The 72,089-nt window shown below is 38.3% G+C and overlaps 3 protein-coding genes and 1 pseudogene across 4 annotated transcripts; all 4 read right to left on the reverse strand.

The window, feature by feature from the left end:
- Positions 1-606: 606 nt before the first annotated feature.
- On the reverse strand, positions 607-40,207 carry LOC122646240 (nicastrin). The gene is made up of 16 exons (XM_043839743.1): positions 40,043-40,207; positions 33,564-33,677; positions 33,286-33,400; positions 26,743-26,813; positions 26,536-26,612; positions 25,931-26,008; positions 18,558-18,629; positions 18,396-18,469; positions 14,447-14,579; positions 14,293-14,364; positions 5,088-5,207; positions 4,541-4,612; positions 3,865-4,005; positions 2,813-2,897; positions 2,023-2,464; positions 607-1,065 (listed from the first exon to the last, which is right to left on the reverse strand). The coding sequence occupies exons 1-16, from the start codon at positions 40,104-40,106 to the stop codon at positions 801-803; spliced, it is 1,995 nt and encodes a 664-aa protein (XP_043695678.1). The 5' UTR covers positions 40,107-40,207; the 3' UTR covers positions 607-800.
- Positions 40,208-48,905: 8,698 nt separating this feature from the next.
- LOC122645457 (mitogen-activated protein kinase kinase 9-like) lies at positions 48,906-49,943 on the reverse strand. The gene has a single exon (XM_043838762.1). The coding sequence runs from the start codon at positions 49,909-49,911 to the stop codon at positions 48,919-48,921; it is 993 nt and encodes a 330-aa protein (XP_043694697.1). The 5' UTR covers positions 49,912-49,943; the 3' UTR covers positions 48,906-48,918.
- Positions 49,944-61,449: 11,506 nt separating this feature from the next.
- LOC122646795 (polygalacturonase non-catalytic subunit AroGP2-like) lies at positions 61,450-62,628 on the reverse strand. Of its 2 annotated transcripts, none has more exons than XM_043840400.1 (2): positions 62,534-62,628; positions 61,450-62,427 (listed from the first exon to the last, which is right to left on the reverse strand). In XM_043840400.1, exons 1-2 carry the CDS (start codon positions 62,582-62,584, stop codon positions 61,453-61,455), a joined length of 1,026 nt encoding a protein of 341 aa, XP_043696335.1. In that variant the 5' UTR covers positions 62,585-62,628; the 3' UTR covers positions 61,450-61,452. The 2 variants fall into 2 exon arrangements, with proteins under 2 accessions (XP_043696335.1, XP_043696334.1); XM_043840399.1 differs by having other exon boundaries at positions 61,450-62,436; positions 62,534-62,620.
- Positions 62,629-65,523: 2,895 nt separating this feature from the next.
- LOC122646798 overlaps positions 65,524-72,089 on the reverse strand; it is a 7,351-nt pseudogene continuing 785 nt past the window's right edge.

Genomic DNA, 72,089 nt, shown 5'->3' on the forward strand with positions numbered 1-72,089 from the left:
TAATACAAATGCCCTTAGAATTATCATTTTGTATCCATAATGTACATATGACTAATATATTTGCTAAATTGTTCATATACAGTTCAGGCCTGGGCAGAGCTGAGGTAAGTCTAAGCCCAGCTCACACATTTTCAGGTTCCATCCAAAACAGACACAAGGGTAGTTAAAGTGCCAAGGCCTCACATTTCACACACAACACACAGTCCAAAAGGCTCTATGCAGAAGAACCTCTAGATAAATTTACAAGGGAATGATCACATTACCTGTGTTAGCTAGTTTGCTTACCTGTTTGATTCATGTGAAAAGGTATCCAAGGGCACTTGTGTAAGTACAGAGGGTGGATGAGTCCAACAATGCTCGTGAAAGCAATCAGGTGAATCACCCAAGAGGTCAGGCTAAGATCCAACATATGCAACCCCAACCACCACCACCACCCCCCAACAAAAGAAATAAAAAAGAAGCCAGATCTCATATCCTGTTGCTTCTATGCATAGGCAAGAAAAATGGTCAACAGGTTTTCTTTTAAGATATATGTGCTGACCTTGGAAAGAAATGTTTCATGGGTAGAACTTCACTGTTTCGTGAAGAAAAAGAACAAAAATGATAAAAGAAACAACCAAACAAGTTGTAATTGTAAGATTATAAGAATACATTTTTTGTTAGTGGTAAATGGGGCCACAATGTTACAAAATTTTTCAAACTTCAGTCTGACATATGAGCCTGGACCTCTGGTACTGTACGAAGAATTTCTCCTGTGAAACTCTTTTAAGTTCCAATATTTCTCTCATAAAACTTTACCTTCACTCCTGCTTAAGTGCTTTAGTTATATAAGCTCTGGTGGCAACTATTGCAATGTAAGCAAAAACCGTTACAGCAATCCCAGCAAGAAGCACAATGCCATCATAAGTTGCACTCTGGACTGCATAAACACGGAGTCCAATCACATTCCAAAAGCTCTCTGTCCATACGGGATCCACCATCTCCATGTCATCAGAAGAGTTCAGGGGCAGAAGCTTCCACATTCCAGAGTCAAACTTCAACCGAGTTGAGTATGCTGGGACATATCTGAAATGATAAACAAATATGTTAAAACTCCATGGATAAAACAGTACATTCACAGAAACAGATTCAATTGCCTTCCCAAGGTGCAAAATCAGATAAATATTTAGTCCAATCTCCAAACAAAACCAAGACAGTGGCACAAAACAAGGCACTAGATAAATATTTTACTCATTGAAGACTGCAAGCATAGTCCACCTACGTCAAACTAACACGAATAAGATATAATAGAGGAATCACCATTCGATAGGTCCCACAAAAAAATGCACCAACTTATGTGATCATGATGCTCAGTTTTTCAATTACTCTGCTATTATTAGTGCATCAATTCTCATGTCCGATAGGAATTGAGATCTCGACCTCACATGGTTGTCAAGGCTATGACACCTTGGCGACAAGGCAACTAGTTACCGATGTGCCAAAGGCAACCCTTGATGTCCAAGGTAACTGATTGCCCAATGTGCCAAATCAGATGATCTTGCCCCTCACATAAATAAATTTTGAAAATTTCTTACTTTTACCCTCAAACATATAATATATCTCACCCCTGTTATGTCCTTTATAATACCTGGAAGATAGAGCCTGAGATTAAACATATTGCACTTGGATGCCTTGGCCTAGCCAAGGTATCAACGTGGTTGGCTACTGTCATGGCTCACCTCGGCATCATGACAACTATGCATGCAACTTAGTTGCTTTAATGAGCATCTAAAATGCCAGCTAGAGTACTAATCATGAACACATTAAATTGGAGAACATATCAATTCCCAGTTGTTTCGACTTGGACAATCCAAACCCTTATCGAGTTTTAACGATTATCTATTTTCTTGATTTCCTTTCTTCACCTTTTAGAGAGAGACACTTAACTGGACCCAATATGTACGTAGAGACACATGGCACAAACTCTTTACTCTGACACTATGTTGACCCAGGTAAGTTGGAGTTTATTGGTAAGTGTAATACCTGGTAGTAGAGATAACACAAACACCCATTCCAGCTGTTTCTGCTTTTATACACACTTCACCCACATTGTTGCAATCTGACGAGCAAGTGGAACTTGTATTCTCAAGTGGAGTAGAGGTTCTTTCAGCTAGAAAATTCCACAGGAAGCGAGATATGTCACCAGCATATTCACGATAGGGCATGGAGGAAGGCTCGCCCAGGAGCACACCAACATAGTAGTTCGGGCAGGTACTGGTAGGGGTAATATAATCATTAACCAGTCCACATGACAACCCTGGTTCACAGGTCAACAGGCACCCCAGCAATTCCTCAATCAAGGAGGAGTTCACATTTATAGAACTAAGAACTGAAGTGGCTAAATCTTTGTCATCACTTGCAAGAATGTAAAGAGTACGAGCAACAACAGAAGCAGCTGCTACTATTGCAGAGGAGTTGATATTTGCTGCAACAAAAAGACAAAAAATGAAAATAAATTTTAGACCACTTGTTTTCCCTTCCTTTTTTTTTTTTTTTTTTTTTTTTTGGGGGGGAGGGGAGTTCTCAAAATAGGGCGATGCTAGCAGTAGCCTAGCACAAACTAACAGGAGGATGAAAACTTCATCTGTGTCTTTAATCAAAGAGATGGCAGACAAGATACAAAAATGCTGACTAATTCCAGCTTTTTCTTATTCTCTCTCTTACCCTAGCTCTCAAGTAGACTTGTCATTATTCTATACATGGGAGTCGTAGCATATTTTTGTTGGGCACCAAAAAAAAATAGTATAGTTTTGTCCAAAAGAACCTTACTTACAAAGATCATCAAGGTGGCTGTGGTAGAATTTGTTGATGAAAGCAGTGTCAAAGTCTTCCAGGACAACCCCAGCTGCTGACAAGTTCTAATGGGAGAGGGGAGAGAGATCATGTAAATAAATTGGTTAGTCAAAAATCTAAAGAACCTACGTAATAAATATTGTCCTTTTTTTGCACTCTTAACTATGCCAATTGGAAAATGATCCTCTCAGTAGGTGAGAGACCACATGTTCCAATACAGATTTTGAGATTGAATATTCCCTCCATTATCAAAACCCCATTTGGAGCATTCCATTACACAAGCGTACTCTGCAGTTTACACCACTTGCAATCATGATGTCTGCTTCATTGGAAAATGACTTTGGGAGAAGTGAGGAAAGACATGCATGGCTTAGGATTAAGAACAAATATGGCCCTCAATAAATTTGAATGAAAAACAGAATTTAGGAAATTCAGGCAGACAGCCCCATTTAGTTTGGATATGGACTAATTGAGTTGAGTTAGCATCTATTCCATTAGGTTAATGAGGTTTTATCCAGCTACTAGTTTCCATGGTTGAAAGTAACACGAGCAATTGTTGATGATCAATGAAAAAACTGCCATAAAAACCTGTTTACATAATCAGGGAAAGAAATTCAAATATTCAAAATTCAAACCAAACTTAGTACTACCATCACAAAGGAATATGTAATTCGGAATCATGTCTATGTCGTCTACGTGACTAGATAAGATGAGTGAACACCTCACTCATGTGAACAGAGTCAAACTTGTATTTATACTGTGCTTAAACCAAGGAGACATTCACCAACAATAAGTTGAACACTGAACTCAAGTAAAGAATCAAGACAAGCAAAGCTATTCCTTGTGCGGAACTTAATAGGTATGGAAGACAATTTTGATCATTTTGTTAACCATTTAAACAATGACAGTATAGAACCAAAACAACAGGACGAAATCAACGTGATGTTAGATCATTTTCCCAGCCTTTCGTTGCATTAAAAATGAAGCCTTAGATTGAAAAAAATAAGAGTTGGAAATTTACTGTCTGCCAACCTTTCTCAAAAATGCCATCAATGATGATGGAGGTATCCCAGGATTTGAACTATTTGCTGTCGAGATAGTAATGCTCTTGGAAGCAAGTGAACCGCGAGCCAGTTGGAAGGCATTCAATGTTTCGTTTAACATGGATGAATCCTACAATAAGAACCAAATGGAATATTAAGCAAAACAATCATTAACAAGTGCTGATCTTGGATGAAACATATCATGCATGATTCAAATTTCAATTCTGTTGGTCATGCTGGTTCCTAAAGGATAAGAAACACGTAAGAAACATTGATCATAACATGTGGATATCAAGTAACAGTCTTTGAAATATCCACTGATTATTCAGGAAATGTAAAAAGAACACAAACACATAATGTGCATGTTTTAGCTGTCTTTCTGCCTTTATGTAGGTTTTATTGTAATTCGTGTTCATTTCTTCTATTATATTAATAGAATTAGGATATTCAATTGAAAGAAAAAAAAACTAGCCACCACATTCCAAAAACTTCTCCCTTGTAATCTTTTAAAATTTTCAAAGAGATAGTTGCCCTCATGAATTACTATCATCATCAAATAATAAAATCAAAGACCAAACTTTATAAGACTCAAGTGTCTTAGCATGAACGAAAAACTTGACCGAAGACCATGATATTGCATAGGAAGAATGAACTGATTTTCTCACCCCAGCTGTATGAGTGAAAAAGGAATTAACTTCTTCACTGAAGCCTTTGCCCACAGATCCAATTTCCAAGACCTACGCAAGATAATCCACATTCCAATCAGAAGCAAATTACTAAGTGTTCAGGATGTAACTGTCATAACATATTCAAATGAAGTTTACAAGTACATACTTTCAATTGGAAAATCATATTAGTAATTTAATTCACTGGAAATAAATTAGCTGTGCCCATTTAACATGTTAAAGTCAAAATGGACATCAAGTTGGAGATCTAAGTTTCCTCTAAAGAAAATTTATTTTTCTTACAATATCCTTAAGATATTTAATCACAATGCAGAAAATGAAGCAATTGTTGCCAATCGCAAAAATATTTATATAACAAACTAGCATTATGGTACATTGACTTCCCTTTTAAAATAAATTGTAGAAACCTGAGTGAGAATTATTATGACCATTTTCACTTGAAAATATAATCGAGTAAATAAAAGAACTATTCCAAAGTACAGACATTTTTTCAGGAGGTGCAACTTTACCAAGAGGAGAAGAATACCAGCTCGATCAATGTGTCGTTAAGGCCATTAACGGCATCTGTGTGCATTTCAAGTTCAGCTAAAAATCTCCTGCTACCAAGATAACCCCAGGCTTCTCCAGTGAAAACCATAAAAACAAGCTACATAAAAATAACCACTAGGACCATTAGCAGGACAACAAAAAGTATAATGAGGATGAACAGGAACACAGGAATCAATGAACTAGAGTACTATGCCATGTTCGTAAAATTTGTGAGCCGTTAAAAATAAAATAGAAGAGTAAATTTTCATCAGCCAATGGCCAAACAGGTGGTGGTCACAACTAGACTGTGCTGTGGGACATCTTTTTCTTTATGATAATGTATAGTACTCTAATTTCCCTTTATCTTTCTTTTCTTTTGGGTGCATGTTGGCCTGTGGCCCTAAGCAACTTGTACTACTTTCTGAATTGATTATTATTTTCCAACAAAATGTGAGTCATAAAAAAGTTTAATTAGCTAATTGAAGAGATGAAAACAGAGACCTTGATCATGTCAATGCGTAAAGAGAGAGGATTAGTGAGGAAGAGTGAAAATGAGGCATCATAAGAATGATGGAAGACTATTTTACAGGACTTAAAAAAGGAAGATCATATCGGAGAATTAGGTATAAGAGGAATTAGCACCCAAATGAGATCAAAGAAAACTACAGGAATTTTCACACAAAGGTACGTGTTGGTTGAACCGTGGGTTAGAGAGAGGGAAGAAAATAATAGAATTCATTGATTTAATGAGAGAAAGACCCCCTCTATTTATAATAGAGGGGAAGTTACAACTTATATAAGCTAGGCGATGTGGGACTAAACCCACACAGCCAACTAAACACTTAATAACATAAAATACCCCAAAAGGACCAGAATACCCCCACGGTATTCTGGAGTACATTCTAACACTCCCCCTCAAGCTGGATTGTACAAAGAAGAAAGAAGAAAGATCCAACTTGGACTAAAAGAAAAAAACTCTAAAAGAAAAAAAACTCTCTCCATAACAATGCTAACACTCCCCCTCAAGTTGGCGCATACAAGGTACTAATGCCCAACTTGAATGAAAAATGGAAAAAATAAGTTGTAGCAGAATCCAGCTCCCAAATAGACCTTTAAGAACTTGAAAAAAATAGACCTTCAAACTTGGGCAGACTTGATCAATTGTCACCAATCTTCAACAATTGTCCAGGGATGAATCTCTGACTGATAATCTTGAAGGTAAGTAACTAGGGCAGCAAGCAGATGAGTCAGTCAGCAATAAAGATCGAGCAGCGGAAACAAGCAAACTGTAGGATCTCATATGGGCAGGCAATGACCAAACATCTTCAAAACTTTTAACACCAGCCTCTCCCTTACGACAAACGTAACCCAATAACAAGGTAGATACTTATTGGCAATGGTGAAACCTCTGACCTTCTATGTTTTGCACCAAATGTCCCTGCATGTTCTGCTCTCTGCAATGGCTGCAGGTATACTGTATATAATCCCCCCCCTCACGTGTAGTGCACGTGGACATAAGAGAGATTAGGTTAGAAATAGGGCAAAACATAACATTCCAAAATAGTTCAATGGCTGCCAAGTGTAATGAAAAAAGAAGAAATGGTAAAGAAGAGAATACCATTAACGTCCAAGTGTGTTATGGGTAATGCCAACGGTATGTTTTGGGAGGTGGTAAAAGAAAAAAAGCAGTGGGATAATGGAGTAGGATTAACTTGGGTAACATAGAAAGCTCCAACCATCTTCCATCAATCAAACAAACACTTTGAATGGAAACCCCTGCAGGGGAGAAACTCCGAACTCCAATATTTAGATCTGAAAAATAGATAGATCTGATTCGAAGTAAAGAAATGCTCCAATTGTCAAGGCTTGATCAATCTTCAAATAGGGAGGAGCAATTGTGCAAAAGATTCCATGGTAGAAACTCCCACATGCTAGACAGTACTAAGAACATATTCGGACAACAATGAATGGAAGTAGCCTCAACAAAACTGGATCAGATCTGAATCGGTAACAATGCTAGGATTCAATCTCCAAAGTATGCCGGATAGAAACCAGAAAGGCTCCACATTACTGAATAGGTTCGTAGGTGCAACCAAAAATTCGTGGAACACTCTGTGGTAATCCCAAATTGACTGATCTCCAGGGTAGCAGATTCGAGTCTTCAATAACGAAACAAATTCGACCTCCAATAAGAGGAAACACAGTCACAATTATAGGGCAGCAGTATTCCACATGAAGGCAGCAGTAACACATCAACCAATCATGCTTACAGAAGCCAATCAATAACACCAGCCAGGTAAGTAGTGAAGCTCATAATAACCAACCACATAAAATAAATAACCAGACAGATCCATAGGCAGTTGAAGCAACCAGCCATATAGGAACAAGAAAAACAACTTGATAATTGAAGAAACCAAGCCAACAGAATGAACTGGAATTTTTTACAAAAAAACCTGATGTAAGATGCTGAATACTCCTCTGATGTTGATAAAACTCTCCTCAAAAAATTAGCAACTGTGGACTGCCCTACCCCTTAGATCGATTATAGCTAAGGTTTTGTAAAAAACCCTGAAAGGGAATATCGATTGTAAGGAAGGGGCTTCAACAAAAGTGTGGATGACTTGTCAAAGGTGCTAGCGTATAGGTAATAGATGCTGACCACCACTGCTAGAATGGATCTCTAGATCGAATAACCAATCTCCTTGGTAATTGAGACTTGATCTTCACGTACGAGAAACACCAAAAAACTGCAGAAATATAGGCCAGCAGCTATCATGTGCAATAGACCACCTTCAAGTCAAGAATAGTTGAAGTAGAATGTCCTTGATGGTAGAAACACCTCCAAAACTCCAATAGTAGCAATTATCCCTAACCCTAAAATCGATATGGGTTAGGGTTTTGAAAAAAACCCTGAAAAGAAAGATTGATTGGGGTTAGTGGTCTTCAAACAGTTGGAAAGAGGCTAATGCTGAGGTCGAGTGATCCTTGTAGGTGGAGTAATCATCCCTCCAAAAGGCAGCAAAAACTGAAACTTGAAACCCTAATGTCGATTTGAGTTAGGGTTTTAATAAGGAACTATAAAAGGCAGGATGAGAAGATTTTGCTGTAGGGACAGATCCAGCCATCAAATTGTGTTCAAACTAAGGTCGATTAGGGTTTGGATGAGTTGGGATTTATCCATGAAATTAGCTGCATCTGACAAAGGGAAACCCCAAAAACCGATTAGAGTCAGGTGACAAGGTGAAATCGATTTGGGGATTTAGGCTGGAAAAAATAATAATTGATGGAGAGAAAGAAAAGAGGGAAGTTGGGTGTAGGAATAGGGTAACAAAGGGCTGGAAAAAGGCTGCATAGAGTGTTCTTCTATTAGAGGATCAGGTTTATCGAGATCTGATCTCAAAGAAGGGGGAACCCCAAAATCGCAGAAGAGGCTTCCAACTGCTTTTTTAATAAAAAACGATAGGAGAGAAAGGGGGCAGCACTAAATCATCGATATGATGTTTACCTCATTAGTGCTGCCCCAGTTTTTGGGCTGAAAAGGAGAAAAACAGGAGCAGGAAAAACCGAGAAAAGGGAGAAGAAGAGGAGAGATCGATTGGAAGGAAAGGAGGGAGAAATTAGGGTTTTTCTCTCTAACCTAGATCAGACCAGCTCTGATACCATGTTGGTTGAACCGTGGGTTAGAGAGAGGGAAGAAAATAATAGAATTCATTGATTTAATGAGAGAAAGACCCCCTCTATTTATAATAGAGGGGAAGTTACAACTTATATAAGCTAAGCGATGTGGGACTAAACCCACACAGCCAACTAAACACTTAATAACATAAAATACCCCAAAAGGACCAGAATACCCCCACGGTATTCTAGAGTACATTCTAACAGTACAGCCATGGCACAAGTGGACATGCATTGTGACTCGATGATGGCTTTTGTTCTTGGCACAGGGCATGCCGTAGCACCACCGCATCATGCGGGAATTATGGAACAAGAGCAGGGGCGATTCAGGAAACCAAAGACTACTGATGATTTGAAGTATGACAGTATGATTTTTTGAGGGGGGTGATATGTCCTTCTAGAAAAGTGCAAAAGGCTTAAGAGCTACCTTGAGGAAGGGTGGTGTGCCTCACCCTTCTTGGTGCCAATACATCCTAGCATGGCATCGTAGCTTGCCATAGCAAGGCAATGTGTGTGGGGTTGGCCTTAGCGCAAGTATTCCATGGGTGGATCTCATGGGTGGGCACTCATAGGAAAAGTTGATGATAGATGTTTCCCCTGTAGGTTTTGGTTACTGACAAAGACGATGTTCAGCGGAAGGCTCAAGCATGAGGCACTGTCGAAGAGGCAAAGGTTTTGAACTATGGATGCTACTAGCACCAACTACGCAGCAATGGCATACAGGCTTGAGCAAGTGGGTGATCCAGTGTCATGTATGCAGGAGTGTCTGTCCTAGGCATCGCTTGGGTTCAGCGTACCTTGGACGAGTCCGTGTTAGTGTCAGTTACTAGCACACACTGTGCGACAATGACGGGCACACAGGCAAGTGCATTGTAGGTCTGGCAAGCCTTTGGTATGTATGGTGCCATTCGAGTTGGGCTATTACTACACCTTGGGCACAGGCATGATGGTCGGCTTGGTGGTAGCCTTGAGTTGAAGTGGCACCAGTGATGGACTGCAACGGCGAGGGACTATTGTGTGAACAATGAAATCATGTTGTGGGCTAGGTCGAGCAAGCCTCAGCATAGGTTTATTGGCTTGTGCGCAAGCCATGTCTGGTTGATTACTATGAAATCAGTTTGGGTGAATATTAAGATGCTTGAATAACCTAGTATTGTCTTGATCAAGCATTGACTAAGGCACCGCACAGGCAGATTGGCTCTGCAAAAGAAATTTCCATGGCAGTCAGTATCAGCAAAGGCTATATCGTGGGTTAAACAGATGAATGCTCTGATAGTTGATATCAAGAGCAGGACCATGCCTGGTGTGTGGAACATCGGTGTGGTTGAATTCAGAATTGTGCTCTGTGCAACGTCTACTTGTAGGGGGTCGGTTGTTGTGTCAAGAGTCTTTATGCGATGGTATCGATTTGGTTGTGCTTAATAACTGTGAACGAGTAGGTGTGAGACTATTAAGGTCACAGAGGGCATGGAGTGGCAGTCCTTGTCAACACTGATCCTGTCTGCAACATATATGCTTGAGCATCAGTTTTGTTGTGCTTAACTGTAACTGAGTAGGGTGTGAGACTGTGAAGGTTATAGAGGGCATGGAGCTGCAGTCCTTGTCAACAATGGTGTTGGTGTCCCGTGAACACAGGTGCTTGAAACTATAGTGCGACAAATACTACCGGAACAAAATCTTGTTTGATAAAATATTCAAAGCAATAAGAATTGCATTGTTATGTTTAGGCAGTTCAGTTGGGCAACTCAGAGGCATGTCAGCAGAAGAAATTGTGCGGCACAAAAGTGTTGAGTAGTTTAAGAAGCTTAGGCTACCATGTGTTGGGTTAGTGGCTTAATGCTAGGAAATCCTTGTAAGATGCTATGTGCGAAGGTAGTCCTCTCCGAATGCAAGTGAAAGTTTGAGCTGAAGGTGAGAGCATCGGGTGTAACACAGTGCTCAGGTACTTGTACTAGTTGGATCAATTGTATCCATACCAACAACTAGACGAGAAGAGTTGTCATTCATTTGCTAGTTCTATGCGATCTGATCCGAATGAGGTCAAAGGCACCAAGCTTGTAGGATAGGAAAGATGTGGTCGGTGGCCCCCTTTTATAGTGTGACGCAATAAAAGTCCTCAACTGCGGGAGTGAGGCATTAGAAGACCCCAACTACAGGAGTGGGGCAACAGAAGTCCTCAGATGTGAGGCATGTTGAGCTAGAGTAGCGTCCTCAATTGCGTGACTGACTTGACTCATATGCTATTGCTGAGTAGTGCCGTAACTCATGCTCATGAATAAAACTTTGAGTAGGAAAGTTCGATCAGCTGGATCCATGTTGCGACCCAAAGTGGTCGTTCATTCGAGGTGTGCTATGCAAGCCAAATCCAAGTATGGTCAAAATGGATTGAGAAAGCCCTCAAGAGGGAGGCACCGCAAAACCCCAAGGATGGGGAACTAAAGACCTCAAGTGTGAAGCGTTGTGATGTACGGTTCAAGGTCACATGGAGTAGGGCTCAGAAGGCAGCTAGAATTGGGATGTGAGTGCAAGTGATAGTACCAGACATCATGGAAAGCTCATGTTTTTAATTTAGTGTAGTCGACTGAGTGTGGGAACGCTAACAATGCATAATTCACATCTTGGTACCATACGAGGTGCATTGCAAGGCATAACTCAGAGACTTTGGTGTTTGGAGTGCAACAGAAGTGTGGTGGTATGAGAAGTCACATTACACTTGTGTTTCAAATACAATGTTGTTGGTCTAGGAGTGAGCACACTTGGAAAGGTGTGGTTCACTTCGGCAACCTAAGGTGGTGCAGAACTTGGGAACTCTCAATGACAAAGCAGTAGCTTGGGATGCTGAGTCAAAATCTGGGGGAGATTCTGGCTCGGAGCGTTTTAGGAGTATCTTTCCAAGAGAGCAACTTCAATGTAATGAGGCATAGATGACTGATGGAAGAGGTTGGTGCACCTTGAAGCTATAGGCTATAGTGTTCTTAGAGAGAAGTTGACAATATTCTTGGATGAACCAAGTCAAGGACGACTAAAGGAAGAGGCATTGTAGTGTTGAAGTCTAAATAGAGACACTGGTAAGGCTGTTATTCAAGTGAGGTGGTGGTGCATCTTGTTTGCAACCACAATAGACCTTGAACAATTGGAAATTTGGGGGACCAGGTCAATTCATCAAGGGAGTAGTTGCATGATGGGGGCACCAATTGAAGGCGTTGAAGCTGAGCATAGAAGTGTTGACGAGGGCATCAATGATATTGATGCGGGGGAGAAGTCAAGGACAAAGTGTTGGCACGGCTGTGGCACTTGAGGAGGCATGCGTGTGTGCATTCTGGCTCGATGATGGCTTTTGTTCTTGGCATGTCATAGCATTGTGGCATCATGAAAGCATTATGGAAGAAGAGAAGAGGAGATTTGGGAAACCAAAGACTCGTGATGATTCGAAGTATGTCAACATTATTTTTTAGGGGGTTGATGTCTCCTCCTGGAAAAGTGCAAAAGGCTTAAGAGTTACCTTGAGGAAGGGTAGTGTGCCTCACCCTCCTTGGAGGCAATGCACCCTAACATGGCATCATGGCTTGCCACAGCAAGGCATTGTGTCCAGGGTTGGCCTGGCTGCATATACCATAGTTGTCACGGCGTCTCGGTGGAGGCGACACCAATTAGGCAACCAAGGCGTCCAAGGCGCCCGCCTAGGCGACCAAGGCGCCCAAGTCGGCCAAGGCGCCTGGATGCCTTGACAACCATTGCCATATACATCGGTAGCGCACAGGTATTCCATGGGCAATCAGGCATTCAGAGCCAAAGTGGGTGATGGATGGTTCCCCTATAGGTTTTGTTACTGACAGGGACCATGTTCAGCGGAAGGCGCTAGCATGGTGCACTGCCAGGGAGGCAGAGGTTCAGGACTGTGGATGCTACTAGCACTAAGTGTTAGGGGCACACAGGCTTGAGAGAGTGGGCAATCCCGTTTCATTTATGTGGGCGTGCCTGTCCTAGGCATCGCTTGGGTACGGCATGCCTTGGACAAAGTCCGTTTTTGGTGTCAGTTACTAGCACATATTGTGCGACAGTCATGAGCGACATGGGCGAGTGCGGCATCAGTCTAGGAAGCCTTCAGTATGTATTGTGCCATTCGAGTTGGGCTGTTAATACACCTTGGGTGCAGGTATGATGGTCGGATTGGTGGTAACCTTGAGTTGGAGTGGCACTAATGATGAGACGAGCAACTGTTGGACAAACAGTGAAATGATGTTGTGGGTAGGTTTATCAAGCCTCGGCATAGCTTTATTGGCTTGTATGCAAGCCATGTCCTATCAATTACTGAGAAATTAGTTTTGGTGAATGTTAAGATGGCTTGAATGACATTAGGCTTGCCTTAGTCAAGCAGTGGCCAAGGCCTCGCATGGGCAGATTCGTTCTGCGAAAAATTTGTCCTTGACAACACAGTACCAATCTGTTCTACCTAATATCACCCATGTCAACTTTTGGATCTATCCCAAGGCTAGTCAAATGCATCCATCTAGATGATGGACAGACTGAGTAAATAATCATAGTTGCCGAGGCTTCGCCTAGGTGACGAGGCAACCTAGAATGACCTAGGCAACTGATTGCCTAAGTGTAAAGGTACCCAGACCAGATCAAGGGGGGGAAGGGGAGAAAAAACAGAAGGAAGAAAAATTAAAAGGAAAGGAAAGAAGAGAGAATATTGGGGAAGAAGAAATCATACCCAGAATTGGCAGATATACTTGGAATTGGCCAAAATATGGGCAGTCAAGGCCTCATGTTGGGCACCTTAGCTTTGCCTAGGCCTGACTGAAACTTCAATAATGTTGGCCACTGCATTGACATGCCCTGGCATCATGACAACTACGTATACAATAAGCTATTATTTTCTCATGGTTCTAGACCTTACCCAGCATCTTGGTTTGTCATTGTAATCTTTATGTATTTCATTAGAATTATCGTTATCAAAAAAATAAAAAAAAAGAGCTGTCAATACTAGGGCAACCCAACCAAGGTTGATTAAGTGGGTCAGACAAAGGCCACAAAACCAGTGTCCCACAATCTGTAGGTTTGTTTTTATTATACGAAAGGAAATACGTGAAAAGTTCAGCCAATTAACTGATGAAAAGAATTAACTTTGCAATGTGGGGTAAAGTTTATTAAGGCCTTCCATGTTTAACAAGCTAATCCTGTTTTAAATTTCATTAGGAAAAATAAGAGCCACTAAATAGCTTTGGATAAATCCCATGCACTAACAATTTAGTATTAAGACAAAACAGCAAAGAGGAAGCAGTTAGAAGTAGATCTTCTACCTGCATCATACAATAATTTAAAATCAACCACCAGTCAGTGATAAAAGAACTTTCTTGCCCCAAAACACACAAATCATGCCCATTGATAAGCTGCTAAAAACCTGATATATTAAATGGAAGCCATTCCTTTAACAACATAAAATATAGAAATTATAAACTAGTTTCAGAATATAATGAACATATTAAAACTAGCTTCCACACAAGAAGAACTTAGTGTCATACCTGCTTGCTAAGCGCATTTATTCCATCAATACGGGAAAGCGCATCAACTGCAGCAAGCAATGCAATCATTCCCTGGAGATTCCATTTTATTAATATTATCCATAACATCAATCATGGCAAGATCAAGAGCAGTTTGTAACAGGCACAAACTTACTGATAGAGGTGAATCTGCACCAAAACTTTTGTCACGGAAAAATGATGCAGAATCCATAGATGCTACTGTCAATAAGATGGGCTTTGGTTGCTTTGAGGTTGAAATATTAATTGGTGGAAGTGAAGACCACACACTGCCCTTCAGATTACAGAAACATTAATTTAAAGGTCAAGGTGGAGAAACTAACATCCTATAGAAAGAATTTAGTCCTCTTATGACTACATTATGGCAATAAAGGTCCATACATCCAATCAACAAAATCTACTACCAAAATAATTTACTCCTGTCAACAAAATCAATGACTCAATGACCTACATTTCGTTTTATACACCTTATAATTTTCTGGTTCTTGCTTATAGGAATTGAACACATACACCCTAAGTCTTCAACTTCGAATATTATAGCCAAGCGAGTTCTGGATGTCAACCAGGACCAAGGTGCATTGCTTAGGAAAAATAAACACCTTGACCTAGCTATGGAAAAGAGAGAGATAATGGCCATAAAAGTGGTCATCAGGGGGTTCTCGCATGGATAAGCACATCAGGCCATACTTCTGCAGTCAATACTGCACTGCTAGCATGACATTTTCTGTTCGATGAGTCCAGCATAGCCACCAAGGAAGCAGAAAACAGAAAAGAAGCATTCTCCGACTTCTGATTGACTTGATTAGTTCTAGTGTAGCTATATCAGACTCTTCAACCTTTTTTTTATGGTCACCTACTACTACCTCTTTGAAAGAACAACAACAAATAGCATTCTCCCAACTAAATGGGGTCGGCCACATGAATCCTTGCTCTCCAATCACCTCTATTCGAAGTCATACATGAAACGAGGTTTAAGCTAAGCATTTCTTTCCTCACCACTGCTCCTATGGTTAATTTAGGCCCGCCCCTGACTCTTTTGGTTCCCTCAATCTGAATCAAGTCACTCCTCCATATAGGGGCATTCGAAGGCCTACGTTGAATGCGGGGCTGTAGTCATCGCTTCCTTCAGCTTCTGAAATACCACCTCAGCAGCTGGGTCCCATCTGAAGGAATCTTTCTTCAACAGTTTGGTAAGTGGGACCACAATTCTACTGTAACCTTGTATGAGCCTTCTGTAATAACCTGTAAGCCCCCCAAAAAAAAACCTTTAAGACCTTGGGCATGACAAGCTTGGGCCATTCAAGCATAACCATGATCATGTCTTGATCAACGGCTATGTGTTGTCCAGAAATCACATGACGTAAATACTGGATCTCTTGTTGGCAAAACTGGCACTGTTCCCTATTAACAAAATACTTATTTGTTCTAAGGGTAGCCAGTGTAATTTCTAAGTGCTGAGCATGCCCCTCGAAATTTATACCATAAATTTAAATATCATCAAAAAATACAAGAATGAATTTTCGTAAATACTGCTGAAATACCATATTCATTACTGATTGAAAACTGGAGGGATCGTTTGATAGCCCCAAAAGGCATCACAACGAATTCATAGTGGCCCTGATGTGTTCTGAAGGTGGTCTTTGCATTATCCTCTGGCATCACGCAGATCTAATGACATCCAGATCTCAAATCGAGCTTTTGAAAAAATTGGGCTCTGTGTAACTCGTCCAGCAGCTAATCGATGACGGGTATGGGAAAGAGATCCTTGATTGTCACCTTGTTAAGCACTCAATAGTCGATGCACATGCTCCATGACCCATCAAGTTTTTTCACCAAGATCACAAGTGAGGAGTACAGGTTGTTGCTGCAGCTAATCACTCTCATTGCAGGCATCTCGGTCACCAACCTTTCGATCTCCGATTTTTTAGATGAAAGTATCGATAAGGCTTGGCATTAATTGGGCCACTACCTGGAATGAGGGAAATTCAGCGGTCGTGGGCCTGCTTAGGTGGCAGAGATTTGGGCATATAAAAAACGTCCCTATATTTGCTCAAAACGAACTTAAGACTTGGGGAAAGTGGGGTGTGCTGATTTGTAGGACATGGGCCCCCCCCAAGATCACAATTGCAACCCAAAGAATATGCATGTGCCTCTTTGCTTCACAACTGATTTTTGGGCCTTCAACTATCTTGTTTTCAGGAACGAATAAACCCTTCAAAACCACCTACGGTTTCCCAACATAAATTGCATCTGCAGTTTGGCAAGTCCCATATGATTGGCCCAAGTGTCCGCAACAATTGAGTGCTCAACACGATCTCCAACGGAAGTAAATAATCGGCTATGATGGGTACACATTGCAACATCAACTTGATGTTAGAGCACTTACCATTACTTGGAGAGCTTCTGATTGGCCCAAGTGTCCACAACAATTGAGTGCCCAACACGATCTCATAGCCTTCCAACGGAAGTAAATAATCGGCTATGATGGATACATATTGCAACATCAACTTGATGTTAGAGCACTTATCATTACTTGGAAAGCTTCTGCCACCATAAAGTACAGCTTATCGTTGAGACAAGTTTCGAGCCTCAAATACCCATGCCAATCCTCATGCAGCTGACAGTGAGCCCGGCCATCAAGCTAAAACGTCAACTTTAATGCTATGTTTTAGGCTATCTATAAAACAACTTACTTTCTGATCTTGTGGTAGTGGGCCCACCTTGGACAAAAGTCTCTCAAAATGTTCTTGGTAATCATGCACAGATCCGGACTGCTAGGGAGTTTAATTAATTCTCCAACTCCCGGAACTATAATGGACCAAATTGAGAGTGAAGATTGGAGCAAAAGTCTTGCCATGATATGGTGGCCAACTCCTGCCGAAGTAATTGGTAACAGTTGCGCTTCTCCCTCAAGATGAAAATATGTTAATGCCACACGATCATCTTCTAGTGTATTGCGAAACTGGAAGAATTGCTCAGCGCAACACACCCAGCTATTTATATCTTCGCCGCCGTTGTAGCAAGGAAAATCCAACTTGACGATATTGGGCATGAAAGAGTGATGCATGGGCATATGAGATGGTGCATCATTGGAGCCAATTCTGCCACCAGCACCTCTCATTGGAGCAGGAGAATTTTCCCCCACTGTCCAACAGGTAACCGGTCAAACAGCTTAGTGGTTTTCTCCATGATCTGGTGCTGCCCACTCACAAAAGAACCCACATTCAACTCAGTTTCTCCACCCATTGGTCCATGCCTAGGACCTGATACACCTTTGGTAGAGAGTCTTGCTTTTTACCTATCTTGTAGGATGAGAAATATAAGAAATAGGGAAGGACAATTGATAAGAATAATGGTTAAATAACGTCGCATCAAAGGAACCTTGGCCTTCGGGTTTACACAGAAGTGTAGTTGGGTTTAAATTCTGATATCCTTTATTAACAATCGAAGACTCTATTTAGAGTGCTCAACGTTATAATAACTGTAACAAGAAACAAAATAGGAAATAAAGAGGACAATCCTACATGTAGCTAAATGAAACTAATCCCATGTTAAAGACACCCAGCAGACTTGGTCTCTTGTAGAGAGTCTAGAGACCACTTCCTACAAACATGCATATATGTCTTTCAACAGTTATTTACTAAACAAGAAAATAATAAAAGAAGAAATAACAAATATGTAACATTATCTTTTACTAAGAACTCCCTTCTTTTATATGTTCTGCATCATTTTGTGTCACTTTGTTGGTGTCATGTCATGCTAATCTGAACACAGTCCATTCATCAAAACCTGTCTTGTCATGTTCTGTATGAGTTAGGGGTTACTTCATAGTATTATATTCAAGTTGATCAATTTCAGAATTTTAGCAGATAACTCGTGCATTTAAGTTTTCGAGGAGTCATTCTGCATTCTACTCGCATTTTCACACAAATGAAACCAACATGTCACAACCCATTGCCTCCCCTAGATGGCAAGAGAATAATAGATACGGATGCTTCATGTCAACATGATCCACTGCTGGCAAAATGAAGTCATTAACATACAATCAATATATAATAAACATATAAAACATAAGGAAACCTCACCTGTACCCACCCAAAGGCAGACAAGACTGTTCTTTCAGACAAGATTCTGAGTTGTGAGTTCCAACCTTTGTTGTCTAAGCAATGTAAGATGAATGATAGATTATGAAGCAGTAAAAGGTTAAATAAACCTAGTGAAGTTACTAAAAAAGAAGAAACTTGTACCTGCATCACCAGATCAAACTCGGCCACATTTACAGCATATGCTTTCTCATTCTTCTGATTTTTAATGGCCATCTGCACATATTAGAGGAAGCATAATTTTGCATGAACAAACCAAGACTACAATCCCCAATAAATCCACAAAGAAGAAATCTGTTAGTTGTCCAATCAAGAGAAGAAATTATTACAGAACCCTCAGAAAATAATATTAATATAATAACAAAGGAGAAAGAACGCTGTCCGGCTGTGTAGCACACTAGTGCCTCATGTGTATATCTCTATTCTTCCACAATAGGGGCAGATATGTCATTTCATAAGAGGGAGGAGAGAGATAGAGACACACACACAGGGAGGCGCTAGCGTATGCTACACAGCCCAAGGTTCTAATCTCATTTCATGATTTCGACTTTGGGTTTCGACCCTAGGCCTGCCTGGGTTGAAACCCAGGGTCAAACTTGGGTTTTGACCATCGGTTTTGCCCTTGGGTATCATTTCGGCCAGGCCCGAAACTGAGACAACTTGGAGATGTCGATCAGTTTCGATGAGATTTAGTTCCATGACGCAGCCCGGCAGCGTTCGTCCTCTCTAACAATAAATAACAAAAAGATTAAATGATTTAAATCAATTAGCATTTTGTAGGTGTTGTATTATGGGTACAAGGGTAGAATTGTCTATAGGGGTATTTTGGTCTTGTACCTATTCTAGAATCTTCTCCTTTTTTATTATAAATAAATCTGGCCTGTGTCCCATATGACACAAGTCATTATTCCCTAAATCAACATGGCATCAGAGCTACGATATCACAAGTTCCCTCTTTACCTCTCTCCTCTCTCCTCTCTAGCTCTCGGTGGTATCTTCCTAGACCACGAGAGCCCTTGCCTATTATTTGTGAGATGTCTCACAAGATCTAAACCCATATGATATTATTTTCCATGATCTGAGAGACCAACCAATTCTTCACATGTTTTTCCCCTATTTTTTGTTATTGATTTTACAGGGCCACCCTGTGTATGTCGATTTTCCAAGGATAATTCCTGTTTATTTTTTTACCTAGAGTCAATCCCTGCTTTTCAATGGTGTTGTTATCGATTTCAGGGCCAACCCTGATTATCGATTTTACAGGGTAAAACCCTGATTTTGTTGATCATTGTTCCAGGGCCAACCCTGCTTTTCCGGTTCTTCATAGGGCCGACCCTACTTCCAATCTTACACAAGGCCAACCCTGATTCCATTTAGTCACAGGGTTAAATCCCTGATCGATTTTCTTCCGGGACCAATCCCAGGCAGCAGCTTCTACTGATTTGTCACTATGTCTGGGTCCGACATCTCTACAGCATCTACTGGAACTGAAGGACTGACAAGTGCTGATTTTCCTTCATTCCCTATATGGTCCATCAAATTGGAAGGTACCAATTATTTGATATGGTCACACTCTTGCTATTTATCCATTGATTCATGTGGCTATATTGGGCATCTGACAGGCGACACTGTGAAGCCTGCCACTGTTGGTCAGCCTCAGTCCAAATGGAGTTCAGACAACTCGTTGGTGATGTCATTTCTCATCAACTCTATGAAGCCCCAGATTGCTAGGGGCTATCTTCTCTTGGACTCTGCTGCTAAGATCTGGAAAGCTGTCCAGGATACTTATTCCCAGGTAGAAACGATGCTCAGGTGTATGAACTACACAAGAAGGTCCATGCAACAAAGCAGAAGGAGTTTACTCTGTTACAATACTATTCTGAGTACGTAGTCTGTGGCAGGAGTTAGATTTTTATGAGGACTTTCAGGCTACTTGTACTACTGATGCAACCAATTCCAAGAAGCGTGAAGACAAGCTCAGAGTTTATGATTTCTTGGCTGGTCTCAATGTTACGTACAATCAGATTCGTGCTAAGATCCTGAGTCGTGATCCCTTTCCCACATTGGAGCAGTCCTATTCTATGATTCAGCTGGAAGACAGTCGACACACTGCTACGTTACAGCCCACTTCTCAACCTTCTCAAGAGAGATAAGCACTTTATTCTGGTCAAGGCTCCCAGCCACGGGGTGGCCTTACATCTGAACTGTAAAGTCACTTTTTTATCCATCTCATTCTGTTTTTCAGGATTTGGTGACAGGGAGAACGATTGGCTATGGTAGAATGCACGATGGTCTGTCCTTGCTTGATGATGGCTTCACTTCGGCTCCTTCCATCTCTGGTCAGGCTCTTCAGACAGCTGCTCCTGCCATTTCTGAGTGTTATTACAATGGCACAAGCGTTTGGGTCATCCCCCTTTAGGAACATTGTCAAGGATTTTTCCTTCTTTTAAGCATTGTAATTCGAGTGATATTTTTTGTGAGACGTGTTTTAGGCAAGCAAACTCAAACAATTTATTCCAATTCAGATAATAAAAGAGCTACTATGTTTTCTGTGATTCACTCTGATATCTGGGGTCTAGCCCGTTGTATTTCTGTCTCTGGGTACGGTTGGTTTGTTACCTTTATTGATTGCCATTCTCGGACTACCTGGGTTTATTTGATGTGACATAAGAGTGAGGTGTTCCGCTGTTTCCAGCTCTTTCATCACATGATTTAGACCCAATTCAACGCCAAGGTTCAAGTTCTATGCAGTGGCAATGGTCGGGAATACCTAGAGGGTTCCTTCCAGTCCTATATTGCTACTCAAGGCATTCTTTATCAAACTATCTGTGTCAATACTCCTACTTAGAACGGTGTTGCTGAACACAAGAATCGGCACCTTTTGGAGGTTGCCTACTCTATTATGTTTGAGATGCATGTTCCCTCTCAATTCTGGAGTGATGCGGTGCTAATCGCAGCCTATCTGATTAACCGGATGCCATCTAGGGTGCTTGGTTTTCGGTCACCTCTTGATGTCCGCCAAGGCTCTTCTTCCTTCATTGTGCTTCCCAAGGTGTTTGGCTGTGTTTGCTATGCTCGCAACCATCTCATGGTAAGCTTGATCCCCATGGCCTTCGATGCATATTGTTGGGTTACTCTGCCACTCATAAGGGTTACAAGTGTTACCATCCACCTTCTAAGCGCTGGTTTGTGACTATGGATGTCGTGTTTCATAAGTCTGCGTCCTATTATGTTGTAGTACCTCTTCAGGGGGAGAATTCCATCTTTACTTGGGAAGATGTGTCGCCGCAACTTTTTTTTGGGTGAATAAAACAGTCATTACCAAAGAGAAAGAGAAATACAGCAGCCCCCAAACAGGGAGGGAGAAGAAAAAATCAAACAAAAGAGTCTCAGTCTCAAACAGAGGAGACAGAGGCTTGAAGGGAGATAGAGGAAAGACCCCAGGATACAACAATAAGCCTGCTCCTTGGGGTATCGATATGTATAAAGGGAACAGCCGTAGAAAGCTTGGCTTTAATTTCAAAAGAAATGGAATCCCAAATCTTATGGAGAGACCGAGTGTTGGTGGTCCATCCAAATATGGTTGATGATGGCACAAAAAGCCAACTAACCAATCGTGTCATAGAGAGAGGATCCGACAAAAGTCATATCTACCCAAATCCATTCACTATTAAAAGGGAAGATCTCCAACTTCTAGGCCAGCATTTTGCCAAAATGTCTTTCCATATGGAGGAGAAAGGGCGGGGAAAAAATAGGTGGTCAGTATCCTCCACAGCATTACAGCAAAGGCCACACCTAGGGGAGATGACAATTAGGTGATGGTGGAGAAAGGATTGCATTGGAAGGCAGTTAGAAAAGGCTCTCCAAGCCATAAAACAATGACGGGTGATATGGTGCTTGAACCAAACAAGCTTCCTCCAAGGAGCCAAAGAACCTCTAGAGCGAATAAAGTCCCAGGCAGCTTTAGAGCTAAAAGAGCCAAAAGAATTCGGTGACCACATAACACAATCACTTCTCCTAGAGGGTCTTCTAGCAATAGAAGGCAAAACACTCCAAATATTATTAAGCACAGGGTGAAAGGAGATAGGAGGAGTCAGCCAACTGGATCTAAGATATCAGCCACCAAAGAATGTCTAGGAAGACCATAACTCTATATGGTTCTAGGGCTGACCAAGTGGAGAACAATTCCCATAGGGTGACAATGATCCAGCCAAAGAGAAATAGAGATCCCATCACCAATACGTGAGCATATAGCTTCAAGGACAGCAGAGCAAGTAGCTAGAATCTTGCGCCATACCCATGAGGCATCAGGCGTGGCTGAGACTGTCCAAATATGCCAACATCGACAGATTCTCAGGATCATGTTCAGGGGGAGACTACTACTTCACATGACACTAATATTACTCGGCCTCGACCAGAGATGTGTGTTTATGTCAATAGGAAGCAGCCCACTCCCATTACTACCTGTTCTACCTAGCCAATCACAATCTCTTGATCTAGATCCAAGTCCGCCTTCGGTTCCCTTAACATCTGGTAACTCTCTTTCTCCTGTTGTTAGTGTTAGTAATCCTTCGTTTGATCCATCTCTTGACTTACCTATTGCTATCTGCAAAGGTAAATGGTCATGTACTCTACACCCTTATAGCTCAGGTTGTTTCTTATGATGCACTTTCTCCTTCCAATCATTACTTTTGTGTCTTCTTTGTCTTTTGTGTCTATTCCTCAAAACTAGCAGGAAGCTCTTGTAGACCCACAATGGAAAGCAGTTATGGTTAAAGAGATGCAGGCACTGAAAAAAAATGGCACATGGGATCGAGCCAGCCTTCCTTCCAATAAGCAGACTGTTAGTTACAAATGGGTCTTCACAGTGAAATAGAAGGTTTATAGTACAGTGGATCAATATAAGGCTATACTTGTTGCCAAAGGGTTCACCCAGACCTATGGGATTGACTATTAGGAGACTTTCGCTCCAATTGCAAAGATAAACACTATTTGTGTCATCCTCTCTTGTGCAATGAATCTAAGATGGGACCTACAACAACTTGATATTAAGAATGCTTTCCTTCATGGGGAACTTGAAGAGGAAGTGTATATGGAAATTCCCTTTAGGTTCTCATGTCCTAAAACTCAAGGGAAGGTGTGCAAGCTGAAGCATGCATTGTATGGGCTAAAACAATGTCCTCATGCATGGTTTGGACGATTTCACAAGGCTATGATAGCTGTTGGATACACTCAAAGCAATGCTGATACTCCTTATGCGTGGTCTGATGGTAAGATTGCCCTTCTTATTGTTTATGTTGATGCAAGCCGGCTGATACTCCTCTAATGCGGATCCGAGGTTCCGAAACCCTACTCAGATCACTCATGGACCCACCCAAGTGTTAGATAACTCAACTCATAAGCACCAGTGGCAAAACAATAAATTATTGAAGTTTTATAAGAGCAATGGCAGAATGGTGAATAACTGAAAGTTACAATGGAATGGCAGTATCGTAACTAAATGGAATTCAAGTAAATAGAATGCAACGTATTAGTGAAAGGGGTAACTAGGAATTAGAGTAAAAAAAAGAACATAATAGATTAAAACATTAAGTGGAGGATATTTTGGGAAGATAACTTAAAAGGGGGTAATATAGTGGGGAAGGGGAAAGAACGATATTGTCTTCAACCTCTGGAATTCAACCAAAAGGAGCGGAATACCTGACTTGGTTCAGGTGCTGCTATCCCACTCGAAAGACCATGGATTGGCCTGAAATTTCAGATGTAGAGTCGCAATCCCAGGCCCTAGTAAACCCAGGCGGTAGTTCTTACAAACTGCAAGCTGGGAGCTCAATCGGGACACCTGCAACAGGGCTTGGTGGTAAACAAGAATCAAATCTGAAAGTTTAGTTCGATTCTCTCAGGAAGAAAAGATTCTGGAAGTAATACTCCAAGGTTTGGGTTGCCTAGGGAAGGGGTTCCTTCGACCTTAATCTCAGGGAGAAAAGAGAAGAGGGAAGAGACAATTAAGGCCAAAAGTGGGCCCGCTGTTACCGCCAGAAACAGAGAAGCAGCAGAAGATTGCTGGGGGAAGAAGAGGAAGAAAAGGAGGAGGAAGGAGGTCACACGACTATTGCTATGTACCAACCAGCACCATAAACAATTCAATCAAATTCCATTCTCAAATCTGCTTCAATCATTGGTTACGCTTCTATTTATAAAATCCAAAAAATAAAGACTCCTAATTGCTTCCTAAAACTAAGACCAATAAAAATAGAAACTAAATAAAACTCAAATTGGAAACTTCCCTAAATGTCTAATAAAAAAAGACTACATATATATTCCAAATAAAATAATTCCTAAATATCCTACCATAGTTGTCACGGCGACCCAAGGCGGTGGAGAGGGTCCAAATTCAAGGCGACACCAATTAGGCAACCAAGGCGTCCAAGGCGCCTAGGTGTCACCTACTCAACGCCTTGACAACTATGTATCCTACTGAACGTAAAAACCCACTTGGTCCCGGTTCGTCTACATATGGATCCCCCAATGGGTTTAGCCCAGTCCAAGAAATTGCTCTTGCATCATCCTCTTGATGCTAACATTCGTCTCTTGAGCAAGGATGGTAATCCCGTTGATAAAAGACGATATCAGATATTGGTGGGTCGGTTGATTTACCTTTCTCATGCTGGTCCTAACATTGCTTATGTTGTTAGTCTGGTTAATCAGTTTATGCACGATCCCTATTCCACACATATGGATGTTGTCCTTCGTATTCTATGATTCTCAAAGTCTGCTCGAGGACGTGGGTTCCTTTTTTCTCCTCATAATCATCTTCGAGTTGAGCCTTTTACTGATGCAGATTGGGCTGGTTCACCTTATGATTGCAAGTCTACAACCAGTTATGGCACCTTCGTCAGTGGTAACCTAGTTACCTGGAGAAGTAAGAAGCTAGCTGTTGTGGTTCGCTCTAGTGTTGAGGCAGAATTTCGTGCTATGGCTCATGGCATTTGTTAACTTCTATGGCTCCAGAATCTTCTGACTGATTTGGCTGTTCCTGTAGTTCACCCTATGACACTTTATTGTGATAGCAAATCAGCCATCAGCATTGCTCACAACCCAGTTCAGCATGACCGGACAAAACATATGGAGATTGATCATCATTTCATCAAGGAGAAGCTGGAATCGGGTCTCATCTGTGTGCCTTTTGTTCAATCTCGTGAATAGTAGGCTGATGTGTATACTACAGGTCTTAGCAGTAATGTTTTTCATCCTATTGTTTGCAAGTTGGGCATGTGTGTCATTTATGCATCAACATGAGGGGGAGTGTTGTAATATGGGTACAAGGGTAGAATTGTCTATAGAAGTATTTTGGTCTTGTACCTATTCTAGAATCTTCTCCCCTTTTTATTATAAATAAGGCTGGTCTGTGTCCCATATGACACAAGTCATTACTCCCTAAATCAACAGTAGGACTATAATGCACAGTAATAAATGCATACCAATGATAAATAAACTATAAAACACATTACAATTACCTCTTCCAGGACAGGTGTGGAATCCTGTGACAGCAAGAACACAGGAAAATCATAGCGCTTCAACATAATTCCAGATCCCTGCAAATATCGACAAATGAAGTTTCTTACCTTCATCAAACAAAACATGAATGGAAGTCAACTCCATTTTCCAAATTAATAAATTAGGTGGTCAAATTCAGTCCATACTTGATGTAAAATTGCATGATTCATATATACATAGCTAAATCATGGAGGTTTCCTATTGGATGAACCATAGCCCTGAAATTACATCAGGCACTTGACCTTGAACCATTCAACAAATAAACTATTGTTGCTTCATTGTTCTTGTTTTTCTTGGACCACTCAAGATCAGGCAATAAAGCACTTAATTTGTGTTGTAAAGATCATCGAATCACTTATACATGTGATAGATTTAGGGAAATGGTAACTACAACTGACCACCTATCGAAACAGTATGAATCAAAGGTACAAGTAGTCAAGTAGTGGAAGGATAATTAGCAGGCAACCATATAGTTGCAAATGTTGTGATCAGACAATTACTTATGATTTAGCCAATTAGATAAGAATCCATCTGAAGATTAAATCAGCATAATTTCATAACTTACAACAGGATTCCATTCATAATTGAGGCTCGTGTACGGAGCAAACTTGGCTTGAGGAAAATTTTCAACAGGTGAGAATCCTACAAGGGAGAAGGGGTGGAGCTTAGCAACTATTAATTAGCTCATTAATAAATGTCCTTTTCCCACTTCAGCTATTAAGAAATATAGATGATTAGAAAACTTCATAGTTCAGTTCACCCCCTGACTTACCTTGGATTACAGCCCCCGATTCAACTAGAACACCACCTACTTTCTCAGCAAAATTTATATCATTTGACACCCTGAAACAGTAGAGGTCTTCTCCATTGTCAATAATGTTTCAAATATTCAAGTTCTGGTTAAGCTGCAATCATGGTTTAAAATGCCATTCATCCAGCCACAAAATACATATGAAATATGACAAGGTACTTGAATATCAGTGACACATGGTAACTTAAGTTTTACTACAATACCACTTCTATCATTAAGTATTCATACAATAAAATATGCTACAAGACTGTATCGTGTAACCTGTCAACCCTCTAAACCCAATCATAAGCTCAGTTTTCTCCATATTTCTTTTGTGACCACATCAATTTAGTCGCAACCATTTCCTTCCAAGGAATTAAACTTTAGGTCAAAAGCTCATTGAGTCATTGTTCAGTCACCTACAAGTTATGCCTTACTATTCCAAATTTACCTCTCACAAGCTCCTTTTGGGGTTCCAGTGGTGAATTTCTCCACCCAGTTATTGTAATTGGACAACAGTAAAGACTTATAAAGTAGCAATGGTAAAGGTTTGCCTTTTCTTTTTTTTCTTTTTTTTTTTTGTGGGGTGGGGGGGGAGGTGGAGAGAGAGAGTATCCTATGGATAATGCTTCTTGCTTCCCCACCCTGCACTCATTTGTGTTCCTGTGGGCACTTGTGATGTTACAGCTAAGAAGAAAGGGGCCAAAAGGGCCAAACCTAGAGCCCTTGTTGGAGCCCATTAGCAGCACTAGTCCTATTCGCAAAGACCATTAGCAGCAGCTGTTCAACAGCTAGCTTTGCTAGAAGATAATTGAAGATAATTCAGTGATATATATAAGGTATATTGATGCAGTCCTTAATCCTTAAATCCTAATTCAGAATTTAGATGTAATCAAGAATTAAGGCTGTCTAGGTAGGTTTCAGATTAGCAGGAATAAACCAACAGAAAAAGAAACAGATTGGCTAAAAGGAAACTCTAATCGATGGGATGTAGTTGCTGGTTCTGTAGATCAGCAACTGAGAAGAAGATCGAACAGCAACATTCGCTAATTTCAACACCAGCAACAGTCCACAGGAAGAGGGAAAACTGACAATCCCATGGAATATAAGAGAGAGAAAGGGGGATTGATGGGAGAGAAGAAAAAAAAGAACCTGCTAGCACACAAAGGTGTCACAAGTGTAGAATAGAAAAAGAAGACGGGAGAGTGCAAGAGAGAGAGAAAGCCCAACTCCAATTCCCAAAACAAATTTCCAGACTCTAATCAATCAATGGGGGGAGGTTACAGCTCTTTATAAAAAAGGAAAGAACCTAGACTTCCACCTAATGTGAACTTCTTATCAAGTAAGAAGACTAAAAGACACTTAAAAATAATAAAAGGATTTTAAACTGATCCTACGACCAAAACTGGGCCCCACAACTGATTGACAGCTATATAATAAAATAACTTCCTAACTAATAGCTATGGGCCCACTACTAATACTAACTACCTAATTAAAATATTGATTTTGTACACCCCTTCAGACTCCCACTTTTGGGACTTATAATTAAGCTTTTAGCCCATTAAAATTAAAACCCAAGGAATTACAAGTCCATACCAAAAGAAAACTTTATTCAGTACGGCACGTTTAAGACGTTTCAGAAATTGAATCGTACAGTCAAAATTTCTGAGAACGACAAAAAAAAAAAAAAAAGACAGAGTAGGGGTTTTAAATGTTTAAATTTGAGATACGGGACCAAAAAAGGACAATATAAGCCCAAAAAATAGAAGAAAATTTAAGGTATCTAACCCCCACATTGATTTGAAATGTAGCCAACCCAATTAAGTTGAGATAAGGCTGAGTTTGTTGTTGTTGTTGTATTAAGTGTTTTAGTTAGGCTGGATTAGGATTCTATAAGTCCAGTCCTGTTTTGGTACTGGTTTAATATCAAAATCAAAACCACATTAAGTGATATCAGAGCTATAGCAAAGAAGAATTCAAGAACTCCAGAACAATCTCCTGATCCTTACAATAGGATCAACAAGATGTTACAACAGTTAACTTACGATCAAAGAAGCATGATTGATCGTTTGAAAGCAATGGGGAATCGAGTTTCTGCCGCTATGCACCTCCTGAAGGCGAGGCAAGACACCCAACACAGTCTACAACTAACAACCATACTCAGAGGTTCATGAATAGAGGTCCATATAGGGTTTACACACCCAAGGAACTTTTGAAGACCACATGCGTGCCTATTTTTAATGGTTGTACTAGTGCACCCCAACGACGCTTTGATGACACATAGAAACTCAAGCTAAAACTGAAGGAGTATAGTGGGAAACATGGTCCACAGATATTCTCTGACTGGTTGGCAAGCTTGGATGATTATTTTGAATGGTTCGAACCCTCTGAAACAAGGGAGCTGAAGTTTGCTCAAACAAAATTGATTGAGGCAACATGTGAATGATGGAGAACTTATAAAAGGAAGCTTGAGAGTCGTGCAGAGCACCCACTACATGGGAAGAGATGAAGCACTAGTTGAAGAACAAGCTGTACCTAACTACCAGAGCATATATCCAAAGAAAGCTCTCCCTTCAACAAGATTACCACCAAAAGGTATTTAAAGATGAAGATAACTTGCAGCAGCCCTCTATGGAACTCAATTCGCAAGTTAGAGAGTGTTGAAAGTCAGGCACCAATAATGTTAAAGCACAAGTTAAGCTCAACTTTGCACCATTAAAGGAAGAAACGAAGGAAGCATTCAAAGTATAGGAGACTGAAGTTGTTGGAAGTTCGACACCAATAATATTAAAGCACGTTGAGCTCAAGCTTGAACCATGAAATGAAGAAACGAAGGAAGCATTCAAAGAAAAGGAGCCTGAAGTGATTACAATGAACAGTGATGATAAAGAAGAGACAATGCTTGAAACTTCAAAGACGGAAGATCAATGGGTAGAAGATTCTACTGAAGAGATCTACGTCGAAGAGATCCAAGCAGACAAAACTAAAACAATGGAAAATGAGGTAGTGGTCGAGAACACTCCACAAGAAATCATCGACATTCATGATGTTGTTCTTGAAGAGGTAGAGTATGTGCCTCAAGTGTTCGATGATAAGGCTACCAAAATTGAGGACTCCAGGAATATGACATTGACAGTTGATATTGATCCAGCAGTTGAGCACGTGGAGAGAGACAATGCCATCAAGGTTCTTTGAAGAGAAAGCTCCACACCTCAAAGACTACATTTCTAACATCCACTATTCGCCAGAGTTTTGTAATGGTTTGAAGTCGGAAGTTCACCACATAAAGTTGATTCCTCGACTTTCCAAAACTCGAGGTTGAGTTTCTTCAAGCTTGGGGAGAATTGTTCTGTTAAATCACCTAATTGGGCTTATTTTATTAGAAATAATCTTTGGGTTGGGTTATGAATGTGCTTGTCCTTGATCCAATGCGTTTTCATTGTAATGTGCTTCTTTAATGGGCCCATAATATAGGTAGAGGCTAGGCATATGGGATTAGTTAAGTGTCTTAATTTCTTTATTTCAATTTTTATTAAGTTTTCCAGTTAGGCTGCATTAGGATGTCCTAATTTGAGTCAGTTTCTTCATTATTTTGTTTTCTAGTCAATTTAGGTTTTTAGTTAAGGATTGGTTTAGGACTTTCCTTTTTAGTGTTTGAATCTATTTTTGAATCTTCTATATAAGTTTGTAAGAAGGACCTGTACACAAATTTGATGAATAAAGTTTGGCTTTTACTTTTGGTTTTGTGGTTATTCAGAATGTTCCTTGTTGTGGTGATTCAACAGGTGGGTTGGTAGTGAATCAAATCAATACCTTGTGTTGAGAAGCCCCAGTACTGCTGGTTCTTTATTTGATTCTCATAAGGTGCCTTTTCTGTTCCCCTATTCTCTGCAATCTGTTCAGTCTTGGTTCTTGCAATACATCCGTCCGACTCACACTAGGATTGTTGGATTTAAGGTGTTCTACAGTGCTGATTTAAATTTTGATTTCAGCAATCTTCAGTCGACAATACCCTCATTCATATTTTATTCTCAAATTCTATTGCTTAGTTAATACAGTACTACTTCAAGTGGGACGGAGTTTGATGACTTGAAAGCTGAAGTTGTTACCTGAACTTTATTGTTCTGTTTAGTCTGAAATTGATAACATATACCGATCTCCTGTAGGGCAATTCAAATCTGTGATCTGAATAGTCATACGACTCCTGGTTTGACTGGGTCTGACCTATCCTAGTGTCACTAAGACTTGTACATCAGCAGATCTGGCCATTGGATCTTACAGGAATTTTAAGCATAGTTTATACCCTCTAAAAGGAGAACTCGACCATTTTATAGCCTAATCTGATTTGCTGATTTTATTCTGTGTGTTTTCTCCTAAATCTGGACATTTGTCACTCTGTTTCGGTCCTGTTTTGGTTCTGGTTTAATATCTAAATCAAAACCATATTCCATGTTTTAACAAACAACGGTCCATACTCCATACCCACTATATACTAAAATAGGACGAAATTGTGGACCGGGTCCTGCATTATATTCAGTGGGAGATGTAGAAGTTATTCAACAGCAGCATAGTTACTAATTATTGAACAATTCTATTTTCAAATTTTGCTGCAACTACTTTCTAATTTCTGAAGCATTTTATGCAGAAGGTTGGGATTATTCTTAGGAGTTTTTATTTCGGAAATTAGGAATTTTTAGTAGGTTTTGGAATTCAAGTAAATGGGCTGATGCCTACCTCTATAAATACGTATCAACTCCTTTGTAAACAGATGTTTTTGAATTAACGAAAACTGCTGCTTTTATCTATTTGCAGTGGATTCACTCTATGTATGTGTGATGTGCTAGAGGTGGATTCCTCAGTCTTAGGGTGCATTCTCAAAGTTGCCGTAAGAGGGAAGGACCAGATCTGAGTTTCGATTGCAACTCTCTAATCCAGCAGATTCTCGGACTGGAGCTCGACATGATGATAGATATCGGTAATAGCCTCAAAGTTCCAGACTTAATGGATTGATCTTGAAGGAGATCGATCAAACAGAGTGGGGGCAGTTGGGCAGCCCAGAACAGAGCAGGGGTTGGGTTTAACAGAGACGGTTGCAACAGTAATATAAGAAGGGTAATAATAATAAATAAATAAACAAGAGGGAAAAAGAGGGAATCAGACCTGAGAGAGATAAGGCATTAGCAATTCGAATAGTGGGAATGAGAGAGCGGAGAGGAACAGTTGGTGCAATCAGCCCATGCAATACGCCAAGCATTATCATAAAAACTAAATATCATTCCAATCTGAATCTCTAATGAAGGATTACATGTATAAATAAAATTTATTCCCAGTTATAATCGAAATCTAAAAACAGAATTCAAAATTAATTTGGATCAACTCCTACGAAGAAAACAAACAGCTAATGTTAATAAGAAAATGAAAACAACAATAGCCCTAACAATTAAATAAAACTCCTACACACCCCTATTGGACCAAGAGTGTGTAACTGCATCACTTCTCTAGGGCTATCAGTTAGTTCTACTTGAATTATTCAACCGCTTCTTACTTCTCTGTTACAGCATTAATACCCCTTAATTCAGGTCAGTTTCATCCTACAAAATAGCCTGTGGAACACTAGTTCCTACCCATTATTTCAGTTTGTTCATACTCAATGATTCTGTTTATTCTGTGAGTTAGTATTTCCCATCAGTATTAGTCACAAAAATCCTTGATTTCTTATCAGTCATTCCCCAGCCAGAACCTAGCGCACCCTTCTATATTTCCGTGAATCATTTGCCCACTGTTATGACTCCCCTATAGAGTATCTCAATTTGATTTCAACCTTGTCTGATCAGGAATTCAGAGGTCACAAGTTTTCTCCGTATCAGTCCTAAGTCTGTCCTACTCTCTATTTCTCTATATGCAATAGCAGTCTCCATTAAAAAATAAATAAAACATTGTATCCCTTAGGTTGAAAAAAAATCTTACACACTTTGTGAAATTATTTCAGTGCCATTGTCTATAAAACTAATTGAACTTTTGATAGGAGACCCCAAAAAAAATTGTAAGCAGGGGCATTTGCAGTCCAGCACTACAATGGAATGTCAGCATCATGGGTGAACCTTCATTCCCATCATACACTGAACTGAAATTGTCATTCATCTTATAGAGAAAGTAATGTTACATAGAAGGAAGACTGTGATGGCTACTTATTTCTCCATTGTGAGACTGCTTAGGATCTTACCAAAAAAAACAAAGAGACTGCTTAGGATGTATGGGACTGCACAAACTTTAAAATAATTATTCATCTAAAAATGTATCCCAAATAGAGGATATCTCCCAAAAAAAAGATAAAAAGGTAGAACTCTGCATCTAATTGATTAATCACTAATATCACATTTTCACTATATCTACATACAATAGAAATAGATGTTAGTTTAGCAAATTTTGATTTTTGCGTTTGATGGAATCTATTGCCTAACAAACAAAAAAGAGGGGGAAAAGAAAATTAAAAAAAACACAGATTAAGAAGTAGACAGAAGAAACCTGGTAAAGAAATTTTGCATGTCATCTATAGACACCAAAATGGCAGATGAATCAGCCAACACAGTCTCATTCTTGAATCTTATGATTGGAGCAACAACCTTTCCACGTCCAGGATCTGAAGATATTGTCGCAACTTTATAAGTAGAAATAACATGACCACAAGTTCATCAACAAGAGAGAGAGAGAGAGAGAGGGAGAATTTGATGAGATGATAATTTGCATCTAACGGCAGCATGATGCAAGACTGAATGAACAAGAAAACTATTATTGATACTTACTTGCACAACCAATTTCACCAGAAAGGTTCAGCAATCGCACACAAGGATATCCATCTATACTTAAATACATTGACGACTCAAGATCTGGAACGGACTCTAAAGAGTTGCCTTCTCCTGAAATTTCCATATAAAATTTACTTTAGAGTTTAGACTCAAAGCATGCAAACCAACAATCAGGTACAAATGAGCTCTTCAAAAGAAAATACAATTGTCTCCTAACAGAGGAATGAACTGTACCTAACAACAGTACTCTTTCCATGAGTAAAATAAGATTTAGCAATCTGGAAAGACGGAGGCCGGTACCATTTCTACCCTCTTTTAGTATGGCATAGGTTGAATTATAAAATTGATCCATGTCTGTTGAACTTGGACGACAATGCGAGTCAGTTCCAAACACAAATATAAATGTGTAAGGGGCAACACCTTCTGTCAAATAGTAGCTGGATTTACCAAGTCAAAGGACTCTTAGTATATAAAATAGGAATTGACTAAGATACTGAGATCATGTATTTTAAACAACTCAAAATCTGGTCGATAACAATAAAAGGCTATTTAATTTGAAAGACTGATGCTAAATGGTTTAAGAAATTACCAAAATGAAAGGAAATAAGAATAAACAATCTAGTATATAAGGTTTTCCAATAAAACTGAGATTCTATATCGTAAGAGATGGAAAGAGATTGAATTTCTCCATCTGTGGTTTTCAATTTATCAGCAATAATACAAAAGAAGGGAAGTTGTATCAAAATCAGAGCTTCACAGGAGCAAAAAGATAAAAGAAAGTGTTTTAAAAAAAAGTGCTGGCTGTGGGCAATCCTAAATCAAAATTTCCACCACGAACCATTCCTCATAGGCAATAGGGCAAACGCAACAAGAACAAAATTAGGGTTTAGGATTATCTCATTGTACCATAAGTGCAGTACCTCCAAAGGAATATGGCACTTGAACAAGCATACATTTGCAAACCAACGGATTTCTTCAATCAACGATGAGCGAGACCTCAAACAACGGAAGCAATCCTTACACTCAAGGGTTCAAAACCATAATTCTCACAAGGAAGACAGAGTGGATGAGAGAGAGAGAGAGAGAGAGGCTTCTAGAAGCATTTTTCACCCTCTAATCATAGCTATATATTTATAGATTGGGAGCCCTAATCTACAAAAGAAGGGAAGTTGTATCAAAATCAGAGCTCCACAAGAGCAAAAACGATAAAAGAAAGTGTTTTAAAATACAAGTGCTGGCTGTGGGCAATCCTAAATCAAAATTTCCACCATGAACCATTCCTCATAGGCAATAGGGCAAACGCAAGAAGAACAAAATTAGGGTTTAGGATTATCTCTTTGTACCATAAGTGCAGTACCTCCAAAGGAACATGGCACTTGAACAAGCATACCTTTGCAAACCAACGGATTTCTTCAATCAACGATGAGCGAGACCTCAAACAACGGAAGCAATCCTTACACTCAAGGGTTCAAAACCATAATTCTCACAAGGAAGACAGAGTGGATGAGAGAGAGAGAGAGAGAGGCTTCTAGAAGTATTTTTCGCCCTCTAATCATAGCTATATATTTATCGATTGGGAGCCCTAATCTACTAAAGGGATCACACGCCAAGCAATGTACAAAATTTTAGTCAAAATAACTGAAATTTCTCAAAATATTTCGGCAGATGCGATACCTGGGTCTTACCATGTTTCGGTCAAAATTTCGTAGTTTCAGCGAAATTTTGACCATATTTTGGATTTCGGTATCGTTTCAGTCAAACCCTTTGTATGAAGGGGAAATTGCCTAGATCTAAGAGAAAAGAAAATTAACTAAAAAACAAGTCGATTTGACTTTGTTTTATGCTTATTTTGTTTTGTAAACCAACCAGCTTGTTTTGTAATTCTTTTTCTTATTTTGTATATCTACCAAATTGCGCCTTGTATAAATCTCATTATTGATGATTTTTGGCCAAATCACTCCCAAATCTTTGTAATTAATTATATATAGCATTTGATAATTGTGAAATGATTTTTAATTTTATGTTATACATCCCTAAAACATATTTTAGTTGTTTTAATTAAATTATGGGTGCTCTAGTACTAAATTTTATGTTTACAGTATTGCACAGCATACACTACCAACTTAGGTTCAAAACCAAACTATCAATTTGGGTGTATTTTTTTTTACAATTTAATAGTTCCATTATGTTTCAAGGGCCTAAAATAGGGTTTTTTATAAGTTTCAATAACTAATTTGACCATTTGGGCCTCGAAACTGGAAGGTTTCAACCAAAATTTCTCGATTTCGTAAAATATTTCAGTTTCAAGCCTAGTCGAAACTAGACTCGAAAACAAAAGGGATCCTATTGGATGAACCAATTAGGGTTTCCTTCTATGAGTCTGACTCAACCTATATAAAATAAAAGTAATCACCTAAAAGCCTCACTTTAAGTAGTTACGAAATTATTTACCAATAAGTACACCCCTAAAAAATAACAAAAAAAACCCCATTAAAGTGACAAAAATAAATACGTTAAAATCCCTCCACTTAACACTATCACATAATTGGCTATAGCCTTATAGCTAATATGAACACCGTCAAATACTCTAGCCCATCGAAATAGCTATGTTAGAGAATCTCAACCACTGATTAGATATAAAACTTTTTGAAAATCTTTTCATCTAGAATTATTAATAAAACATTAATGTTAAATGCATTTGTAAACTCTTTGCAAAACTACCACTGAGCTCAGAATTTCAGTACAATCACAGTCATATAATTCTCTTAGTATATTCACCCTACTCGGGAAGTGGATACCTTGTTGAGTATCTATCTCTTGCATTCATAGAAAAACAGTGTGAATCCAGCACACCGATATATAGTCAATGTTAGGGGTGTCAATACCCAACCCGAACCAGCCCGAACCAGCCCGGACCACACCGGACCGAACTCTTAATGGTTCGGATTCGGTTTGTGGATCCAGAGAGGCAAACGGTTTGGTTTGGTTTGGGCTAGCCCGATGGTGCACCGGTAGCCCGAACCGATAAGCCCAAACCCAAACCGAACTGACCTAACCCTATAAATAAGTAAATCAATAAATGCCTAATGCCCCATTGCCCCCTAAATGTGTTGTGATAGTGTCTCACTTTATCTCATATCCTTTGTTAGTGATTACCCAACCAATTGTATCCATAGGCCATAGGACATAGGATACAAAGATGCATTGTATTTGAAATATTTTATGTACTTAAAAGAGAAAGAGAAGAAAAATTAGCACTAACCGGACCTTACTAGTTATATAAAACCGGTACCAAACCGAATCCAAACCGATATCAAACCGTTATCATAAATCGAAATCGACACGAAACCAAACCGCACCGAAACCGAACATTTCTTAATGGTTTGGTTTCAATTTCTATAAAAGTCACACCGAAACCGAAAAGCCCGAACCAAAACCGGCCCAAACCGGCCCATTGACACCCTTAATCAATGTATGCATCAACCTTTGGCACACAAATATGCACAAGATGCAAGATTCTTGTTACTTACTACAACTGACACAGAGCGGAGAATCTTGTTACTTAATACAACTGGTTTTAGTCCATAAAAGATTCTTAAATGATCCAGTTTGATACATATACAATATGAAGACTAATGTCGATATTCTTGATTCACATTTCGAGAAATATCAACGTAACAACCATATAATCACAATGTCCAATTCTATCCATAGTTGCAAACACTTCAAGGTATGTAACCTTGGGACAATATATCGCATAAAAAAATGATAATGTAAATTAATTTAAATTTAATCTCCTTAAATTGGGTTTGATGGACACATTTATCTAACAAAAAGATAGCATCGCAAAGGAGAAAAGAAAATTAACCCCCAAATCTCATCCCTACCTCAGTAATCTCTATAAAACATTTAATCCTATTACTAGGCCAACATAAAGGACGGGCTTTGGCCCAACGATAAGGTTGCTCTATTGCGACCTAGTGGTCATAGGTTCGAGTTAGGAAACAGCCTCTCCGCAAAGCAAGGGTAAGGCTGCGTATAATTATGACCCTCCCTAATGTAGTCCTACATTGGAAGGGATCCAACTAAAAGCCAATAACCAGGATCTCATCTGAAGAGGTAGTTTGGTTAGGTCAAAAATAAGTATTTTGGTTAAATTTGGGTTAGGGTTTACTGGGACCTAAGGTTTGGTAATAGGGTTACGTCAAGTTGATGTAGGGGAGTCTATTAGTGAAGGTTTCGTTAAGTTTTAACAAGTCTAGGCCTTTTAATTAGAATCGACAGCAAGGTTAGGGTTAGGGTTTCAGGTTTTTGAAAAGAGAAAAAGATGGATTTTTATGGTTTATGATGGTCTGATGAGGGAGCAACTTGGATCGAGTTTTCACTAGTACGACAGGATAATTCGATCAAAGTTTGGAGTAATTTGGCTGGCTGGTTTGGTCTGGGCAGAATTTCGGTTATGGGATTGATGTTTAGAGATAGAGGGGATGTTAGGGTTTGGTGGTTTAGAGGATTAGAAGAAGAAAGGTTAAAGTTGGGATGAATCAAACTCACTATTGTTGCATAATTCCCTTGGCAGCAGCTTGTTTGATTAAGAAACTTGAATTAAAATTGACTCTTTAACTAGAACTTGAAGGAGAGATTCAAAAGAACCACCCGGGCTTCACACCACAATGTATCGATTGGATTAAACACCAATCCCACCAACGAACCACCCGAGCTTCCCACCGCAAGGTGTCAATTGGATCAAACACCGCTCCCACCAGCCTTGATCAAACACAAGACAAAATATTCAGTGGAGAAGAAGAGCAGCAAAAGCTTTTCATTAATATCAAAATTTGTGTCCAATACTTGCCCCCCTTACAACCTTATATAAAGACTCAAAAATAGACTCACACTAAAAAGGAAAGGTTTAACCCAATCGTTAGCCTATTAGGTAACTTAAACTAACTAGGAAACTGAAATAGACTCAAATAGTCCTAGTCCAGCCCCACTAAACACTTAAAAGAAAACTGCTAAAATCACTTAAATTGAACCATTGGTTGAACCGTTTCAATTTATGAACAAAAACACCAAAATAAAACTTAGTGTGAAACTAAAACGACTAATCCTATATGCAACCTAATTACCCATATTTTAGGCTCATAAAAGTGGTCTATTACATAAAAAAACCATGGGATCAAAGGTCCAACATATATATAACCCAACCCTAGACTTATTCCTAATAAAACAAGCCTAGTTTGGTGATAAATCTGCATTACTCCCAAAACCCCAGAATGGCAGGAGCCTTGTGCACTGAGTACACCCTTACCAGGCCAACATAATAAAGAAGACTATTACCATCAGCCGACAACTACACCAACCAACAGCAGCAAAACTTCTAGAAACAACTAGAGGAAGGAAAATTGGAAATAAGAAAGAACAACGACAACAAAAAGGATGAGGTTAACAACCCCCTAATTATGGAGATATTGGGACAACAAGGTTTAAGAATGGATAAAAATGGAAAGAGGTTAAAAAAGATTCATGTACCAGTCAGATTAAGAAGGCTATCTTGATTGGAGAATAGAACAATTTTATGAAAAACCCTAATGTAACAAATGTGAAATTTCATTTCATCGCCCATATACAGCCCAGAAACCCCCCCCAAGTAATAGTAGATTTTGTTGGCTAAAGCCCTGAAAATTTTGGTTGAATAATCCTGAAGTTTTCAAAGGAATATAGTGTATCCTCTTGAGTGTCTTACATCAACCATTAAAGGGAAAAACTTGTATCTACAGGCTTTTCAACGAAAGATGAACCACTACCATTTAATATTATATGTATTGGTGGTGGTGTTATCCAAGATTTGGGAGTGGAGCAACGACAGCAAGAGGAGCATAATCTAACTTGTCTACATATTGCAGACACACCAGTAAACAGGACAGTCTACAAGTTCGAAAAGAAAACTAAAATACCAAATATCCTCAAACGAAAATAGAGAACAATAAAAGATATACAAAGAAAAGAAATCTTTGAGTGTGCAATAACTCCAATCAAAAAATACCCAAGAGAAAAAGTCTAAACCGCAAAAGCAGCCCACGCAATAATTCATCGAAAGTCAATACTATTATGAAATTAAAACTACCGGTCCCTACATCCATTAGATGTACGATAATTAACCTATAAAATGAACGTAGTGGTCACCAAAATAGCATTTTTCTGATAAATTGGAAAATTTTCAATCTTGCCAGATACTCCACAGTACTATGAGTAAGTCCCAATAATTTAAAAACATTCAAAACTCGTTTTGGATTGATTTCAAGCAACTGCTCTTCCGGATCCTTGATTCTCGGAGAAGAAACAAAATGAACAACATTTGCACAGTGATAAGACAGAACTATAACCCGATAGACTAAACGAAACGGGGAATTTCCTTCGTTAAGCTTAAAATGCAGGATCATATAGGGAAACAGAAAAGTAACAACCAAACTCACCCGCGAGAGAGAGGTGAAGTTGTGCAATAAAGCACAAGAGAACATAAACAAGCTTGGCGGCCATGGCGACGATAAGATAAAATCAAAGGAGAAGCTTGGACAGCTATACCATGGTCCTGTCACAGCCTTTCCTCTCCCTCTCCCTCTCGCCTTTTTGAAAAGAACGATTTTAATTTTAAAGTTGATTGACCTACGAGGAGGGTATGATTATATGAATGCCCTTTCAAATGAGAACTGAGAATCTGAGCTGAGATGCTCTCTCCCTTCTCTCTCTCCCGCGCACGTGCGCTCTGGGCCTTAATGTCCTCAATTTCAGGCCTGGCCCAATGTGCATATAGACTTTAGACCCTAATATTCTATTAGGCAAAAGGGAAAAGTTTTTTTTTTGGGGTGTGGGGAAAGTGAAAGTTTTCCTCGACTGTGCGGTGAAGTGAAGGGATGGTACAACTATCATGCACGTTGTTGCATGACATCATTTAGAAACCAATCAAAGGCCTTGGTTAAGGGATTATCCCTTGAGCATGGCTGAAGAAAAACTTGGTCCATGTCCTGGAAGACCCGAAACCCACCTCATCAGTGAAGTTTTAGTGTCAAATAAAAAAAGAAAAGTTCTTAGAAAATTAGTTCAAGTAGCAAAAATTGCATACACAACACTACATTTTCTAATAGTAAAATAATATTCTTGTAATTTTGAAGAATTTTAACATGTTTTTTTACGAATTCTCATGCTTGTTTCAACTTTCAAGTTGAAATTTGACTATTGAATGTATATAAGGTTCTTTATCACATAGATCCACCAATATTTTTCTATGTATACATTTGAGAAATGATAATAAAATTTATATGTCACTATAGTTGGTGACACCTATATTTTCACTTTTTTATGCTAGGCAAAGATACAATGATGCTAGAATGGCCGAACACGTTCATGTAAAAAAATTTTTGTTACTTTTTTTCCTATAAACACCAAAGGAAAAGGTTCCCTGAGCTATAAGGGGAGGGTATGTTGATACCTCTCTCTCTATCTCTCTCTCCTCCTCGTATGATGTAATGTTATTGTCCTCCTATGTATGAAACAGTTCTATCTCACCTTATTAGTGTGTTCCCCTATGTTGTGTGATCAAAGAACCTTCTTCTAAACATTAATTTTGCATAAATGAAAGAGGTCATATGTCATGCACGAATTGTGTTATTTATGATTGTGCAATTCAACTCAATTGTGTCTCACAAGTGTCGTGCTAGCGTTAATTTTAGTTCATATAAAAAACATTAAAACTATCAGAAGCAAGCTCAATCCTTGTGTCAATTTGAAAACATTTGTCTTGTAAAATATATCACCCTTTTTATAGGACAATGTTATTATATAAATGAGATTGATATCCATGTCTGGCTATACTATAGCGTGCACTAGTGCCTCTCTCTCTCTCTCTCTCTCCCACTCTCCCGCTCTCCCTCCCCATAATAGGGGATAAATATATCATTTCTCTGATACCAATTGGGGCATGAGATCGTACAACTAGGATACATGTGAAAAACATAGAAGATAATAAGAGATTATGAAAACAAAAATATAGAATCTATTGTTTTATTGTAGAAAACACTCTTGGAAACCACTTAACATAAAAGTCTTACAATAAAATTTTAAAGTACAAATTACCAATAAAACGAAGTATAAGGACTAAAAATTACAAAAGCCAAATATCTTAATATAAAAGAGTGTTGGTATATCAAAGGATGGAAGAAGAGTATGGTTCTCTACAGAACACTCACTCACTCAATGCTACTACAAATAAAACACTTACAGGAAAAACACTTATAAAGCATAAAAGATGTCACAAAAAAATAACACAAAGGAAAGAAGAAGATTATGGTTATCTATAAAACACACACTCACTTAATGGTACTATAAACAAGAAACTCAAAGGAAAAACACTCACAAAGCATGAAAACTACTACAAAAGAAGTAACAGATGAAACTTTGTTAAAGAGAGGAGTAAAAAAGGAAATGTTGTTAAAGATGGCAGACTAGAAGAACTTTGCTTCAACTCTATTTTTATCTTTCTATTTTGTGATTAACTTGTGATCTCTATCTTATGATCTATTAACTTGTGATTTACTTAAGGAAGAGCTTTTTATTTGTAAACTTTTGGGTCCTGTTTGTTTGATGGGGACTGAAGTGGAGTGGAAAAGTGTTGATGTGACACTTTAAAATCTCACTCCAATGTTGGTTGTTTAACGTAGGATTGTGAACTTACAAAAGCTCAGGGAATAACATTAAATGCTTTGTCTACTGACGTGGCACTTGAAATCTCACCCTTATGTTGTCCAAAGTCTCACAAAAAACAAAGGACTTTGGTTACTGTTCATGGGAAAAGTAAAAATCCCACTCATGTTCCCCAACCCACTACACTATGGGATCTAGTCCCACAACGTTCCCACCCCATCATCCCCGTCAAACAAAAATGGCCTTGAGAGAGCTTTAATGTTCTACCAAAAAAAAAAAAAAAGATAGCTTGTATGCTTGAAGTAGGAAGTGGACAAGCCATTATGTGAACGGAGGGTCATTTTTTGTGAAGAATTGACAACTCATTTCTCGATGGTGCACAACTCACTTGTTTGAGTGTAATACTTCATTTGTTGAACAACTTACTTGTTTGAGTGAAGAACACTTCATTTGATTGAATATTTTTTTTTTGTAAGAATTTGATTGAGATGTTGACACTTGGCTGGTAGTGTGATAAAAAAAACCAACCAACTTTAAAAGGGTGTAAGGAAAAAGCCATCCAACTTTAGAAAGAAATATGTATGTGAAATTGAACGGTGAAAACACTTGATTCTTTTGTGAAAAATCTTTGTTATTGTCACTGATTATGTGATGTGAAGACATGCGCTAGTATGCGATTAGTGATAAATGGGTGTCTTTTCTTTTATTTTTCTTTTTCTTTGTACATGTACAAGTACAAGACAAGTTTACTTGTCTTCAAGGCCATGGCCTTGAAGTATCGGTCAATCTCAGAAGATGAAGCCAAGTATCATATACTTCATCAATGTTAGGATTGGATAGAGGTGATTGAGTTCTTAAGAAATTGAAATTATGTTGTAGAAATTTCTCAATGAAAGGGAAGGGGTGACTAAGGTCACGAAGATTGTCAGAAAACCAATTTTGAATTCCACATATTGGAGAATGGATAAGATACTTTCATCAAAGAAGATGATAGGTTTTTTTTTTGTACGAAAGAAGATGATAGGTTACAAGTATGATGCAAGATAAGAGGGGATTATGTAAAGTAATAATTGTATAGGCATGAGAAGAAATTCCGATTGTTGAAGAGATTTGTACCATGTGAAGAAATTATATTTTCTAACTTCCTATTATGTTATTCATTCCAAAAATCTCGAATTTGTCTTTGTTTTTTACCTATATAATTTTTCAAAAGTCATTTTCTATTTTATCTATTATGGGGAGGTAACATATATTTTCTATGAAATTCTTTATCTATTTTAAAATCTATTTCTATCATATTAATTTCAAAATTAATTTTTGAACTAAGAGGTTGTTTGTAGGTAAGATGGATGATTTTTGTAGGTTTTATATTTTCAAAAAGGGAAAAGGTTGTGTACAATGCCAGCTCAAAAATGAAATTGCACACCCCTTCACATATAGTGTTCATGTGAGGGGGTGATATGTCATAAAAGCTCCTATCCATTTAGTTAGATTCCAAAGAAAGTTCATTATTCACCCAAAACTGCAGTCAGGAAGTGTATGGAACACTCTCCCTTTCAAGAATTCTAATACTTGAACTTTCATTTCTAAGATTTGTGGTTGAGGGAACTGTACCTCACAACAAATTAGTTTTAGGATGACGGTTACAATTTCAACTATTGGATAAAGAGTTCAAGATCTGAATTGGCTACATATCAAATTCCAATGTATATCCATGTATCTCCTCATAGTCCCGTGGACCCTCTTCTTAGTTTTGCATTTCTATAGTGGTAGGCTGTTTTAGATAGGCTGAAACTAGACATGCGGACAAAAGACCTGGGTTAAATTGTATTGGAGCTACCATGTGCATGAGATTTGATATCAAATGTGATTTCACGAATCACCTATTGTATTTTAATAGAAATGAAGTGATGTTAGAGGATCAAAAGAATTATTGTAGTCTTTGTTTGGTTGCAAGGGAAATTAGAAGGACGAGACATGAATTTTTAAACCTAAAAAAGAAACTTTTAAAATCATTATGCCTCATGATTATATCGTTAATTCCAAGTCATTCCATATTTGGTTATTAAATTCACTTTACTTTGAATCTAAATCCAAAGGCTTCGAATGATTGCAAGGAAATTTTCAAACCTCAAAAACTAACTTTTGTATGGGAACCTGCACTTCTACCAAAAAAAAAAAAAAAAAGGTATGGGAACATGGACATTGGAGTTTTTTATTTACTATTCTCTGGGACATTAAGTCTGTAATTAAGCTATTTTCTAAAGTATCAATGGTTAAACATATTAAGGATCAGATAGGTACAACTCATGCTATGGCTCGCAAGAGTAGAAAATCTTAATACTTGTGTTTTAGACAATTTTGTATCTTTTATCTTTTCTTAATAAAATTCATCTTCACAAAAACAAAGAAAAAAAAATTAATGTGGTGTAACAAAATGAGGTTACGTGGGTTGGGTCTTATTTTTTTGGTCCAGGATAGATTTGGGTCCATTACTATTTTATTGTTAACAGGCTGGGCTGGGCTGGGCTTCATTTAAATTTAAAAGACATCTTTTAGTAATAGTAATATTCTTTTAAGAAGACACAACTCTTACATAGAGATGTGGTGAAAACACTTGATTTGGAATCTCTTTAAGAGATTGAATCTATGCAGTTGAGAACCAAAGGTTAATCCATTTCAGAAGGCCACTTTGAAAGGTACATGTCCTTTATAAATAGAGGAGGCTGGTAGCCATTTTAATATATTTTAGTACACACATAGAACTTGTGCTCTCCTTCTCCACCGTGTACAAGTGTGTGCATGCTTAATTGTTGATTTCCGTCGTTTGATCGATTGAAATATTGTTTGAATTTGAATTGTCTGAGTATTATTCCGAAGTTTTTGAAGGGGTTTGTAGTAGCAGAGTGCACTGTTATTATTAGAAGCAAACAAAATTGTTGTATTTTCTTCCCTTCCCAACCCGAGGTGCTTGGCCATTAGTGTGATTTAAGAAATTGTTGTACTTATCGAGGCAAACTCAAAATGTAATATATAAAAGGTTAGATGATAGACATGCGTAAGAGATGTTGTAAAGGATATCTAAGGGTGTATGTGGTTTTTTTCTTCATAAAAAAAACAAAAAAAAATAAATTGTTGTATTTAGAGGCCTACTCGCAGTAGGGGGGGGGTGTTTAAATTCTTATGGAGAGTGCCTATTGGTATGTCTAAGCATTCTCTCTCATCTTACTCAAGATTTTGGGTTTTCACACTCCAAAAGACGATTACATCTCTCATCGTTGCCTTGTTTACATATCATTTGGTGCTACAATACTACTACCAAACACTATATTAGTTAGGGAGTGGTATGAGGGTTGAACACGCCACCAATTCTGAACCTAAACCAAAACTCAACTGATTAATAGCCAACAAGTGTGCTACAACACAGGCTTCGATTATTAAATAATCAAAATCTTCTCTTTTCCTACCTTCTCACTAGAGTACAAATCTGAATTCTGAATTGCCAATAATCAATCTTAAAAGTGTAAAATATTATTTAATATAGGTAAATATGTTTTGTAAATAACTTTGGTTATCAAGCGCAACTGGTGTAGTGGTATCATAGAACCCACCCACAGTACTGATCAGGGTTCGATTATCCGGACGCGCATTTCAAATCTATTATTTTATAAGTTTTGCTATTTAATTATGCTGGTAACCGCGTTAGTGGGTAGAGAACTTTCGTAGGCACTAGAATGGATCTTAATTCAAGGAGTGGAATATGATTATTTTATTGTACATGCAATTGATAGGGTCTTCGATGTTGGGAGGGGGGACGGACGGTTATTATTTAATTCATTTTTATGAATAAAATGGATTAAATAGTCGATTCGAATCCTCTTCAAATCTTCCCAATCGTTGAATAGGTGGTTACAAAGAAATTGGGATCAGAGTTGGCCTCGATCTTTTTCCCACTAAAATTCATTTTTATGAATAAAATGGATTAAATAGTTGACTCGAATCCTCTCCAAATCTTCCCAACCGTTGAATAGGTGGTTACAAAGACATTGGGATTAGAGTTGGCCTGGATCTTTTTCCCACTAATTGTTATTCACAATGAACAACTTTTGCTATAAAGAGCATTAAAGGTGCTTGCTTAACATGAAAATTGTCATAACTCATAACACAATTCTCAAACATAATTATAAATCTATAATTAATGAGGTTTCCAAAATTCTTATACAATTATAAACTTTTATTGATATTTTTTTTTGGTGCTGTTCTTTATGCCGCGGTACAAACTGTGCCCAAGCACATGGGGTGAGCAGCGCAATGACATTCTCCCTTTTCTTTTTATGGTAAAAACCTTTATTGACATTTCAACTTACCACGTATACTAACAAGGACAAGGGATCAAGACCTCCAAATCCTCCAATCCATATCACCATATGTGTGGTCCATCAAGGAAAGAGTACAAGTAATGCTTTAATCCCCACCAGACATTAACCTAACCCATAGGCTAATATCACCATAATTACGAGCAACTTGGCTTTAGAGTGTGATGTGTACTCAATATATACTCACGTTCATGCATCTGTCCCTAGTGTCACATTAACTCATTAAACGTGGATGTGGATCTGTTGCCTCACCTTGTGAACTTGTCCTACCTCACCTTCCTTAGTTCCCACCACTAGGTTGTTTTTTCTAAAGCTTATCCACTTCATTGCTGGCTTGACAAAAGCTGGAAACAACCCCACTATATTATATTCCATTAAAACTAAGCCGGGTTTAACCAAATCAAACCAACCTGCTCTCAAACCAACAAGGGTTCAAATATGATTTTTCTTGTTAAACCACATAGAATCATGTTTGGAAAATCAGGTTTTACAACTCGATTTGTCATTTTCAAAACCTGATGAGTTAGACGTGTTAAATCTAGTCTAGGCAAATCATGTTTGTAATTATTATTATTATTATTTTTCTTATCCTTCTTTGAGTGAGGAGGGATTGAGGTTACAGATACTTTACACAATGAGAAGACAACAAAGGAAAAAAAATAAAAATTCTAGAGTTTTAGTTAATTGTAAACCAAACTTGTGGTCTACAAATAGTATATGACTATGAAAAAAAAAAAGAAAAAAGGATTCGGAGAATTTCACATGAGTCATGTAAAACACCGAACCAATAAAAACTCGAACTGATTTCTTAAACTTGGGTGAGTGTTCATTACTCTTAATCAGATTTCATGTGTGTGTGTGTGTGTGTGTGTGTGGTGTTAGAAACGATTGGTTTGGTTGATTGATGATTACGAATTGAACGGTTTGATTTGCTGAGTGGTCTGGTTTTAAATGCATGTTCAATCCCGATCAGACGATCCAGTCCGCATGATTTGATGACTTTTCTATAGTCTGTTACAAAATGGAATGTAAAATGTCAACGGATAAACATGATAACAGCCAATGAAGATACCTTGTTTAGGAATCTTTGTATAACTTTTCTTCCTAAAAGTAGGCCTGCAAAATGCTGTATTTAGGAATCTTCTTGTAACTTTCCATCCTAATAAAATATACTATGGTGCCTTCCAAGTTTGGAAGTTGGTACTTGGAAGACACACCGTACAAGACAAAGCTGAAAGCTGGCTTCACTCGAGATCATTTCATGGAAATTGCTTTTACTTCAGGTATTGGAGCACGTTGCCCATGCACGTGGTTACATTTAACTTGGATTTTGCATCTAATACAAAATGTCAAAAATACCCTCATCATCCGCTGACATAGATTTACTAGAACGCGTTGCAACTATAAGGCGCTTTCAGCGTACCCAGTGCACAGGGCTCTCACTACTGGTTAGATTGACAAAAACTCGTTGCAACTATAAGCGCTTTCAGTGTACCCAGTGCACAGGACTCTCGCCACAGGTCTAAGAAGGGTCTTAATTTATGCAACTATTATCACTGTTTTTGTAATAACACTATTTTTATAATCAGACCCATGAGGAAGGTCACAATGTCCGCAACCTTACTCTTGTTTTCACAAAGAGATTGTTTGCAAACTCGAACCCATGACCACCTTATATCATTGCACCAAGGCCCGCCCTTAAAAGATACTTTGGATGGGTCTTTATCCCCTCCAGTTCCCTGCCCAGCCCAGTTTCCGAATTCCTCTAACAAGGGGGATGGAATGACCATCGGGCTGGGAATGGGAGGAGATAATTTTTCCACTTCTGATTGGACGATTTTGCCCCTAATTTTTTTTTTACAGTTTTACCCTCTATACCGTTCCACCAATGCCTGAATCTTAACTATTACGTCATTGGTCATTGGTCAGGTCGCCGGAAGAAGTCATGCCGGAAGTCGACGGCAGGTCAGTGCCGCAGTACCACGATCTACTTAGATTCAGGGAACTTTTTGAGCGTCTGATTAGGATCCAGTACAGTGTGATACCAATCCCATGGTTAATAAGCAACAAAAAAAAATTGGCACAAAATATATGAAAGAATAAATTTAGTTAATTTTTGCTAATCTCTTTGTTATTGGCCGAAAAAGGAAATGAAAACTGTACACAAAATTCCTATCCAGAAAGAATAAAAAAGAAAAGATCCCCATTTAGTATGTACAGGTACCGTCGCCGGAGATTTCAAAAATCGATTACGATTACGAGGATTTAATTTCTGATTAATTTTCAGATTTTTGATCTTTGACGACAAAGGGGTGTGATAAGAGTTCTGAAACAGTCCATCTCTTCCTCGAATCCTTCTGCAAACAACACTTGATGAAGTTCTGAAATTCCTCCGAAGCACTTTCCGGCAAACTTGGTGGTTCTCCGAAACATATGGCACACATTAGCGTAGCCCAATAGGGTTTCTGCTCTGGAGTCAAGAAGGGGAAATGACCCACATAGAGCTCAAATAGCGTAAGCCCCAAACTCCAGATATCCGCAGCGTAACCGTCGTAATTCGAACCGTAGGTGTCTGGATCGAACCTCTCAGGGCTCATGTAAGCACAGGTACCCACATAAGAATCGCAGGGTTCGAGCATACGGCACATGATCTTGCTGACTCCAAAATCTGCAATTTTGACTTCCATCTTCTGATTCACAAGCAGATTTGCAGGTTTGATGTCTCTGTGAACGATTTTCTGAGAGTGTAAGTAATTAAGACCGTTAAGGACTTGTCGAGCAATGCTGGAGAGTGAGAGTTCGGAGAGGGTTCCGTTGGATTTGAGGAGGGTATCAAGTGTATCGGCATCCATGTACTCCATGAGGATTGCGATGTCGCCTGACGGTTTTTCGAAAATTCCGTGGCATCTGACGGTGAAGGGGGAGTCGGTACGGCGGAGGATCTCTATCTCACGTAAGATCTGACGGCGGACGGTGGTGTCGCAATCGCCTCGGACAACTTTGAGTGCGTAGATGGCGGAGGTGCGCTTGTGGCGGACTTGGTAGACTGTGCCACCGTTGCCGTGGCCGAGGACTTTGAGTTTCTCGAGATCGGAGAGGCGGTCGACTTCTTGTGATATGGTGGTGGTGGAGGGGGCGACGCCGGCGGATATGATGGCGGAGGAGAGTGAAGTAGGAGGGAGTTGGAGGGTGAAGCGAGGGCGGTAGTCGGCGGAGTCCTGCAAGGGGAGGCGGAGGTTGAGGTTACGGCGTTGTCTAACAAGTGCCATCTTGTGCTGGTGGTGACTGGTGAGAGAGTGGTGGAAGCTTTTTCGGGAAGACAGGTGGGAGTGGGAAGGAGTTTATATAGGCATGGATTTCCACCGATGGATTGAAAACGTGGGAAAGAACTAGGAAAGCAGGAGTTCGTTGGGTGTAAAATAGGAATATCGTATACGATTAGGATTGAGTTGAGTTCCCCTGCACGGAGGATTTTTTTTATTTGTTTTTGGGTAAAGAGACCCTGCACGGAGGATCAGAGGATTAAAAATGTCCCATTGAAATGCGTAGAAGGGTATTTATGGAAGAAAGTTTTTTGAGAAGTTTTTGAACTAAGCTCGTATCGATCATTGGATGGCATTATGGCAATGACGTCACATGTGAATATGAGAGACTGAGAGTGATAGTCTTTTTTAGTGGAAAAATATATTAATTAGGGAATGAAAAAAGTTTGTACATTGTCTTCCTTTGCAAGTAAAGTTTCCTATAAGTGGCACATTTGTAATTATCACTAAAAAAACAGGTCGTACCCAGTGCACAAGGCTCCCGCATTTAGCAAGGTTTGGGGAGGGTCAGATGTATGCAGTCTTACCCCTATTTCCAGAGAAACTGTTTCCAGGACTTGAACCCGTGACCAAGCGTTTAGCAAGAGTCAGACAGCGATAATTAGCACATTTGTAACTATCACTCTCGTCAATATATTAATTTTTTCTTTTTCCAAAAAAAAAAAATAGAGAGTTTTTTCTTTAGTGCGAATGTAAGGGAGAAGTATATACCTACTTCCTATTTACGAGAGTTCGGATCATCTTGGTGTACATCCAGAGTAATTAACATGACATACAATGGTAGATACATGTCTTAATAAATACTTATTTCGAAGGAGAGGGAGAGGATCTTTATCCCCTCCAGTTCTCTGCCCGACCTAGTTCCCCAGTGCCTCTAACAAGGTTTGGGGGTGCAATGACCACCCTACCCTTGCCCAAACACTTTGCCCGGGTTGGGTCCACCCCCCTTATTAGAGGCACTGGGGAACTGGGTCGAGCAAGGAACTGCAGGGGATAATTTTTCGGAGAGGGTTAGCAATATTTTTTTAAATTTAAACTTTTTCTATTTTTATGTGAGCATAAATTCTGGCTCGCTTGTTAAACTCATTCATCTTTCTCCTTTGTTTTCTGAACATAAAACTTGCTTCATCTTTCGACTCTCTCAATTTCGGGCTAGGCCTGGTAGAACCGACCGAGCTTGCCCGACTAAATCCTGGTCCAACCCGGTTTGTTTACTTAAGCCCGACACATTTAGTAATTGGGCGGTCCCAGTGTGGGGTCCTAGCCCATCGGGCCTGTCGGGCGCCCGACCGACCAGACCCTTTGTCTTTTTTTAATTCATTCTCAAAGGTGCATGAACCCAACCATCAAGTTCAGAAAGGCAAACATTGCTTGTTCCAACATGATTCATCCCATGAAATCCTATTTTTGATTTTCATCATACCGTTAAACCCATCTGTTGTTTTAATCCATTTACCAACCATTCATGAATTAATATCAACCAAACATAAAAAAAATAAAAACTCGTGGAACATCCATATTTTAGTTCTTATATACCCCAAATTTATTGGTAGTCATTCAAACATAGATCCATCTTCTATGATACTTCTCTGAATGCATTTTTTTTCATTCATTTCTATTCTTGCATCTCAGAGAAATTTTTATTCATAATTATTAAGGTTGTGCCGTTTAAAGCCTGTTTAAATTTAACCAGGCTCATAGCTCAGTTTAACAGCGTTTAAGGTCCAATTACACTAGACCGATTATAGCCCGAAGCCCAACCTAGCCTGATCGGGCCCGACCAGGCCCGACCTGAATACTTAAACGGACGATCACGGTGCAGTCTTTAAGGACCGTGAGGCCCGATCGAACCCGACCGAGCCCGACTGGTTGACACCCATATACTGTTCTTCGATACCCTCCACACACCATGTGAAGGCCTCAAAATTCCTTAACTATGTCTGAAAGAAAACCACCCCTTTCTTTTTGTACCATTGGTCACATATTGATATCAGAGACGTATTATCTAAGGAAACTTAAGTGCCAAGGGTAAAAGTAATGTTTTACTCCTCCTCGAGTTGGGATCAGCTCCCCACATGGGGTGCCACCCCACATGGATCTCATCATATCAATTTCAGAATCTTTATAATGTAGCTTCCTTTAGGTTAGATTTGGATGCTTAGAATGAAAAATAAGACAAAAATCATGATGGTGCAATGATTGATTTATGTATCTATCTCTCTTCAAGTTCTTTTCTTTTTTGAAAATTTCTTTCCTCTTCTTGGTATCCAAAGATTCCAAACATAGCTTGAAAAATCTGGAATAGATGGATGATTTCTTTCTATCAAAGAACGATACCTAAATGTAAGGGTGTCAATCGATTCAGTTTTGATTCGATTCAAGATACAAAATGCATAAACAAAATCGAATTGAACTGACTGTAGGAACACATTTAAAAAAAACCGGATCAATTCAATTTTGTTTTTTTATTAGTGTTTTGTATTTGGTTCCTTATTTGATTTGAATTCAGTTTCATAGCCGGTTTAGTTCCTATTTTAGCATTCATGAATCATCCACAAATATAATTCACCAATAAATTATGTAGAGTATTAAGCCTCCAACTGTTAATACAGATTCTGTTTTTGGCTTTCATGAAAAACCCCATAAAGACATTTTACTAATAAATATTATCTGATACTAAGCCTCCAACTATTAATATAGATTATGATTTAGGTAAACTTGTTAAATGTTAGTACTTGAATCAATTATAAATTGTACCCAAAAAAGAATAAAAAAAACTAAGATCTAGGGAAATGAACCATTCTATTTTATGCTTCAACGGGTATTCTTTCACAATCTTATATGTTATAATCTTATTCTACTGTAAGCATGTTTCCTTGAAATTTTATGATCATTTGTGAATATCATCTTATTCGGTTCTAAATGAACGGTTTTGGGGCCTGAGCGTTTAGCTTAGATGGTGCTGTCAGTGTTAGGTCTGGTCGGAAGACGCTGGAGGTTAGGTGAAGAAAAAAATTCAACGGTTTCATCCTTGAAATCAAAGCGAATCAAACTGAGAAATGTTTCTTATGCTGTCAAGTGCAGATTCAAATCTAAGTCCTCTAACATAATGAGCCGTGGGATCCACATTAACATTCTCTCTCATAGTTTGACCATGTGAATCCCATGTAGATGATACCATTCTCTAAAATCTCATTGGTGTGGTGTGGAGCTTCCTTCTTACACTACCTGTTGCGTCAAGAAATCGTCGAGCGGTCCTGCGAGTGCCGTCACCTGCAAGTGGACCAAAGGGGTCAATCAGAGAGAACCGGTGTGGTCCCGGCCTAGGGCTCTCCGATGCCAAAGTTAGATCTCCTGGCGCAAATAGATGAATAGTGATTATTCAGTATGAGTTTAGCTGTCCCCTGATGGGGTTGCGTACCTTGCCTTTTATAGTAGCATATGGCGGTGTATGGCGGTGTGGAGAGTCCCCGTTTGAGGGCGATTGTGCTGTTGAGTGGATAGAGGCCCTGGGTAACGGGACTCTATCCTGATTGGCCATCTCCCCGTGAGAGGGAGTGTCCGGGTGGCATCAGGATCCTTGGTGGATAGATACCCGCGTGTGGTGATAACGTCCTCGGTGCTTGAATCCGTCTAGATGACGTGACCTCTAAGCGGCGGTCTAGAGTCCTGGTAGTGACGTGAGTCTTAGTGATACGAAGGGTCGTAGATGGGTGGCCCCCACCTCACGTGCCCACGATGCTTGCTTGGGTGCAGGCCGCGCCTGGGTGAGGCCGCGCCTGGATGTGTGGCTGCGCTGAGGCCGCGCCCTGGTGAGGAGGCCGGGCCTGGGTGAGGCCGCTCCCTGGTGAGGAGGCTGCGCCTGGGTGAGGCCGCGCCCTGGTGAGGAGGCCGCGCCTGGGTGAGTGAGGAGTGAGGAGGCCGCGCCTGGGTGAGGCCGCGCCCTGATGCGGGGCCGCGCCCGAGTGGTGGCCGCGCCCCCGAGTGGTGCTGGGACCCCGGTTCGTTCCCCTTAGCTATGGAGCGGGTCGTCCTGTGACACGTGGCGGTCGTTGATTGGCCCGGTGAATATTGGATGTATCACTACCCTTGTGAGAAACCCTCTCCTTTTGCTATTATATTTTTCAATCTTTCTAAAAATTATAAGGCAATGACTAAAAGCAAGTTCTTGTACATTTCAACTGTCTAATTAATCATTATTGTAACGTTTAATCCTAATCATTTGTTTAACCACTAAATTCACAATTTCATGACAAATGATAAGAGATAACACAATAGATAACAATTCATACTGTAGGATATTTAGAAGTTATATATAAGACAACACAAATGTTCCATTTATTTTAAATGTTTAATTATATTTAGGATAAATGGAGAAAACTCTTTTGCTTTTGAGTGTAATTAATTAGTTCATGCCTAATTTATTTGGGATTTGTTGAGATAAGGAATTTTCGATTTTAACAAATGGCCTTTAAAAAGCGTATCAATTAAGCTAGTGGAGTGCCATGACCACTTGCTCTCTCTTTCCCTCTCTTTTACTTATTATTATTTTTTTTGGAAGAGGAAGGGTGGAGAGATTTATACATTGCCTTTAAGTGTAGGCACCTCTCACTTTAAGTCAATAAACGTATGAAAAACAAAAATCTCACGATCCGTATACAAGAGGTCCACGTATTCAAAAAGAAAAAAAATCAAAGGACTGTACCCTATTGACAATGTGTTTATTATTATTACCTTCTTTCACCAACCATTAAAAGGTATTAGGTTTACGAGGCGTACAAATAAAGTAGACTGAGAATCCTCAATCCATTCGATGTTCAAACAACAAAGTAGCTGTCCACTTTGCTCAAATTGAGTAGTCCATTATATTTAAAGGGTATAGCCGAATAGGATAGTTGTTCAAAAAAAAAAAAAAAATCCCAAATTGAAATGTTTTCAAAATATAAAATAGGGGGAGGGTTTCCCAAGATGCCAGTATAAGAAGAATGGTATACTTCATATGAGGCTCACATGGGGCTCGTAAGTCAAAATAAGAGAGAGCATCAGTTTGAATCCCATTGTTTATGAAGTGAGAGACGTATACTGAATCTACAAAGGGAGGGGCCACATGTTTCCTTTTCCTACAAAGCAATAAAAACTTTCTATAATAGCTGTGTTGATATAATCCTACCTTTTTGAATCATCAGACGAATTGTTGATAGAAGAGGTTCACCCTTGGAATAATCACATGCCAAATTTTAAGTTTTTTTTTTTTTTTGGGTAAACGCTCAAATTTTAAGTTTCACTTACTTAAATAACATAACATACTATGTTTTTTTTTTCTTCTCCTAAAAAAACACAACATATTAGAACTTTTATCTTTTTGTTTATGGGTTCTTCTAGGCATTGTTATGCATAGTGAAGTATAATGCTTCATTATTTATCACTTGGCAGTACATAGGTTAGTCCATATGATAGAGGACCTCACATACATCTCAATGACCTAATTTTAATCCAAAATAACTTAGGAAAGTTGTTCAAATTCTAATTCATAGTCTTAATAAAATTAACAAAATGCCATCCGATGGAGATAAATATAAAATACAAAATGACATCTTTTGTAACTTTAACTACTTCCTCTACTCATTTTAAGCTGAATTGTAGTAATTAGATTTTTCTCTGGTCTTCTATCACATGGAATAAACCATGTACTCCCATGCAACAAATAGTAAAACTTTATACTTCACTAGTCATAGTGACAGGAAAGAAAACCCTTTATTATTATTTTTTTAATAGTCGAAATGAAGTTACTCCAATCTACCGACCTTAACATTCAACCAAGTTTCATACTTTCAGATTGTAGATGATGAAGTATGAGAATTTGTTGAATTTTAAGGTTGGTAGATTTGGAGTAACTACATTTCGACCAATTTAATTTCGTACTTTCATAGACTGAAGATGATGAAGTAGCTAGCCATTGCCTAATGTAGTGGAATTGCGTTGCTCATCGAAACAGTTGTAAAGTGGCACATCTCGTGTTTGAAATCCTTCCCATTATGAAATTTAAGATTGTGGTTAGTATGCATTTTCGGAATACATTATTATGAGTTTAGAACGCATTATGAAGCCCGATTCTTCTCTATTTTCTTGCATTCTAAACCTACGTCTTCTTTAATTTATATCTTTGAAATTTGTTCGACATCCAAAATCTATTCCAAGATACATACCAAACACAACCTAAATGTCAATGAAACTACCAATGACAGATAATGACTTTTGTGTAGAGGCCTATTAACATGGGGATTTATACACATGTTTTCCCCATTAAAATTTCGGGTTATGTTTTCTTTACTTACATTTCATCTTTTTATCAATAAAAATGTGACACAAACTGAAAAGAGCCCTCACCCCTTAGCAGCCAAATGCCTAATTCCAGGTTTGACTACTTGCAGCTAAACCTTGCGTTGACAAGAGTTTTTTTTTTTTTTTTTTTTTTTTGATGAAATTGTAATCACACAAACCACACACCAATCTCAAAAGGCAAGAGTTTATGTTTGACACACATTTATCTTAAGAAATGATATGAAATTAAAGATGGATAATTAAGGGTGTCAATCAGTCTGGTTTCAATCGTCTAGTATCTATTTCGGCCCGTTATTGGGCCAACTTGAGACCAAAACGTTAAAGAATTTTCAGTTTAGACCGATCCATTTTTTGGTTTACATGTATATATAATTTTTTTTTTGGGATAATCTTAGGTTTTTGGTTTCTTATCTGGTCTCAATTTTTATTAGGTTCAGTTTGATTTTCAATTTCAGTCAATACATTTGATTGGTCCGATTTAGTTTCAATTTCTACTAGTTTTATAAAACCCAACCCAAAACCAACCGTTTAGAGTTTGATTTGACTCATATCTGGGATGGAACGATTGGTTTCAATTGATCCCACCAGTTCGAGCTGAACTTTGACTCCCTAGATGGATTAGTGAAGAGACCTGAAGTCAAAACAATCCGTATAGTGAAAACATCCCTGAGCGTGGGATACTTGTGACAATTTATTAAAAGGGAAGGGGTAGCATGGGTAGTTCAGATTACCCACAATCTTGGCTAAAAAACTAAATTTGCCTAAGCAGTGATGTCTAAATCTTGGCTAAAAAGCTAAATTTGCTAAAGCAGTGACGTCCACGAAAGTGACGGAAAAAAGCGGTCGTGAGGAATGACGTTAATTTGCAAGTCCAGAAGAGCGATAGGAAACAGCAGAGTGATGGTATCAGCAGAACGTTGTCATTAAAGAGGTAAGAGTTTCTAACCATTAATTAATTAGTTAATTAAAGGGATTTTTTGTTTGGTAGACGTTAACCAAAGGGATTAATTAAATGGAAAAGTCAAAATCAAAATCAAGATATTGCGCTTTTCATGCAAGTGATACTTCCTTCGTGTTGTCTTCCTCGGAGAGTTGGAGTCTACTCGAAGGCTGGTGATGGGGAGATAGGATTGCTCTTAAGTCTTGTGGATCCCCCCACCTTTACCGAGAAGGATTCTGTTCAGCACCTTGCTCGGGCTGCATGTGCAGTGCTAGACTTGGTGAGGCATGAAAAGACCATCTCACCCCTGCTCGGCAAGGCGCTCGGACAGGGATGAGGCAGTCTTTTCATGCCTCACTGTGTCCGATGCTGCACGTACAGCCCGGGCAGTTGGGTGTTGGACAAGAGCCGAGTCCCACCTTTACCAATGAGCATACGCTGAGTATTCTTTATGGGTCGACATTCTCTGTGGGGAAGTGTGACTCCTGTACTAGTGTGGGGGCCAATGAGACTGCATGCATTTGCATCATGGGGGTGGAGCTGTCATTTTTCACCTCCTGTGTTTACTGTTTAGGTGTAAACGATACACTCTCATATATAGAACTTTTCTCCATTCTTTATACATTGGTTGAGAGGTGACTGAGATCAGCAATTTCAACAAATTTAAAACCAATCCATAAAAAGAAGACAAAATATTCTTTTCACGGCTGAGAGGGCGGAGGTCGGATCGTATCCTTGTACAAGTACTATCCAATGCCCTCTAGGGCCAGCCATATGGAATACATTGTGGGATCCATAGTGGGAGTGGATTCCATGTGACTGGCCCTAAAGGGCATTAGACGGTACTTGTACAAGGACATGATCCGTGCTCGGGAGGGCTTCCTATATGGTCCCCATTATTTTGCCACGTAAAAGATGATGTGATAATTGGATTTTATATCTAAAATTAATCTCACAAGTTCTCTCAATATACATTTGCATCACTCTTTAGCTAATGCTACTTTGCTACCCTTTGTTTTCAGTTTTTTTTTTTCCCGCTTTTCTTTCATTATTTTATTTTTAATTAATTTCCAAAGATTGATATTTTATGTTTCCAGTTCCGTTTATGATTTAATAAGACAATTATTATCTTAATCCCTAAGCAAAAGTCACTTATAGAGGAGATGAGATGAGTATATTAATTTAGGTCTATTAGTCTTTGCTCACAGATATGTAAAATAATTGCTAAATGCTTGATAAATAGATTAAAACCATCTCTTAATAGTCTTATTAGTCCTTAAAAGTGCTTTTTTAGTTACTCGAGCAATTTCTGATAACATTTTTATGGTGCATGAGATTTTATATTAGATGTGTCATAGTAAAAGTAAAAGTGGTCTGCTGATGCTTAAGCTTGATCTCAATAAGACTTATGAAGAGCCTAACCTAAAGGCTCTTTAAACGTTAATGGGTAAAAATATGTAAAAGGAAAAAAGTTCTACTATGCCATAAAAAAAAATAAAAAAGGCCGGAACCTAACTAAAAGCTGCTTATAAAGAGCAGAACAGTGCCCTTTCCTATTTTGATATCAATTTTTCTCTTCCTTCATGTGTTCGAATCATTTTAAAACAATGTTGGCTTTTTCAGTGGGGAAGTGTAACCCTTACGTGTGCACAGGGGACAATGAGAGCGGACACATTAGCATCATGGGTGCAGGATTTCCACCTTTCATAGAAACGAAGAGGTCATTTTGCCCCCTCAGTGTCTGGGCGTGAACAATACAATCCTGCATAGCTCCTTTAAAAAAATAAAGAAAAGAACTACGGTGAAATCATTTTCTATAGAAAAAGTTTGATACAATGTCAATTCAAAAGGGAAAGTGTACATTTTCCTAAATATCTTTGTTCATGAGAGAGATATGTCATAAATGCCCCTCTCTTTTTGTTAGTTTCCAAATGAAATTTTCTTATTGGTCTAAAACTGCAGTTGGGCAGTGTAGGGAACTCTATCCCTATTTCCTATAAAACTAAAATCATAGACAGCTCTCCAATGGATCCGGCTCCTCTCCACGGAGTTCAGTGCCTAGGGCACGCCCAAGGGGCATCCAAGGATTGAACTGTGCCACACACATCTCGACGCACACCTAGAGATGTATGCGACATAACCCAACGACTGGATGCCCCATGGGCATATTGGGCTCTTGGAGAGGAGCACAATCCCTCTCCAACATGGGGAATCTTGTCAGTTTAGCACTTTAAGAGCATGACCATGGCATGGATATATGTATTCCTTATGCTATACAATATAAATATTTATCACATGAACTTCACTTTCTTTGTCTTTAGTACCCAAAACGCAAATCCACACCAACCTTATTAAAGTTATGAGTGGATTCAATGTACTCTTATTGTTTACATGTTCTTAACAATTCACATTGATTCTTGTTTTTATTTTATCTTATCAATGATGTATATCTGTCTGAATCTTCTAACAACTCCTACTCTTAGGCTATGTTTGGAATGCAAGAAATTGATTAAAAAAAAAAAAATAAATCATATGAAGACAGTCCATGATGAAGTTTGATGGTTGTTGATATTAAATGTATGGGCAAGAGATCATTATTTGGGTTTGTAGCGCTTGCACCAACACATGGGCCAATGAGAGCGCATGCAAAGCCATGAACATATGCCATTTTTTGTTTTCATGGGAAGAGGGGGGGGTAAGATGGTACTTTCACACGCTCCTATGTGCATCTGTGTTTAAGTGCAAAGTCAAACGATTAGGTAACGTTCTTTTTCCCCAAATTTATTTTCCCTTCTGAGATTTTTTTTCTTCTTCATATCTATTTTGTCATGTGGATAGCTTGGTTTGGTCGTTATGACTGTTCGATAAATGGTTTTTTTTTTGGGATTCACCAATAGTCAAATTTGATGACCTATCACCCATCTGCTCCTTTCCTCACTCGGCAAAAGTTTGAGTAGTTTCAAACACCAGTCCCCAAACTGGTCATTTAAACCGAGTTGATTGGAACCGTCGACCTCGGTTCAAAAAGAACCAATTCATTGAAATTGATTGAATTTGCTTGAAATAGGCATCAACAAGAGAAAACCAATCGATTTTAATGAAATCAAAACCATATAATTGAATCTTGTTTTTTTCGATTTATGCGTTTATGGGAATAAACAGCAGGTTGGGTTGGGTGGGCCCAAATTGGCCCATTTAGAGGTTTGGTGCCCGATCCAGCACAAGAGTATGGGCTTTAGCACTCCCTAGTGCCCACAGGATGTTAAGTTAGGGGTTTACATCATGTTATTGGTGAAGCCTGATCTTAGTTTTAATCTGGAAAATATTATTGATTTTTTGACGAATTATTTCATCTTCAAAACACGTGTGATCGACCAAAACGTGCATACGTCAGTCCCGAAGACACTGACTCCTGAAGAGTTGTTTTCTAGACCAGATTTGATAATACAATTCTGACTATAACAATTCATATTCATTTTCCATAATGCCTTGCTCTGAACCTTATCCTGTTGGCTCATAATGAAGATGGTATCATAATCGACTCAAATACCCCAAACATTTCCCTGACCCAACCTTTGCTTTTTTCAAACTTACTAACTCTATACAAACTGTATGGCAAGCAACAACCACCATTTGCTATTCTAAGAGTACAGTGTCTAAATTACCATATTACCCATTACTCTGCTTTTCCAATGTAGCCAAATGTGAATACCTATTGATGAATTTTCAATTCCTTTTTGGTGTCAAATTCAACTGGAAGTGCTTTTTCTTAATAAAATACTTGAAAGATAATTGCTTTAAGCCCTTGTTTGGTTTGATGTGATCCAAGAACAATGAAATGGTAAACTCAAAAAATATTAAATACAGAAACTAAAATTTGCTTTCCACGATAAGTTACAAAAAAATCATTTGAGGTGGCATGACCAAGTTCAATATAGGACTTCGGATGCTCCAGTATCTGTCATAGTCTATAATTTTGATCCACAACATCAACTTCCTTTCGTACTGTGGAATTGGTCATGTGTAGTAGGGGTGCAATAGGGTTGGATTGGGCCGGATTTTATATTGAAACTTGAAATAGATAATAAACAAACCAAAATAGGTCATTATTTGTCCTTCAAATAACAAAACCAGAAAGCAATATGCTTTGAAACCAGTAATACATACAAGAGAACTGGAAGATGATTTCAGATCCCCAATATTGCTCAAGCTTGAGTCTTTGTCCAAACCAATCCATTCTCATTTATCCAATGACAAACTTCTATTAGGCCTGGGTCAGAACCCAACAACTTAAAAGCAATATGGTTTGGATTCCAAGTTGATGTGTCATAATGGCATGCCATGATCACATGATTCACTTTCTTCTGAGCATGTATATCAATTACATATACTTTTACTTTCTGTAAAATATGGCAATAATAGACTTGAAATGGGAATGGCTGACTATGACATAATACTGGCGGTTCAAAGAGGTTTCCATATATGAGTTTTATGGCTCCAATTGTGACATTCTCATAAGATCCTTCAATGCTCTCAGTACTCCATACACATACATGGTGCCCTAATTTTTCGACAATAAAATCGATGAGATCTTCACCGGAAGTCATGCAGGTGCTCTGCTCATCTCGAATGGGACTCTTGTCACATATCTTGATGGTGTCTTCAATATACCCATCCATGTTTGATTGATCCACCACACCAAACATTTTCTTCAATTCCTCAATCTTTCCAAAGGAAAATGGGAGTTTTGATGCGAGAGATCGCGGTAAGAATGATTTATATGACATTAGGTCCCTTAGATCAGGGATAGACATGAAACCTCCCTCTTTAACCATTGACTCGCGAAAAAATGGCAATCCTCCTTGGCTAGCAGCTGACATGGGTGTTTCATTTGGAAGGTGTTCATAAACCACTTTGATAGCACTCCACTGAGCAATTGGTGGCAGGGTTGTGTCATCCATTGTCTTCTTTACCAACGCATTTGTAGAACAAGCAATATTAGCCTGTTTACAGAATGAACGCAAGTGTGAAGCCAATTCATTTTCTTTCATAAGTTTCATAAACATTGTTGCCTGATGGAGGGTTAATGGAGAAGCCTTTGCAACTAACCAATGTGGAGGGTGTGAAAGACCAATATGCTCTTTCCAATACTGTGAGAAGGCATTTTCAGCTTGAAAACCCTGCAATTTCATGGGAGAAAATTAACAACCAAGTAAGAGATAAAATAGGAACAAATCACAACCACTTTGAAATGAATGGATAATGGAAAAACATCATTTTTCTTACACTAAAGTATGCTACTATCAGAATTCCAAGCAACAAAATGTGATATGTCATGGTGGAACTGAAACAGGGAACCAAATGAATTGCAAAGATGGGTATGTTGCATGGAGAGAGGGTGTTTGATTTTACATAGAGGGTAATTTTGGTTAGGTGATGGTAGAAGTGAAGGAAGGGGGATGGGGGAGAGGGTGGAAGAAGAACTGGGATAAGGGGTAATTTTGGTATTAAAAGCATGAGAGGAGTAATGGAGATAATTTAAGGAGGCTATGGTTTAAGACATAAGGGACTTCTCCCTCTATCTTTGGGTTAATTGTTGTGATTTAGTTAATCTCACTTTCACAAACAATTTTCGAAGTACTAATAGCACACAAGAAAAAACAAATTGGTCTAAATCAGTTAACTTTACTGTATAAAAGAATTCTATATAACTGAACTAATTTTTGCCCGATGGAGCTGTGAGGTGGTGTTTCTAACGATTGCATAACGAAATACAATTTAGATAGACCACTTATCAAATTTCGAAGTCACATTTATTGCTTACACCCCCTTTATTGGCATTTCCCTTCTGTTTTTAGCTATCCTTTTGTTTTAACTATTTCCACAAAAGTTTGACTTTCTAGTTATTCCTTAGGAGTTCATGCAACGCTGGTGGGCGACTGACAGTTATCTAAGGTTCATACAGTAACGCATCACCCACTGTTACAGAGAGGGTAATATCCTAGCAGATGCTCTTGTGAATCGAGCAGCCCGCCTTAAAATTTCAGAGAAGTGGAATGACTCTCCAAATTTCATAGCCCATACAACTTCTTGGGAAGCTCTAGGAAGACCATATTACCGCTTCTTTTGATCTGTTGTGAGGGTTTCATACCCGAACTTTTTTGTTTGTAATTGGCTGAAAATACTTTTGAGTTTGAGCATCTGATTTTATTCTCTTTTTGTATCTTTCTTTATACCATCAATATATACTTGCTGATCTTCTAGCAAAAAAAAAAAATAAAAAATTTAAATCATAATTTGAGGAATCCCAATTCCTATTGATTTCTACAACCCTCTTTTGTATTGCACTGGTTTTATGTTTGATATTAATTTTTAATCATTGTTTCCTTATTTTAGTCAATAAATTTGTAAAACAAAATCAATGAAATTTACTTTTGGTAGCGAGATCTCCAAGTTTATTGAATAAAAAATTCCAAACTCATAGATTTAGAGATATCTTAATTTGCTGCTTCTATTATCAAAAAAAAAAAATTTGCCGCTTCTTGATTCCAAACCGCTATTAACCGAGTCATGTAGGAACCGATCCGATCTCCGATTCCATTCTCTTGAACTATATTTTAAAGCTGTATTTTGCCACGTGGTCAAGTCCAATAGGCACTAAACTTAACATTTAAGTAGGGTACCTTGAGCCCTTCCCTTACCTGATTTACCACATGATAGATATTAGGGAAATGGAGGGAACTATTGCACTAACTAGGCAGCTTAGTTAGAACTTCAGATTTGTGGAATTGATCTAAGTCACTAAAATTTGTTCATAACTTAACTTGACAGACCTAGCCAACCATTAAAAATGCAAGGATAGGCTCTTCTAAGTCTATCTCTTTCCTCTCCATATGAAAAGACACATATGTCTCCTTATTTTGAGGAGGAGAGAGATAGACATATGAGAGTGTTGGCGTAGGCCACACTGCTCGATAGAAAACTTCTTCCCCATAGCACCCACGAAATGACATTTACTATCCAAAAATGTTGCTAATATATACATATAAAAAAATCATTAAAATTCAATTTTAGAATTACACTTTACGTACACCCACTAACATAATGGCATATGACATACCCAATTCAAAATGTTGTAAACTCAACAAGTATTTTCCATTTAAAAAGGTAACTGCAAACAAAAACAAGAAAAGACAACTAAGAATAGTGTGTTCAATGAAGGGGACCCAGACCTTCCCCTTCCAAAAGGTTATATTGGTCCCAAACTTAATACCTCTAAGATTCCTAACTCACCAAAACTCAAGATGTTAGAAATTTGCTGAAATGAAAACTCATCAATGAAAAAGTTGATGTCTTGAAGTTTTAATTGATTAAGAAGATAAAGATTTTGTGAAGAACCTAAGCCATACATTTTTTAAGTAAAAAAAAACCACCCATATGGTTGGTTCTGGGAACAATTCAAATTGCTACTCTAGTAACAAATTTTAGGACTTTCGGGTCAAAATGCATGAACGTGGATTTTTGGAATTTGTGAGAGGATGCAAACGAAATTTAAAAATAGAAAGAATTGATAAGAACAATTTAGGTGTAAAAAAATAATACAATTGGTATTCAAAGAAAATTTGGCAGTAGATAATTAAGATATGCTTAACATAGCAACAAGCCGAATTTTCTGTTTTAGAATTTTTATGGCAATTTCTTCTTTTTGCTAGCAGGCTTTAAAGAGCAATTTTAGAGATGCAACCAGTTTTGCAACATGGAAGTGTGATGTGAAAATTTTACCGTATTAATAGTTAGAAAACAATCTAGAGTTGGTCTCGTATCAAATTTTGGATTCAGATTTAAGCATATACCCTCATGTATGGGCAGATTCACTTTTCATCTATCCATTTCTTGTTTAAAAATTACAATTTTCACTGGATTTAAAAAAAATTATTATGCCCCTTGAACAATCCCATTTGGCTAAAAATTGAAATGTGAGTAGGGAACTTGGACTCTATTTATCCACAAAATCACAGCTCTATACAATGTGCCATGTGGTAGATACTTGTGGCAATCTACAAATACTAAATGACTACTAAAACTTATCCCAAAGTTTATAGACATGCATGAAGAAAAATATTACTTCCCCCTCTCTCATCTTCTTTTCTATCCCCAATACTCACTAATGCCAATGCCAACTCAAATCATCACAGGCTTCCTCGATCTCTCAAAAAATTCTTGTCATATTCAAAATAGTAATGCACCGTAGTCTAATGAAGCCAAATAACTTGAACATTCAAAACTCACTTATTTAGCCTTTTAAATATTAAGAATCAGATCTTCGAGTATACTCCTTAACAAGCTTTGCAAATGACGACGACTTGTTCTCTAGCAAATTGGTTGGAGAATCATATTCCAATATAAGACCTGCTTAAGACAAGAAAACATGTCAATCTGAGTAGGCAAGCGCCAGAAGGATGAGAAGATGTATCATCAAATTCAATTGAATTTTTTTGATTGTGTTATACTATTTACTAGCTACTAACCATTATCGATAAGCATGACCATATCGATATCAAGAATTGATGTTATCCTATGTGCAATTGTGATGACAGTAGATTCTGAAAAATGTTGAAGAAGTGTTTGTTGAATTAGATTGTCAGTTGCAGTATCCACTGATGCAGTAGCTTCATCAAGAACTACTACTTTGTTCCTCTTGAGTAATACCCGCCCTAAACAAACTAGTTGCCTTTGACCCATGCTCCAATTCTCTCCATTTTCAGTCACTATAAAAGCCACCATGTGAAAATGGGTTAGCTATTCTTTTCTTGAACTTTTCTTCATCTACTTGTTGCCGGAAAAGGGATTGGGGGCTAGGGGTTTAGGGTGTGCAATGAAAGTTAGATATATCATACAATAATGTACTCATGTATGGATAAATTGATGTTGAGCAACTTTGGTATAAAACAATTATGAGAAAAGACCAACCTGCAAAATCAAGGTTCCCTTCTTTCTTTCTAACTTCATCACCAAGTTGACATCTATCTAAAGCCTAAGACAAAAAAAAGTTCATGTCAACTTACCACCTTGCTTGATTATTTAAGATAATATAAGTGTCGTTAAAGATTAGCTAAACAAAAGATGAAATAAATAAGCAAAGGGGAGCCAAGTGGAAATGAAAAACAACCAAGTAAAAGTAGTGCACTTCTCAAGTCCCAACTAAGAGAATATCTTAAGACAAATTTTGCCCAAAGATGATCCAAAGCATCCACTGAAATGATTCAATACCGTAGTTGAAAGGATTTCAAAAATTACAAAAAGAAAAAGATCACAAGAAAGGAGTTTATTGAGATACATCTCCCAACCAATCAATTGTGATGTGGTTTGTGTGTGTGTGAATTATTAGTAAATTGTTTACCAAAAAAAAAAATCATGAGTAAATTGAAGATATTTCCATCCTATCTTTGTCACTCATTAAAGATTATTCATCAAATGAAAAAATCTCACCTCCCAAATCTGTTCATCAGTGTATTCTTCAAGTGGGTCAAGATTACTTCTTAAAGTACCCTCAAACATTGTGGGGTCTTGCGGAATGATGCTTAATCTTGACCGTAAGTCATGAAGACCAATCTTGGAGATGTTTATACCATCTATCCAGATCTGACCGGCTGCAGGCTCAATCATGCGAAAGAGAGCCTGTATGAGAGTTGATTTACCACTTCCCGTTCGTCCAACAATGCCAATCTTCATCCTTCCATGGAAAGTACATGTAAGACCTCGTAAGATAAGAGGAAGTTGTGGCGCATACCGGACCTACATACATATTAAATAACCAATTCATGAAGATTAATAGATGCTATAACAGCAACAAGAATTGTTCAGCAACATTAGGCTTTAGAGTGTCTATTCCATAAAGCCTTAAGGAATCTAGATTGGGCATTACATCAAGATTAACAATATCTATTTTTCCTTGTGATGGCCATTCATAACCTGGCCTATTTTCTTCTACTAACAGAGGGGGTTCATTAGGGATGCATACATACTGTAGTATTCTCTCAATGGATATGATTTGGTTTTCAAGAGCAGTAAGATCCCATATAACCCCATACACACTGAAACCAAGCCCATATGTGACTGCTAAACCCGCAACACCTTCAAGAGAGAAAAGAAAAGAAAACAAAATCACAATTAATCTTTCATGTGAGAAATCAGTTATGATTTCCCTAGAGGATGAATTTATAAGATCTCAAATTCAAGATTTTACCAGGACTGAGGAATCCCTTCGGCATTGAAATCAAGAAAACCAAAGAGATGGCATATGTGATGGATGCCAACATTTCCATGCGGAAGCATAACCACTCTATCGCACCTGAGAAAAAAAATTTGGGTCGAGAATACCCATCCACTAGCTTGAAGTTTGTATCCATAAACTTTTCTTCTTGATCAAAACACCTGATTATGGTTGAACCTAAACTAGATTCAGCATAATGTTGTATGATTGGAGCATGGCATACTCCGCCCAAACGTGATAGTTCTCATGCTGCAGATACGTAGTATTTCTACAAGATGAGATTCATTAAAAAAAAAAAAAAATTAGCTATAATATAATAAATATATAACTAATGTATAATTAGTGAGAAAATGATATGAATTTTTTTATGAGGAAATTCTTAATGTGAGTTGCTCATTTAGATGGTTGTTAGTGACACCATTGTCATGGATGAAGTTAGAAGCAGTAGGAAAATATTTCATTCTATTTTAACAATCTAATCAACTATTCTCTATTGAATGGTTTTATTTTCTATTATTATTATTAGTAAATTTTGAAAAAATTATATACATTACTAGTATATTGATAGTACTATATCCTGAAATTTCTATCCCCAAATTCTTAAATAAAATGTTTACTGAACATGGACGCAAATATGTCCAAAAGTATGTGGTATTCGTTAAATTTTTTTGTCAAAAGTATTTTGTCAACTTTCAAATTCAATTGATAACCGCCTCTATCATATCCAATTTTTTTTCAATTCTAAATTTGCTTATGATGGATAGAACAATATGACCTTATTTAATACTTAATATTTAGTTATTGAGAATTATATTAATTTACTAATTTAGAATTGCTTACCAATTTATCATTGTAAAGTTGTCGACTAATTTTTTTTCACAATTATAATTGATATAATACTTAGATAGTACATATTAGAAATTATTTCTTAAGTTATTATCTGTTAAGTTTTGTTAATTATTATATTATATTTAGTATGAGCAGAGCTAATAGGCCATATTATATTTTTATCCAAACACATCTGATATATTTTATATATATCAAAAGCATATCCATGTCCCTTTGGTGAACTTTGCACTTTGATAACATTGGCTTTGTTTGGTCCTTTCTTCTCAAATAATTTTAGTAAGCAAAAGGTTACAGTTTTATTTTAATTTATATTAAAATGTGTGATTGGGAAAATGTATTTTTATAAATTCAAGAAGTATATTAAGATTCAAATAACAACTTTCAAACCCAAGAATATAGGCATCCATCATGAGACCAATTTTTGTGCAAACAAAGCAAAATTAGAATTCACTAATTAAACAAAGCTTGAATCAACTTGAATTACAACTTGTTAACCATAGGAAAAATATGGCTAAGCTTAATTTAAAATTTTAATCATGAGAAGTGGAAGTGACAATAGAATTACCTGGTACCAGATGCATGTCAGAGTCATTAGAATAAAAACTATTAACATTTGCCATGCAATTTGTGACATTACTGCAGTAGTTCCCAAGAATCCTATGATTGACACAAGAAATTCTTCCATTTGAAGTGGAATAGATGTATCAACTACATTTTGATCTATGGAAGCCTGCATACAAAAATAGACTTTATTTAAATTTATAATTATATTAATTTTTATGGTGATCAAACAAGTTTGTTTGGATCCTCAAAGCATATCTACAAACCCGATTTAGAATCCTTCCACTCGGAGTAGAATCAAAAAATGATATGGGAGCATGGAAAATGCACAAATGCATTTTGTTGAAGAACAGAGTGGCTGTCTTGTATCCAACAGTTACAATGAGCATGGACCTTATAAGTACACAAAGAGAGCTTCCAAGGGTCAAAGCAACATAAACAAACATGAGATTGGATCCCTTAATATAAGGTCCCATATCTGCTAAAACAGGAGTAGCCAACACCATCCAGTAGTTACTGCCTATTAGGAGAAGCTGAAAAAGAATTTGAGTAAGCAATATCAATGGTACAAAAGCACCTTTATGTGTTGCAGTAAGATACTTCCAGTAGACAGAAAGGCTAATTCCACCCTTCTCTCTCTTTTCTTCCTGGACAAGTTGTCCTTCTGATCCAACCATTTTTTCTATTTTGTGGTATTTAGGTTCCCTTTCTTCATTATCTTGATTAGACTTCTCGATACATATATTACCATCTTCTTCACTATGAATTAAGTTATCTAAAGCAACCCCATGTCCGATAGAATTTAAGTCTGCCAAAGCTTTCTTATGTGCCCCCACTAATTCTATAAAGTCAGTTCCTGAACAAAGAATTTCATCATACTTTCCTGCTTGAGTAATCCTTCCATCTCTCATAACCTGCCAAACAAGAGAAGGTAAGTAATTACTTTCAAACTAGGTTGGGGGATTTGAAGTCTAGAAAGAACGATGACACATTCTCACCAGGATAAGATCAGCATAATGTAAAAACTCTACTTGGTGGGTAACATAAATTACGGTTTTTGAACTCAAAAGTCCCAACAAACACTCCTGTCACAAATGTTTAAATATTCACATTTAGACACTCAAAAGAATATTTGGTTAATTATAAGAGACAACTAGTTATACCTACTAATAATATATTTTTTTATATAATAATGAGTAACATCAAACCGTAAGTTTATACAAAAACATGTATCCCTCCATAGATATCATGTTTCTGTATATCTTGTTTGATTAACCAACCATGGTTGGATTCTTCTTAGATCAATTGTTAGACCAAACTTAATTTCTATTCTGGTGAACAAAATTGTGATGTAAGTGATTAGATGTATAGCTTCAAACTAATTTAGGTAGCGTTCATAGTGTAACTACCTTAAATAGATGAGTTCCTGTATGAGCATCCACAGCACTGAAAGGATCATCAAATAGATAAATATCTGCATCATGGTATAAAGCACGTGCAATCTGGATTCTTTGCTTCAGCCCACCACTCAAGTTGATCCCTCTATCTCCTATGATAGTTTGATCCCCAAAGGCACACAATTCTAGGTCCTTCTTTAATGAACATGCTTCAAGGATAATCTCATACTTTTCCTTATCCATCTTCTTACCAAACAATATATTGTCTATTATCTTGCCACTCTGTATCCAAGGTGATTGTGCAACATAGGCTTTTGTCCCATTCAACTTAACAACTCCAGATACCTTCGGAACTTCCCCCAATATGCATGAAAGTAGGCTTGACTTTCCTGACCCAACAGAACCACAAATAGCCACTCTCATTCCATGACACACTCGGAAATTAAGATCTTTTAAGGTGAGATTAGGCGAATGAATGTCCCAAGAAAAATTCCCCTTGACAATCTCAACTGCAACCTCGGTATCATCTCTTGGAAGCTTTTGTACTATATTCGAATGAAGATCGTCAAGACAGAGGAATGAAGCTATCCTATCGAGGGAAATTTTAGTTTGAACTACCATAGAGATTGTGTCTGGGAGAACACAGATGGGCACTTGCAATATCTCAAATACTGCAAATGCAGATAGAATCTTCCCCGACTCTAGTGGAATTCCCATAAGCATACAAAACCCAAAAGTAGCCATGGATACAAACATGGGACCAGACAAGAAGACAAAGGAAATCGTAGCTGATGAATAAAGTAACTTTTTTAACCATCTTGTTTCAATATTCCTGAGCTCAACTATCTTAGCTAAGAACTTCATCTCCCAGCCCTGGAGTTTGAGAATCCTCATATTCCTCAGAGCCTCGGATGTTAACTTCATCCGTCGATCCTTTGAATCCATCAATCCTTCCTGAAATTTCTCCTGTAGTTTTCCCAATGGCCCATTTGCTAGCAACAAAATCATTATAGCAATAAAAGCTCCAATTGAAGCGAGCCCAAAGCTCTTGTACAAGATCAACAATGCTAGAACAAATTGAACAGGCACTCTCCATACATTGTGCAAGTACCAACTAAAAACGCTGATCCTCTCAACATCAACACTCATCAAATTAATGTTCTCTCCACTAGTGTGGCCCTGCTTTGATTGACTTGAAAGTCTGAGACTCTTTTTATAGATTATTGAGAACAATGCAGCACGGACCTTGATTGCCATCTTTCGCAATTGAAAGAACATATGCCTCTCAGAGAGGCATCTTATGAGCTTTGAAAGAAAGAATGTAAGCACTAGCGCGTATCCTTTATATATTAGTTGCGGAGAACTATTGAGATATTTAACAAAGGCATCAATAAGATAAGGTCCAACATAAGAAGCCAATGTGCATAAAATGGAGAATAGAGTCGTCCATAGAATTTCTTTCCATATTGAGTGAATCAGTGCCTTGACCAACATGAGTGTGCTTACCTGAGTATCATTACCACTGCCATTACTATCCGATTCAAGTTTATTTCTAAAGCAAGCAAAGACCACCTTGGCACTATCACAAGTGGCAAGTTGAGGAATGTCTTCAAGGTCTAGTGTCTTTTTATACCCGAGTGCAAGCAAAGGGCCCATCCAAGAGAAAATAAAAATATTAAGAAGATTGGCATTTGCATAAGGAGTGACACTATCTGCATTGACTCTTGATCCATGTCTATCATCATCATTGCTTTGACTAGAA

The sequence above is a fragment of the Telopea speciosissima genome, chromosome 11 (genome assembly GCF_018873765.1).
Source record: "Telopea speciosissima isolate NSW1024214 ecotype Mountain lineage chromosome 11, Tspe_v1, whole genome shotgun sequence".
NCBI lineage: Eukaryota > Viridiplantae > Streptophyta > Magnoliopsida > Proteales > Proteaceae > Telopea > Telopea speciosissima.

Coding starts and splice junctions, on each gene's coding strand:
- LOC122646240 (XM_043839743.1), bottom strand. CDS start 40,106: ATGGCCGCCAAGCTTGTTTATGTTCTCTTGTGCTTTATTGCACAACTT. Junction 14,365..14,446: donor GTGCAGATTCACCTCTATCA/GTAAGTTTGTGC, acceptor TGGAATCTCCAG/GGAATGATTGCATTGCTTGC. Junction 1,066..2,022: donor TGTGTTATCTCTACTACCAG/GTATTACACTTA, acceptor TTATCATTTCAG/ATATGTCCCAGCATACTCAA.
- LOC122645457 (XM_043838762.1), bottom strand. CDS start 49,911: ATGGCACTTGTTAGACAACGCCGTAACCTCAACCTCCGCCTCCCCTTG.
- LOC122646795 (XM_043840399.1), bottom strand. CDS start 62,584: ATGACATATCACATTTTGTTGCTTGGAATTCTGATAGTAGCATACTTT. Junction 62,437..62,533: donor TGATAGTAGCATACTTTAGT/GTAAGAAAAATG, acceptor TTTTCTCCCATG/AAATTGCAGGGTTTTCAAGC.